We start from the raw sequence: 66,543 nt of genomic DNA on the forward strand, positions 1-66,543 counted from the left end.
AGTGTCTGCTGGTCTTTCCCTTCTCTTCCAGGTTTCACTGATTCCAGCTTCTTGTTTCTGTGGCTTTTAAAAAATCTCTCTCTGTATTCGTCCCATTTGTAAACAGCTCCAGTAAGAGACCCATCCTGAATGAGGTAGATCACACCTTAACTGAAGAAGCCTCATCAAAAGATCCTACTTACAAGGGGTCCATACCCATATTAATGGATTAAATTTAAGAACATGGTTTTCTGAAGTACATACAGTTTCAAATCACCATGACCGCTAAGATAAGGAAAAGACAAAGATGCTTACTGTGGTAACTTCTATTCAACAAAATACTAGGAACTCTAGCCAGAACAATTAGGTTTTTTTAAGAAAAGAAAAAGAAATAAAAAGTAATCAAATTAGAAAGGAAGTAATACAATTACCTCAATTCAAGGTGATCTTACATAAAAAATCCTAAATCCACATGAAAAACTTTGAGGTAATAAATACAGTGAAGTTGCAGGATACAAGATTAACGCGCACACACACACACACACACACACACACACACACACACAACAGTTTTATTTCTATATTCTAACAATGAACAGTTCAGAAAGGAGATTAGTAAAACAATTCCATCCACAATAAGATCAAAAAGAGTTTTTTTTTTTTACATGGGCAGGCACCAGGAATCGAACCTGGGTCCTCTGGCATTCCAGGCAAGCGTTCTGGCCTGCTGAGCCACCATGGCCTGCCCTAAAAAGTGTAAATTTTTAATGAATAAATTTAACCATGAGGTGTAAAACTTGTACACTGAAAACATTAACAAATTACTGAAAGGGAATAAAGAAGACCTAAACAAATGGAATGACAGCTGGAGTTCATGATTTGGAAGACAATGTTAATGTGTCACCCCAAAGTGATCTATATATTCAATTAAATCCTTATCAAGATCTCAATGATGATACTCAAGGAATGGAAAAAGCCAATCCTAAATTTCATATTGAGTTGCAAGTGGCCTCAAATATAAAAAACAATTTGAAAAAAAATAAAGTTGGAGGACTCATTTAATAGTGCTCTACTGTCATGAGGATGGACAAAGACATCAAAGAAATAAAATTGAGAGTACAGAAATAAGTCTGTTTCTTCATGGTCAATTGATTTTTGACAAGGATGCCAAACAATTCAATGAAAAGAAATCTTTTCGACAAATGATGCTAGGATAATGGGATGTTCACATTCAAAATAATGAAAGTGACATCTTACCTCAAATTATATAGAAAAATTAACTCAAAGTGGATAAAATGCTTTAATATAAAAGCTAAAATTATGAAACCACTAAAAGAAAACATAAGACAAATATTCATGACCATGAATTTGGCAATAGATTCTTAAATATTACACCAACACCATGAACAGCACAGGAAAAAAAAATAAATTGAACTTGATCAAAACTGAAATCTGTCTGCTTCAAAGAACCCCACTGAGAAAAGAAAACCCATTGACTGGAACAAAATATATGAAATTATATATCTGATAAGGGACTTGCATCAGAAGTATATACAGAAATCTTACAAATCAACAATATAAAGAAAAATAGACCAACTAAAATGGGCAAAGGATCTGAATATACATTTCTCCAAGAAAGATATACAATGGCCAATAAGCACTTGAAAAGATGCTCAACATCATTAGTTATCTGAGAAATGCAAATGAAAACCACAATGAGCACTAGACCTGCCTTACAAGTAATGAGAACGGGAGTTCTGCAGACTGAAAGGAAAGGATGCAAGAAAACGATTCAAAAAGTATAAAAAAATAAGGACTGGCAGTGAAGACAACCATTTGGGTAATTATAAATTCCAGTATTATTGTAGGATATTTTGGGGTATGTAACTACACTTATTGATTCCTATAAGTACTGAAATGGAAATTCATAAAATTAATGATAAATCTATGCTTTTAGACCCACAATGTGCAAAGATATAAGCGGTAATGAGTACAACAATAAACATAAGGAAAGAAGGGGTATAGGAAAATTATAAGTGTATGCTACTGAAGTTAAGTTGTTATCAAACCAAATATGATTGTTATATATTTCATATATTAAATCATAACCCATGGTAACCACAAGGAAAATAGTTGAAAACATATTCAGACAGAAGACAGAAATGAGAAGGCACTCAATATGATACAAAATAAAAAATAAAAAAACATAAAAGTAGGTATTAGCAGAAATTTTGAAGGAAAAAAAAAGGTATAAGAGATTCAAACCCTAAATAGCAAAATGGCAAAAGATAGTCCTGCATTATCAGTCATGACTTTAAAGGTAAATGGATTAAACTCTCCAGTCAAAAGGTAGAGATTGTTATACTCTTAAACAACCAATAGGCCGAAGAACAAGTCAGAAGTAAAATTATGAAATATCTTGAAGCAAATGAAAATGAAAATAAAACATACCAAAACTGAGGGAATATAGCAAAGACAGTGTTGAGAAGGAAATTTATACCACTAAATACATTAAAAAAAAACAACAAAAAAGAATTCAAATCAGAAACCAAACCTCAAAACTGTAAGAACTAGAAAAAGAAGTGCAAATTAACTGCAAAGCAAGTAGAAGGACGGAAATATCAAAGATTAGAGTGGGGGCAAGTGAAATAGAAACAAACAATAAAACCAATAGAGAGAATCAACAAAACCCTCTTACAAGGAACCTGATGTTCCCACTACTCTTGGAAAATGTACACAGTCAGGGCTTCTAAGCACTCAGGTGACTAAAACAGCACACAGTCTCCACTAGCCCCAGATGCCAAAAAACAATTTCACAGCAGAAACATCTGTTACAGCAACACAAACATGGATGAGGGGCTGAAAACCAGTGAAAACACGAAGGGAACAGCAGCTCCAATTCCTGACTTCCCATGGATGATTACAACATACTATCAATTCTTTATGACCAGTTCCTCATCTTTAGGATTAAACACTCTAAAGGAAGGAAGGCAACGGAGGCATGATGGCATCCAAAATGATGGGGTAAAGTTATACCAGCAGTCTTTCCCTGCTGGCCTGCAGTGCTCCAAGGCCCTCATCCTTCAGCAAAGTCTCCCACTGAAATCAGATGATCTCTGCTCCACACGGAAATAGACTCCATTCTCCACGAGGCCTTAGGCTGCCACCCTGCCCCCCGCCTCTCCTCCCCCGACAAAGACACCATCAGACCAAATGACTCTGCTAGGGAGATTCCCATGACGACAGAGATCCTGGTCTAGGCGTGCTCTCCCTCACCACTGGGCCTGGGACTGCCATTGTCCACCAGAGACAAAATGTTGCTAAGAAGCCCGAGGAAAGGGAATTATGTCCAGTCTAATTAACGCAGGGGGTTCCTGCTACAAATAGCTCTCAACACTGGAAGTACCCACTTTCAGAGGGCAGCAGAATTCCTTTCCTCACCTAGTGGCACATAGTGGCCTGGCCTGCAGACTCCTTCTGGTACACATTAGCTGCATCATCAAGTTCAGTGGAAGCTGCAGCCCCATGAGATTAAATAAGCATAATGGTATACCACCCATGGGCTCTGAAAATCAGACTGTCATGAAACTATCATGAAATGAGACTGTCATGACCTGCATGGCAAACCTAATTATACTGACCGTGTGATGAAATTAAAACTCGAGACAGGACCTGGGTTTTCTAGCTAAAGAGTCCAGGATATAATAGAAAATCACCCTTCATACAAAGACCCAGGAAAATCACAATTTGAATAAGGAAACACAATCAATTTAGGTGAACACCGAGAACAATCTGATTTAATTACTGAGCAACGAATTTGAAGGAGCCATCATAAAAGAAAAAAAAGATTCACCAAGCAGTTAATAATTCTCTTGAGCATCTCACAAAATAAATAGGCTTTGTGAAAAAGAATCAAATTGGGAATTATAGAACTGAAAAATACATTAAGAGGAAAAAAACACCTCATTGGACAGCCTCATTAGTAGAGCGGACGTGACAAGAGGACAGAGTTGTGAACTTGAGGGCACATCAACAACACCTACCCAATCTGAAAATGAGAGACAAAGAGCTAATTTTCAGATGGCCAGAGCAGGTTCTGCTCTTTGATAGATATAGTGTCTTTATTTACGTATTTATTTATAAAGGACAAACTATGTGTCGCGTTTGTGTTAGGTGCTGAAGTTGCGAGGCTGAACAAGACAGGCAACTTATTTACTTTTTCTCAAGAATGACCTTTGCATCTCTCTAGGTCTCTGTTAATAACAGATCTTTATGTTTAAGTGCTTGGATGATTTTTTATTCTTTCATCATCTTTAGGGTCAACCTCCACTTGGTGACTTTTTTTTAGACTGTAGGCACTAGGCAAACTTCCTATTCCCTGTGGACTTTCTGGAGTCTCAGAAGGCTCAAAAGCCTGCAAATTTTTCTCCTGCATATGTCACAAAAATAAGGTGGCTCAATAAATGTCTTCTCCAGTCTTTAACAAGGTGCACATTCTGACAGAAACTTTTCCCATATACCTGGCATTTAAAGGGAATCTTTCCTGCGTGAGTTCTTTGATGTGCATGGAGGTTTGTGGTATGACTGAAGCTTTACCAACACCAGGGGCATCTATATGATTTTATTCTTTGGTGTGTCATGAAGTGCTTATTAAGATATAAACGACAACTAACACCTCTAAAACATTATTGACACATATGGGGCTTCTCTTCCGTGTAAACGCCTTGGTGCTTAATAATTTCAGTCCTAATTCTGAAGCTTTCCCCACATTCCTGGCATTTGATGGACTTCTCTCCTATGTGAATTTTTTGATATACATGAAGATTTGTGGTGTGACTGAAGCTTTTCCCACAGCAGGAACAATTCTAGGGTTATGTTCCTTGGCGTCTCATTAGATGCTTATTAAGTTATAAACTAAACCTCTTAAAACATAGTTGGCATGTATCTAGTTTCTGCTCAGTGTTCATTCCCTGGTGCTTAATAATATTGATTTAATTCTGAAGTTTTCCCCATTTTCCTGACATTTATGGCAACTCCACACCCTGTGGAAAGTCACGGACATATCCACTGGTGGAAGGCATGATTTTCGTGGGTTCTCTGAAGGGAATTGTTGTGGATGTGGCTACTTCACAAGATTAAAACATGCCTAGCTGAGAGGAATCAAACAGGAACATAGTTGTGAGTGAAGCTCCTGCAGAGCATAATAGCTTTCAAAAATTGAAGTTGTGGCTCTGATCTAGCCAGGGACTGATGGGAAACAATCGGCTTCCTTCAGGAGGAGGCATCCTATAAGCCCTGAGTGACAGCGCCAGTTCTCTTGGAGGGCCCCCAGGAAGGAAGGGAGCAGAGAGCAAGCACAGTGGGGAGGCGGTCCCAACCAACGTGCATATTCTCGTGGGCCCCACAACAACCACGGATGGCCATTCCCCAGGAGGATGCTAGGACCTCACACCTCTGGTAGCTGCCTTTTATGGGGCAGATACAGTAAGGACACCCTGCGCCCCTAAGGGCTAAGCTAGAAGCCCAAGGCCCTGGAGTTGGTATTTTCCATCGCATCCACAGAGGGAGTGGTTCTGGGCCTATTCTAGCCTGGAGGTGGGCCTGGAGACGATTTCTGAGGGAGACCGGCTTCTCAGTGAAGTGAAGAAGCCCTGTGGCAGCCCCACTTCTGCTGTACTTAGACTCCACAGTTAGGTGGAAGTTAGGTGGAAATTATTAAGCACCAGGGAGTTCACACGGAAGAGAAACCCCATAAGTGTCAATAATGTTTTAGAGGTTTTAGTTGTAGTTTATATCTAAATAAGCACTTAATGACACACCAAAGAATAAAACCATATAGATGCTCCTGGTGTTGGAAAAGCTTCAGTCATACCATAAACCTCCATGCACATCAAAGAACTCATGCAGGAAAGATTCCCTTTAAATGCCAGGTATATGGGAAAAGTTTCTGTCAGAATGTGCACCTTGTTAAAGACTGAAGAAGACAAGCCCCTCGACCTTGAATCAGTTCTTTACCGTTTGGTGCCCAGTCCGTAAACTGCGACTCAAGAATGGTGGTTTGAGGAGAGATCCCAGGGAATGAGGGAGGGGCCGAGTGCCGGCCTGATTCTCCAAGGCCCCTGCCAGACAGTGTGTCTGGAATACTGCCTCCCTCAGAGGAGCAGGGGCGCACAGCTTCACTCCCCACAGTGGCAGGAGAGGGTGACTTTGCAGTAGAGACTGAGGAAGGGGGAAGTGGCCCCCACAGAAGCTGAGAAAGGCGGTCTGGAGGAAATAGGGACTTTAATTTTCCCTTTGTGTTCTGTCAGAGGAGACTTCAGATAGAGAGGTCTCCTGTGTCCTTAGCAGCCTCTGGGGCAGCAGCTTGGCGGGGCTGGGGGCTAGGCAGGATACAACCACTTATTTAGATTGGGAGGTGGCATCATCATTGATGGATGGTAGCGTCACCATTGCAGGGCAGCGTTCGGCCTGAGTCCAGGTGGGGCTGTAAATTGTATAAAGTGTACCCTCACCCATGCTATTGTGCAACAAGTCTCAGGTGCCAGGGCTCCTGGTGGCTCACCAATATCCACGTTATTCCTTCTGTTCTCTGAAACATCCTTCAGTGGTTCCATTCTACGTTAACTTTAACCACTTAAGTTAGCTGTCATGGAGCACTACTCAACAATTACAAAAGAATAAACTACTGATATATGCATCACTGTGAATGCACATACAGAGAATTATGATGAGTAAAAAAAAGCCAACCCCCTAAGGTTACATTCTGAACGACTTAATTTATATATCATACTTGTGATGACAAAATTACAGAATTGGAGACCATACTAGTGGTTTCCAGTAGTTAGGGTCAGGGCTGTGAGGAAAGAGATGAGTGTGGTTCTGGATCTTGGGCAACACAAGGAATCTTTGTGATAAAGGAACTCTTCTGGATCTTGACTGTATCAGTGCCAACATCCTGAATAAATATTGCACAGTATTTCTGTAAGATGTTAGTATTGGGTGAATGGTAAAAGAGTATCCATATTATTTCACACTACTGCATGTGAACCTACAATTAAGTCAAAATGAAAATTTTAATTCAGATACAAATGAATGCAAATCATTAGATCAACAGATTAAGGAAGAAAAAACATCTCAAGAGATGTAGAAAAAGTATTTGATATAATTCAACAACAATTACTAATAAAAGCTCTCAGCAAGCTTGGAATAGAAGTATTGACTTTTTCCCCATAAGATTAGGCATAAGGCAAGGATCTCTGTTCTCAGCACTGTGATTCACCATCATGCTGGATGTCACAGGCAGTGGTTCAACAAAAAAAGAATGAAAAAGCATACAGTTTGTAAAGGAAAGGAAATAAAGCGGACTGTATTCATAGATGACTTCACTGTCTACACTGAAAATCCTAAAAGATGTTACAAAAAGCTAATAGAATCAGGACCTAAGTTTAGCAGTTATACAGGATACAGGATAAATATACTAAAATATATCTTATTATATATGAACAACGCACAAGAAGTTGGAAAATTTCAAAAGCAGTATCATTTAAAACAGCACAATAGTAAATCTAAGAAAATGTGCAAGAACTAAATGCAGAAATCTACAAAATTCTGATAAAAGCAAATAAAAAATTAAGTAGACGTAGATGTGTACCATGAGTGGAAGATTCTGTATTTTTTAGACGTTAATCTTTTCCATTACAAGGAGGGAAAAAAAAGAAACAGTTCCCAACTGGAAAGGATGAAGGAAAACCCTATATGCTCCTGGTTGAAATGTTTATCTAGAAAATCCTAAGGAACCTTCAAAACCACAATTATAACTAACAACATAAGTTTAGCAAGGTTGGAGGATACAAGATCATTATATTAAAATAATTGTATCTCTGTATGTTAGCAATAAATGGGAAGACATTGAAATAAAATAAAAATATCATTTACAATGGCATGAAAAATATGAAAATCATGGGAACAAATTTGACAAAAGATGTATAACACCTGTGCATTTACTTTGACTAGAGGTCTCAACCAAGCAGAGGCCCAGGACATTCAGGCATGTAGACAAAACTGCGTTTTAGAGATGTATTTCCCATCTGGCATTCAAGAGTCTGTAAGAATGGTTTGTTATTTGAGGCTCCAGAAAGTCCTACTACTGCTGGAGGCTTTGGAGATAGCACCCCTAGCTTTCAAATTAAGACGAAGTGAGCAGCTCCTTTCCCGATAAGAAAGTCCCCAGGTCTTTTTCACCCAGGATAAATATCTGGGGTACCTGGTGGGAAATGGTGATGTTTTGGCTAAAGGAGAAAAGTACCTGCGCTGGTTTGAAACTGTTATGTACCCAAGAAGGACATCTTTCCTTAATCCTGATTCAATATCATAGAATAGGACTCCATTAGATTGTTTCCAGGGAGACTGACACACCCAATAGTGGGTCTGACCGGTTGACTAGATAGAGATAGGAAGTCTGCCCGTTTAGAGTGGGTCTTGATTCGTTTACCGGAGTCCTTTGAAAGGGACAACATTTTGGAAAGAGTTCAGAGCCAACAAAGAGACATTTGGCGATGCAGAACGAAACCATCCCTGAGGAAGCTGTTTGAAACCAAAAGCCAAAGGATGAGCAGATCCCAGCCACGTGCCCTCCCAGCTGACAGAGGTGTTCTGCATGAATCGGCCTCTCCTGAATCAAGGAATCTTTCCCTGCATGCCTCAGTTTGGACATTATTACAGCCTTAGAACCGTGAACTTGAAACTTAATGAATTCCCATTATAGAAACCAGCCTACTAGGTCCATCGCTGCTTCAGTTGTGTTTCCTGGAATTGATCACTATTATTGAGAACCTTGAAGACGGTCTCAATTAGCTGTGAGATTGGCATTCCTAGCTCTCCTTCCGATTTCTGCACTTTTCTTTCTTTTTTTTTTTTACATGGGCAGGCACCGGGAATCGAACCCGGGTCCTCGGGCATGGCAGGCAAGCAGTCTTACCTGCTGAGCCACCGTGGCCCGCCCCCGATTTCTGCACTTTTGTTTCTGATGTCTGGGGCCCTCTGGTTGATGAAAGTCACACTTAGTAGTCTCATGTTATCGGGATGTTCTGGGTCTGTGTCAGTATCTGGCTGAACAGCCTCAAAAATTCTCTGAAGTAAAACGAGGGGGTTCTCTTTTGGCCCCTGCAGTATGTTTTGGATTTTTCTTACCATTTTTTTTTGGTTCGGGGCCCGCCTCTGCAGCCCTCTCATTATGAAACTTTTATACTGGTCTAATTTGGCTCAGTCAGTGTATTCACTGGGGTTCCAGTGTAGCTAAGAAGCTGAGTAGTATTGCTCCTGGAGCCTGAACCGCGCTGTTGGGTTGTAATTCGTGCAAAGACCCGCTTTCTACTTTGGCTTTCTCATTTACCAGCCACGTTTTCTTCCGGGGTAAGAAGAATGCTTAAAAATGCCTCGATATTATTCACAGTTGTCAAGAGATGGAAGCAGCCCATGTGTCCATCAAGACAGAATGGAGAAACAAATGTGGTACGTACATATGATGGAATATTGTGCAGCAGTAAGAAGAAATGAAGTCCTGAAGCATATGAATACATGGATGATCCTTGAAGACGTAGTACTAGGCGAAATAAGCCAGACAGAAATGGATAGATACTGTACGATCTCACTAATATGAATCCTCTGGAAAAGGTCAATGCGGAGTGTTAAAATGTAAAATATAGGGGACCTAGAGATAGACAGAAGCTACATAAGGGGGAACCGTTACCTAAAATGTACAGACTAGTAAATGAGTTTGAATTTGAAAGTATGGGAATGGATAGAGGTGACAGTAGTTCATTAGTGGGTTTATGAGTAATCGTGCCCTAGTGAATGAGAATATGATTGGAAGGGGTTGTTGGAGCCATGTACCCTCACTGATTAGCACTACAAATATAAGTGAGTTATTGAATGAACTACTCCAAAAGCACAACACTTGACCAGAAAGTCAGTAATAGAACGGTATGTGGGGAAAACTACTTTCTGCATGGTATGATCTATATTTACAGGAATGCATCACTAGGCCCACGACAATACTGGGGTAAATAATTGGGGGGGGGGTTGGAGACAACAGTTAAGGGGAGTTGGGGATTTTCTGTTTGCTGTGGATATGTCTATCTGTTATTTTTCCCTTTGGAGCAATGGAAATTGTCTAAAATTGAGGGTGATGATGATTGTATTGCTAAGTGAGGATATTGTGAAACATGGATTGTTTACTTTGAATACAATATATGCTATATGGAAACATTTCAACAAACGCTACAGATTCAAAATAAATAATAAGCAGAAAGATGCAAGTGCTAGAGAAAATGTGGAGAGTTTCATACTTATTAAAAAAGTGCTTCAATGTCTGCCAAGGTGGTTTTATAGGTTGCAAATACTGTGGAATAAACATTTTCCATTTTACTCAGGTTATCACATTGTGATAACATTAGCATGGTATATTAATTGCTTTTCCTATGTTTAATCACTCTTGTATTCTTGCTATATATCCCAGTGGTCCTGGTGTATAATCTTTCTAACATAGTGCCAGGTGAAATTTGCTAGTTTATGATAATTATTTTTGCATCTATATTAATAAGGATTATAGGCTGTCATTTTCTATTTTCTTGTAAATAATTCCCAGATAATTCTATGAAGCCACTATTTTTCTCTCTTTCTTTTTTCATATGCTGAATGGTGGGGGTGACATTTCTTTCTTTCTCCATGGGAGTATCCCCTTATTGCAGCACCATTTGTTGAATTTTTTATTTCTTTGTTTGTATGGTTTGTTTTTCATTTGTTTGTTTGTTTGGGAAGTGCATGGGCCAGGAATCGAACCCGGTTTCTCCCGCATGGCAGGTGAGAATTCTACCACTGAACTGCTCACACACCCCTGAAGCTATTATTTTTAAATATTAAAACCAATGGTGGCTCAGTGGCAGAATTCTCACCTGCCATGCTGGAGACCTGAGTTTGAGTACCAGAGCCTGCCGTTGCAAAAAAAAAAATCCAAGGACATCACATAGTAAGAAAGCAGATCAATATTCTTTATGTATATAGGCCAAGAAATATTACCAAATATTATCAAACCAATCCAACAACACATAAAATGGTATGTGGAATAAATACTCAAGTGGTATTTATTCAAGCAATGGTTAGGATAGTTCAACACACAAGTATCAAACAATAAACACAACCATCTCATTAAACCCAGAAAAGTCACTTGACAACAGTCAACAAAATTTCACAATAAAAACACTCAAAATTAAGGAGTAGAAAGAGAATTTCTCAATTCGAACAACAACAACAAAAAACATCTATGAAAAGCACATATGTAAAAGAACTCTTAATGGTGAAGGACTGAATAATTTCCCCCTAAGATCAGGAACGACAGAGGATTACTGCTTTCACTGCTTCTATTCCACATCGTACTGGTGGTTGTAGCCAGGGTAACTGAACAAGAAAAATACTTAAAAACTTTAAGATTCGGTGTGCAATGGTGGCTCAGTGGCAGAGTTCTCGCCTGCCGTGCAGGAGACCCGGGTTCGATTCCTGGTGCAAAAAAACTTCTAGATCAGTACTGTGCACACACACACACACACACAGGTGACATCATCTTTATAGAAAACTGTAACAAATTCACTAAAAATTATTGGAGCTATTAAACAAAGGCTGCAAGTTTGCAGGATCTGATATCAGAAAACAAAAATCAATTTATCTTTATATACGCACAATGAAAAATCTGAATATTTTATTTTGAGAAAGCAATTGCATCTAAAATAGAATCAAAATAATGAAATACTAACAAGTGAATTTAACAAATAAAGTCCAAAACATGTGTATTGTAAGCTACCAAACATCTTTCACAGAAATATTTTAATAACACTAAATAAATGAAAAGATATCCGTGGTCACAGATTAGAAGACTTAATAGTGTTAAGATGGCAATAATTTCAAATTAATTTCCTGACTGAATAGAATCCATATAAGTCCCAGCTTAGATTTTTTTTTCAGTAATTTCTCAACTGACGCTAAAACTTATATGGAAAAGCTAGAGAGATAGGATAGCCAGAAAGGTCTTTAAAACAAAGAAAAAAATTAGAGGGCTCAAACTGAACAAATTCAAAAATTATACGAAGCTGCACAGTAACAGAGAAAAAGTGATACTAGATTCACACAGAAATATAAATAAATGAAATGAAATGGAACGTTTAGGAAAATACAATTGTTTTCTTAGAAGAAAACACAGTAGTAACTTCTCATGAACTTGGATTAGTCAACACTTTCTGAGATATGACATCGAAACCGCAAATTACAACGCAAAATATTGATAAATTGAAAAAAATAAATTTAAAATTTAGTCAATATATAATGTAAAAATGATTTTTCTTCACAGGACATATGAAGAGTGTATAAAGATAAGAGAGAAAACATTTACAAACCATATAATTGACAAAGAATTTAATGAAAAATATATAAAGAACACTTTGAATTCAGTAACAGGAAGTTCACATTAATGGTGAGAGGCTGAAAGCCTCCACGATAAGGAATAAGACAAGCTCACCACTTCTCTTCAACTATACTGGAATGTCTAGACTAAGAAATTAGGCAAGAAAAACAGAAATAATATAAATCCAAACTGGAAAGGACGAAGTAAAATTATCTGTTTATGCAGATGACGTGATTTTATATATACAAAATCCTAAATATTAACGAAGAATATTAAGTAAAGAAATATGATATAACACAGCAGTTCTACTCCTGGATATATATATATACAGAGAAGAACCGCAAACAGGTATTGAAGCACACATGAATATTCATAAAAGCACTAATACAATAGCCAAAAGGTGAGAACAGCCCTGATGTCCGTCGATTGATAAACGCACAAGCCAAAAGAAGGTACATTCTCATAACTCTCCTAGGCCATGTCCCTGGAGGGGGCCCTCATACTAGGATCCTGATGTCCACATTACTGCTGGGAGACGTACACGGCCACATCTTCTAAGCACTCAGGCGACTGGAACGGCACAAGGCCTCCTTTAACCTCAGATGCAAAAATAAAAATTTCACATCAGAAGCATGGGTTACAGAGACAGAAATGAGGGTGAGGGGCTGAGAACATGTGTGCAATGGGGAAAAGAATGCCAGGCATACAAGTGAGGTGTGGAGGAGACATGGGGGTGGGGAGACAAATGTGGACAAAGAAAGGAACCTCTGCAAGCGGCATCAAGAGCCCCCTACAGAGGTAGACTAAGGGCACTGGGGGAGAAAATAGGATCTTTCACAGCCGGCGGGGCCCAGTCGTTCTTTGTCTTCCAAAGTCTCCAAGGAGGAAAGAGTAAAAGCCATGGAGCAGATAATGCTGACAGTACTGGAAAACACAAGGAGAACAGCACCCCCAATTTCTGGCATCCCATGGATGATCACAACTTAATATATCCATTCCTTAAAACTAGTCCCTCACCCTTAGGACTAAACTCTCTAAGGGAAAAAAGGCAATGGAGGCATGATGGTATCCAAAAGGATGGGGTCACGATAAAGTTATACCAGCAGTCGTTCCCTGCAGACCTGCAGTGCTCCACAGTCCTCATCCTTCTGCCCAGGTTCCCATTCAAATGACATGATCTCTGCTCCACATGGATATGGGCTCCATTCCCCACCAAACTTTAGGGCCCCCCACCCACACCCACACACACACACACTCAGACACCATCAGACCAAGGGACTCTGCAAGGGGTTTTCCCCTCATGACAGAGATCTTGATCTAGAGGTGCTGTCCCACACTCTTAGCCTGGGACTGCCATTGTCCACCCAGAGACACCGTAATGCTGAGAGGCCCCAGCAAAGGGGATTATACCACAATAAGAGTGCAGTCTCATCACTGGAGGGGGTTCCTGTTACAAGTAGGTCTCACCACTGGAAGCACCCTTTTCCAGACGGCAACAGAATCCCTTTCCTCACCTAAGCGCACATGGTGGCCTGGCCTGCAGAGACTCTTTCTGGCACCCATTAGCTGCATCACCACGGATGAGTGGAAGACCCAGCCCCGTGGGATAAGCCAAGCATAGCAATATAACACCCACCAGCTCTGAAAATCAGACTGTCATGCAACCCACAGCCTGTGACAGAAAGCCAGGATCTGCATGGCAAACCTGAACATAATGATGTGTGATGAAATAAAACTTTAAACAGAACCTGAACTTACTAGCTAAAAGGTCCAGGATATACTCCAAAATCATCCTTCATACAAAAAACCCAGGAAAATCGCAATTTGAATGAGGAACGTCAATCAAATGAGGCGAACCGAGAGGAATCTCATGTCAATCACTGAGCAAGGAATTGAAAGGAGCCGTCATTAAAAAAAAAGAGGTGGGGGGCGTGCGATGGTAGCCGAGTGGCAGAATTCTTGCCTGCCTTGGCGGAGACCCGGGTTCAGTTCCGGTGCCTGCCCATGTTAAAAAATAAAAAAAATAATAAATAAAAAAAAAGGAAAAAAAGATTCACCAAGCAGTTAATAATTCTCTTGACCATCTCACGAAATAAAATAGATTTAATTAAAAAGACTCAAACCAGGAATTAGAGAACTGAAAAATACAGTAAGAGGAAAAAAACACCTCATTGGACAGCCTCACTAGTAGAGCGGACGTGACAGAGGACAGAGTTGTGAACTTGAGGGCACATCAACAACACCTACCCAATCTGAAAACCAGAGACAAAGAGATAGAAGACATCAGTAAATCTCAGTGTCTTCCAGCCACTTGCGACGTACCAGAAGCCAACATCGGGTCATTAGATACCTGGAAACAGAGGGTGTCTGATGAGCGTCAGAAGGAACAATGTGCGAAACCTTTCCATCTTTGGTGAAATATAAACCCAGAGAGTCATGAGTGGGGTGAACCCCAAAGAGGATAAACACAACGCAAACCACACATGGGAGCGCCGGGTGGTGCCCGGATACCTGAATTGCGCGGAAAATCCACAGAAACTGAGAAGCTTGGGGACGACCGACTGGGCTCGGAGCAGGTGGAAAGAGGGTTCCCAGCTGCTCAGGCTCCGCAGGGGCTGATGGGGGAGCAGCCCCCCCTGGGGTGACACCGCCTGGCCCCGCCCCTCCCCTGGGGGCCACTGAGGAGGAGGGACCGGAAACAGGGGCACTTCCCTCAGGGCTTGGCGCCCTCTGGAGGTCCCGCTCTCGTCCGCAGCCACGTGGGTCCTGCGCGGGTGAGCTGGGCAGAGCCGGCAGCTGAGGAGGTGAGTCCCGAGGGACCAGACGGAGGGCGGGGCCGGCACTGCCCAGAGGGCGCGCGTTGGCTGGACTCTTCCTCCTCCAGGGCTGCGCCCACTGACCACCTGCAGCCCTGCCCTGACTGACAAGCCGGGGAGGAGCGACCTTGGTGAGGCCCCCATCGGCCTCGGTCCTGGCTTCCCCGCGGCGCCTTCCCCGGGTGGTTCTGGGGCCGGGACGCCCCTGCGGGCAGCGCGACGTCGCGGAAGGGCGCGGGGGACCACAGCCTGCGCCTCGGCTTCGACTGAACCCAGATTTTGAACTTTCCGAGGAAGGTCCCTCTGACCTTTCCCCAAGTGCCCTGTGGCTCACGCACCGCCTTATTCCTTGGTCCCTGACGGCGGGATCACGACAGGGATGGTTGGGAGAGGAAACCCCCAGCCTCTTGGGAACTTTCAGTGGGGTGCGAGGGGAGCTTCTCACGGGAGATTGGAGGGGAATTTCTCTTCGGGGCGCGAGGGGAGCTTCTCACGGGAGATTGGAGGGGAATTTCTCTTCGGGGCGCGAGGGGAGCTTCTCACGGGAGATTGGAGGAGAACTTTTCATCCGGCTATGAAGGGTTCAGGTGGAATGTTAGGGAACTTTGCATTTGCGTGCAGGGAACTTTTCTTTCGATAGTGCCGATGGAAGGAAACCCAGAGTGTCGGGGACTATAAGCGTCCATGATGAGTCGCGACAACCACGCTTGCACTGTGCCAGGCACACTGCGATGTGCTTTCCTAGCAACTGGATCTAAACAGCAGATTTTTAAAAGTAGAAGCTATTATTCTATTGTTAAGGGGACGGCACGGTGAGCAGTTGAGTAACTTGCTGAGGGTCGCGCCGCCAGCAGGCTCGGCACGCGTGGGCGAATCTATCGCTGTAGTTCGCCTCCTCTTAGTCAAGTCAGAGGTGGGAGCAGAGAGGGTCGATTTTCAGTGACTCCTGGGAAGAGAGGCCTGAGCGTTTGATTTTCGTTCTTCCAGTCCAGGAGACCGCAGGCAGACATAGAGAGCCCAGAGACGCTTGGGCGGTTCTAGGTCCTAACAGACATGTGCGTGTCTGCGTCCTCCGTCTCGGAGTCTCCGCTGAGACCATTTTGATTGCTGTAGGGATGGAATTTGCGTGAGACCGCAAATTCTAAGCTCATTAGCTGTTTCGCTCTCTAACTTGCTCTATAGTCATGGGCAAATTATTCAACGTGGCTTAGACTCAAACCTCGGTTCCCTCAACTGCATTCAGGGGATCATACTCGTACCCACCTACTAAAATTGAGTGAGGAGTAAATGAGCTAATGTATGCAGGATGCCGAGAACAGTTCCTGGCATGTAGTATGAACTCAAGAATTGTCCATTTTTACGGATGCAGAGCAGATTCCTGATAGTCTGCCTTAGGCAGTGGTTTTTTCTCAGAGGAAAGAAACTTGGAATGTCCTGCAGCAGGGGGAACGAGGACGGTAGCGGAAGTACTCATACCGGTGGTAAGACGAATGAGGGATTGATGCTTGACTGCTCTCACCAAATCTCTAGCCAAAGTCCATTTGATTTAAGGCTACTAAGGGGTGTTCAAGCCAAGGGACTTGAGGGTTATTCAAAAGTTTTGTTAGGGGTGTGCCGGTGGTTTAGCGGTAGAATGTTCGCCTTCGAGGCCGGAGACCCGGGTTTGATTCCCCGACTCTGCACCCCGCAAAAAAACAAACAAACAAGCAAAAATCCCTGCATCCAAGAACAAAACAAAATTTTATTAGTATTCCTCCTCCTTTTCCTTTGAGTCTATCTGTACTCAGAAACATTAAACAGTGTTTAGTGGATTGAAAATGGCATTAGAGGCCAGCACATTTAAGGGCAGGTGTTCTTTTCCTGGGCTGGGTGGAATTCTAGAACAGAGCTGTCAGAACTTATCACAATGATGGCGACCGAGCATTTACAATGATGGTAGTGTGACTGAGGAAGCAAATGTTTATTTTCAATTAATTTGAAAATTAAGTAGCCAGGTGGGGCTGGATGATGAAATCCTTGGATATCTGTAAGATATTGTAAAGATATTGTAAACCTTTGGGGATCGTATGTAGATTTGGATGTGTAAATGTATTTTTCTAGAGAGTGAGTTTGCCACTTTCACAAGCTTCTCAAAACCGCAAAATATAATAAGAACTGCTGCCATAAGACATTGGGGAAAAGAGATAATGGAGATAAGAAGGCCCTCTCTTAACCACTGCTGTTTCTTCTTATGTTTTCCTCTTCTCAGCTGTAGGTGGCTTTGAATCGGAATCTCAGACTTCAGTTCCCAGATCAATTCTAAATTGCTGGAAGGAGGCGATGGCTGTGATCCTAGGTTGTGCGATGCAGGCCTCCCTGAACCAGGGCTCCATGCTTCAAGAGTATGACCCTGACCATGAAGTCTTCCGTCAGTGCTTCAGGCAGTTCCAGTACAAAGAGGCAGCCGGGCCTCGTGACGCGTTCAGCAAACTGAGGGAGCTGTGCTTTCAGTGGCTGCAGCCACACATGCATTCCAAGGAACAGATCTTAGAGCTTCTAGTGTTGGAGCAATTCCTAAATATTCTGCCCACGAAGATAGAGACCTGGGTGAGGCTGTACAGCCCAGAGAATAGAGAAAGAATTTTGTCACTGATAGAAGACTTAGAGGAAGAACTTGAGATCTCGAAGAATCAGGTGAGATAAAAGTTGGCAATTAAACAGCAAGAGCTGGGACTAGATCAGATATTTTGTCTTGGCATTATTCTTTAACCGCAAGATTTCTCCAAAGCAACATTTCATAGTTTTCTTCTGCTGAAGTCAGCACATGAGTCAGGGATTGTCAGCTCTATCAGACCCAACCCCCATTCTATAACATGTTTTGTAATGACCCCCCTACTGTCCTAAAATAACATTCATGGATAGCATAGTCCATATACCAACATATATAAAGTAAAAAGATAAATAAAATGCTTGGTGTTTTACAGGCCAAATCTGGCCAACCCCCTGCTTTCGTACAACCCATGAGCTAATAATGGCTTTTACCTTTTTAGAGAAATGTTTTTTGTATGCTGTTTGGCGGGGGTCACATCTCATTCTTTTTCCATGTGATTATCCTGTTATTGCAGCACCATTTGTTGAATTTTATTTGTTTTTCCTGTTTGTTTTTCTTTTTTCTGGGGGGAGGAAGTACATGGGCCTCAAATTAAACCCAAGTCTCCCACATGGCAGGTGCGAATTCTGCCTCTGAACTACCCTTGAATTTTTATTTTTAATGAGGAGAAAAAAAAAAAAGGATATGCAAGTGACCAGTTGTGGCCCGTGAAGGCTAAAATATGACTTTCTGCGCCTTGTTGGAAAAAGATTGCAAATCCCTGTGCCAAATAGCGTGTAATTGGAATATGAGGAAAAAGTTAGAGGAAAGCAATCTATCATGAAGAGATGTGTATTTCAGTACGTACAAAAGAGATATATATCTTATGTAAGTCTGGGCTTGATTGTACCTGAAAACATAATGAAGTGGTCTGATAGTTGCCTCTATTCATAGAGTTGTTGTGAATGCAACCGCCTGAAATTCACACTAAGACAGGTCAAATGTTAACAGCAGTGTTGCTGCTAGTCATGGGAGTTTCCAAAATGGGATTGAACTCTTGCCAAAATTCTGAACAAATTATAGTATAGTCTTCCTCGATTTTTACAGTAGTGGATTCCTAGAAAATTCAAGTTGGTCTAAAAGTATGTGAAAATATTTTGCATTTTTATGACTAACAGGGTGCTGTTCTGACATTTTCTTCACCTACATGCACGTTTGAGTGGGACACTCAAGTGTTGCTTACGATGTGGAACATTTCTGCCTTGTAAATTACTCTCCCATGTCTGGCCCTCCAAATTCAAATAACCTCCACATGCCATCGCATTCTGAGCACCCCAAGAGGGTGGCACTGGCCCCTGTTGAGCACCACCATGGACCAGACCCTCTGTTTTGGTGTACTTTAGCTGCGCACAGGGGAGAATCTTTGGGAGACACTAGGAAGAGCTTCTGGGTGGCCATGAAGGGCACTCCAGGGCTGTGTGTTGCTGGGGCTCCTCAGGAGCTGTTCCATTCCAGGCACTTGGCCTACCTGAACAGGAGCTTCCTAAATGCCTTCCTACCCTAGCATAGAAGTCATTTGTAGTTTTCCATCCTTTCTCTTCTTGGTATTGTTTGTCACATAAGATTCTTACGGTGTTAGACTTATGCTGCCCAATACAGTAGACACTAACCACCTGTGGCTCTTGAGCCTGTAAGGTGTGGCTCATCCAAATTGGGACATGCTGTTAGTGGAAAAAGTATACCAAATTCCAAAGACTCCTTATGCAATGATATGTGTGAAATATCTCATTAATGTTTGTTTGTTTTGATCAGAGTTTGAAATCAAGGTATTTTGAATATAACGTGTTAAATAAAACATACTATTAAGGGTGACTTCTCATTTCAGTTTTATTTTTTCCTATGGACACTAAAAAATTTACAACTGCAGGCGTGGATATCATTATATTTCTACTGGGTAGTGCAGGTCTAGAAGTTAGAGTGATGGTTTCTCGCATTTCTCCCAGGCTCACAAGAAAGAAACACTCTCAGAAGAGCAGCAACCAGTAGAAACAGCCCATACTCCACCACACATCGAACTGGAGTCCTCTGCAATCCAGGTTGTGGGACCTTCCCAGCATATCACACTGGCAGAGGAGTGGATCCCACAGGATGAGCCACAGGAGCTGAACTACAGTACTGCTGGGGAATGTCAGCCCTTCCTGGAGTTTGGTAAGTCAAAGGTTTGATTTCACGTCTTTTGTTTCTGTTTTGAGAGAACAAGAACTCTGAACGGTTGGCACTGTGGTCCGAGTTAGAAGCACCAATTATTAGCCCTGATAAATAGTCACAGGAGTGGGCAAGCTCTCAGGCACAGCAGGGAACAAAGCAAGTTAGATCAAATGGGATTAGGCACTCTGTAAGCTAATGAACTTTGGATCCCTTGTGACACGCAGGGAAGCTTTGGGAAAATGGATGCTGTGGATAATGACTCATTTCTCCCTGGAAAATAGAATCAATACGAAATGTAATGTTGCCAGTTCTGAGGGGTTTCCATCATTCCTGGGGTCTTCCTTGGTTGTTTTTTGGGGATAACTTTGAAATTTATTACTTTGAGTAATATTCACTCTACTCCAAACAATCAAAAGGGATGCAACTATTTACAAAATTAGAAAGAAATAGTCTATCTTATTAAATCTTAAACTAGATTGGTATTTCTCATAGTACAGTAACCAGACTATTTTGAGTCACCTGCGGTGCATTTTTTTAAGCAAACATGTAATCTTTATTGTTTAAGTAAAGGGGATCATATTATATGTACTCCCCTGCATATGCTTTTTTTAAGATCGTCTTTAATCAAGATGACACAAAAGTTTAAAAGTAAATAGAGGAGTTAGCATGATTTTAAAAATGCATAATATTTTTGAGTGAGGAGCCGTTTTCTAAAACAATAAGGAAGGAGGTGGTCAACATACATATCAATAAGGATATTAGTCTGATAAGACATAGAATCTTTGTCGTCTAGGCAGGTTACTCAGATGGTTAAAAATCTTTTATAGCTTCTCACTAAGAGCAAAAAAAAATAATCCAAGAAAACATTCTCATTTTAACAGAGTGAAAATTTAATCCATGTTTTACATGAACATACATCTGATAAGAAAACTATTAAAATGTTATACAACTATAAAATCTTACCCAACTTAACCAGAACCAATAAAAATCCCTTCCAGCACGTCTTCTACAACTTTCTGCATCAATCAGTTATTTTACTTCAAGGGGAAAAGTATTCCCTTTTTCCTTAAACAAAAACACTTCCTGCCTAGTTTACATGTTTAAATTACCAAAAAAGATCTTGAAATCAACCTTCAAGCCAACATTCTACAGAACACAATTCTTATTTTTGTGTTCGTTTGATTTTCCTTCTTTTCTTTGTTGTGAAAAATAACCTACGTACAAAAAAGCAATACATTTCAAAGCACAGCACAATTGGTTGTAGAACAGATTTCAGAGTTTGATAGGGGTTACAGTTCCACAATTTTAGGTTTTTACTTCTAACTTCTCTAAGACACTGGGAACTAAAAGAAATATCAACATAATCGATTCAGCAATCATGCTCATTTGTCAAACTTACCTTCTCTGTAAAACTCCAACCTGCAGTGCATTTTTACCTAGTTCTTCCAGAGATGAACATTAAGTTGTTAGAATCACTGCACAATAACCTACAGGGGTTAGCACTAGAGAGAAAAGCCCAGTTAGAGAAAGATCTTGGGTGCCTCTGTTTTTCACCGCCTATTGGGGTTTTCTTAGATTGTTATCAATGTGCTCCTCCTTGCTAATCTTTTAGAAAGAGGCCAAGTGTGTCCACAAACATCCCGCTTATTCCCAGGCACAGGTGCAACAGGGTGGCACTTTCAAGAGACAATGAAATAGCAAGAGAACAAAAGAGACATAAAAAAGTGAAAAATAAGTCGGAAAGAATCTAGGGTACAATAACAGTTTCTGAGCCATCCATAATTAGCGCATTGCTGGAGTTTAGCAAATTTTTCCCTTCCCACATCCTAATTTTATTCACTCAACAAATAAATACGGACACCCGTTAATAGCCAGGCACTGTGCCTGAAACTGGGGTTCGATAGTATACAGTCCCTGCTTTCCTGGAGCTTATAATACTATGGAGGGTTCAGATATGTAAATAGTGATCTGTACAAAGATGTGACAGAGGGAGCAGAACACTGTGGGATTGGCCTGGGGGACCACCTAACCAGCCTTTGACTGAGAGGGAAGACTTCCCAGAGGAAGGGGAGATCTAGTTTCTAACCCATGTGATGAGCTGTAGTCTGCCTGGTGAGCAGAGGCAGTGGAGAAGGGAGAGGGCACTGGGCAGAAGAGATAGTGTGCACGGAGTCTCCGAGGTAGAGAGAGTGGGCGCATTTGAAGAACCAAGAGCATGTCCCTCCAACTTGCCGTGTGAGTGGCAGTTGAGAAGGAGATGAAGGGGGCTGGCAAAAGAAGAGCCTGCAGAGAGAAGCAGAGGCCTGGATCATGAGAAACTTTTTCAGCCTGTTGAGAAATTTGTGCCTTCTTACCAGGGCTCTGGGGAGCCATTGGTGGTTCTTACATAGGGCGTAGATATCCACAGAATTGCATTTTAGAAGTTCAGTCTGGCTGTGATATGAGTGAGTAAGACTGGAAAGAGGGACACTAGTTAGGAGTTTGCTGTAATCCTCCACGTGAGAGAGGACGGTTTTTAAAAGTAGGATCATGGCAGTGAAGATGGAGAGAAAAGGTCTGATTCACAAATTATTTAGGAGGTAGAAATGATCGAACTGGGTGATCGATTGGGTGTTGGAATGAGGAGGAAGAAAGGGTTAAGGATGGTATCCAGAGTTTCTGGCCAGCAAACAGGGTAAAGGGTGTATTCTTCACTGAAACAGAGAACACTGGAGGAGGAGCAGGTTTGCTTGGTGAAGGTGAGTTTAAATTGAAACGTGGGGGTTTTTGAAGCGCTTATAAGTCTTGAGATGGAAGTGGCCAATTTGGAATTTGAGAGATCAGGGTTTGAGATAGGCATTTGCAAGTCAAAGGTTTATAGATGATCACTGAAGTCTTGAGGGGAGTTGAGATCAAACCAGGAGTGTATCCAGTGAGAAAGCACAAGGACCAAAGGGCAGACCCTGGGAGACATCATGTCACGCAAGATCATTGTATGAATTTAAAGATTTGTTAAACCTTTCGGGGACCTTGCCTGAGTTCCTTACATTCGAAACGAGCCACTTGAGAACTGATACCCCAGGTACTGTGACCTGTTTGCACTGGAAGCCTAGATCAATTCTAGCTCTGATGGTTCCCTAAGGCTGTTCCCATCCCTGCTGCTTTTCATTCTGAGAGCCATCTCTCTTCTGCTGGTGCCAGGCAGACTATGGGGAAGGGCACAGTCAGTCCTCTCACCTCTCATGTGAGACTCCACCTGGTACTTGGAGAGAATGGCTTCGTCCCTTCCTCACCTAACTGCAGGACTGTATGTTATCAGCACATGCCAGTGCCCCCATAGAATGTGAATACTCATCCTAAAATTACAGGGTAGCTGCTTTTCGAGAAAATTGTCCCTCTTTCTGCATTTAATCATTCTGTCCAGGTGCCATTTTTTGTAGCCTGCTTTACCAAGTGGTGCCCATGAAAAAGGCATGGAATCTCTCTTCTTTTTTTCTTTTTTTATTAATTAAAGAAAAAAAAAGAAATTAACCCAACATTTAGAAATCATTCCATTCTACATATGCAATCAGTAATTCTTAACATCATCACATAGATGCATGATCATCATTTCTTAGTACATTTGCATCGTTTTAGAAGAAGAACGAGCAAAACAACAGAAAAAGATATAGAATGTTAATATAGAGAAAAAAATAAAAATAATAATAATAGTACAAAAAAAAGACAAACAAACACTCAGACAAAAGAAAAACACCTATAGCTCAGAGGCAGCTTCATTCAGTGTTTTAACATGATTACTTTACAATTAGGTATTATTATGCTGTCCATTTGTGAGTTTTTGTATCTAGTCCTGTTGCACAGTCTGTATCCCTTCAGCTCCAATTACCCATTATCTTACCCTGTTTCTAACTCCTGCTGGACTCTGTTACCAATGACATGTTCCAAGTTTATTCTCGAATGTCGGTGCACATTGGTGGGACCATACAGTATTTGTCCTTTAGTTTTTGGCTAGACTCACTCAGCATAATGTTCTCTAGGTCCATCCATGTTATTACATGCTTCATAAGTTTATTCTGTCTTAAAGCTGCATAATATTCCATCGTATGTATATACCACAGTTTGTTTAGCCACTCGTCTGTTGATGGACATTTTGGCTGTTTCCATCTCTTCGCAATTGTAAATAACGCTGCTATAAACATTGGTGTGCAAATGTCCGTTTGTGTCTTTGCCCTTAAGTCCTTTGAGTAGATACCCAGCAATGGTATTGCTGGGTCTTATGGCAATTCTATATTCAGCTTTTTGAGGAACCGCCAAACTGCCTTCCACAGTGGTTGCACCCTTTGACATTCCCACCAACAGTGGATAAGTGTGCCTCTTTCTCCGCATTCTCTCCAGCACTTGTCATTTTCTGTTTTGTTGATAATGGCCATTCTGGTGGGTGTGAGATGATATCTCATTGTGGTTTTGATTTGCATTTCTCTAATGGCCAGGACATTGAGCATCTCTTCATGTGCCTTTTGGCCATTTGTATTTCCTCTTCTGAGAGGTGTCTGTTCAAGTCTTTTTCCCATTTTGTAATTGGGTTGGCTGTCTTTTTGTTGTTGAGTTGGACAATCTCTTCATAAATTCTGGATACTAGACCTTATCTGATATGTCATTTCCAAATATTGTCTCCCATTGTGTAGGCTGTCTTTCTACTTTCTTGATGAAGTTCTTTGATGCACAAAAGTGTTTAATTTTGAGGAGCTCCCATTTATTTATTTCCTTCTTCAGTGCTCCTGCTTTAGGTTTAAGGTCCATAAAACCGCTTCCAATTGTAAGTTTCATAACATATCTCCTACATTTTCCTCTAACTGTTTTATGGTCCTAGACCTAATGTTTAGATCTTTGATCCTTTTTGAGTTAACTTTTGTGTAGGGTGTGAGATACGGGTCTTCTTTCATTCTATTGCGTATGGATATCCAGTTCTCTAGGCACCATTTATTGAAGAGACTGTTCTGTCCCAGGTGAGTTGGCTTGACTGCCTTATCAAAGATCAAATGTCCATAGATGAGAGGGTCTATATCTGAGCACTCTATTCGATTCCATTGGTCGATATATCTATCTTTATGCCAATACCATGCTGTTTTGACCACTGTGGCTTCATAATATGCCTTAAAGTCAGGCAGCGCGAGACTTCCTGTTTCGTTTTTTTTCCTCAAGATGTTTTTAGCAATTCGGGGCACCCTGCCCTTCCAGATAAATTTGCTTATTGGTTTTTCTATTTCTGAAAAATAAGTTGTTGGGATTTTGATTGGTATTGCATTGAATCTGTAGATCAATTTAGGTAGGATTGACATCTTAACTTTATTTAGTCTTCCAATCCATGAACACGGTATGCCCTTCCATCTATTTAGGTCTTCTGTGATTGCTTTTAGCAGTTTATTGTAGTTTTCTTTATATAGGTTTTTTGTCTCTTTAGTTAAGTTTATTCCCAGGTATTTTATTCTTTTAGTTGCAATTGTAAATGGGATTCGTTTCTTGATTTCCCCCTCAGCTTGTTCATTACTAGTGTATAGAAATGCTACAGATTTTTGAGTGTTGATCTTGTAACCTGCTACTTTGCTGTACTCATTTATTAGCTCTCGTAGTTTTGTTGTGGCTTTTCCCGGGTTTTCGACGTATATACATATCATCTGCAAACAGTGATAGTTTTACTTCTTCCTTTCCAATTTTGATACCTTGTATTTCTTTTTCTTGTCTAATTGCTCTGGCTAGAACCTCCAACACAATGTTGAATAATAGTGGTGATAATGGACATCCTTGTCTTGTTCCTGATCTTAGGGGGAAAGTTTTCAATTTTTCCCCATTGAGGATGATATTAGCTGTGGGTTTTTCATATATTCCCTCTATCATTTTAAGGAAGTTCCCTTGTATTCCTATCTTTTGAAGTGTTTTCAACAGGAAAGGATGTTGAACCTTGTCAAATGCCTTCTCTGCATCAATTGAGATGATCATGTGAATTTTCTGCCTTGATTTGTTGATATGGGTATTACATTAATTGATTTTCTTATGTTGAACCATCCGTGCATACCTGGGATGAATCCTACTTGGTCATGATGTATAATTCTTTTAATGTGTTGTTGGATGCGATTTGCTAGAATTTTACTGAGGATTTTTACATCTATATTCATTAGAGAGATTGGTCTGTAGTTTTCTTTTTTTGTAATATCTTTGCCTGGTTTTGGTATGAGGGTGATGTTGGCTTCATAGAATGAATTAGGTAGTTTTCCCTCCACTTCGATTTTTTTGAAGAGTTTGAGGAGAGTTGGTACTAATTCTTTCTGGAATGTTTGATAGAATTCACATGTGAAGCCGTCTGGTCATAGACTTTTCTTTTTAGGAAGCTTTTGAATGACTGATTCAATTTCTTTACTTGTGATTAGTTTGTTGAGGTCATCTATTTTTTCCTGAGGCAAAGTTGGTTGTTCATGTCTTTCCAGGAACCCGTCCATTTCATCTAAATTGTATTTATTAGCGTAAAGTTGTTCAGAGTATCCTGTTATTACCTCGTTTATTTCTGTGGGGTCAGTACTTATGTCTCCTCTCCCATTTCTGAGCTTATTTGTTTGCATCCTCTGTCTTCTTCTTTTTGTCAGTCTTGCTAGGGGCCCATCAATCTTATTGATTTTCTCATAGAACCAACTTCTGGTCTTATGATTTTCTCTATTGTTTTCATGTTTTCAATTTCATTTATTTCTGCTCTAATCTTTGTTATTTCTTTCTTTTTGCTTGTTTTGGGATTCATTGCTGTTCTTTCTCCAGTTCTTCCAAGTGGACAGTTAATTCCTGCAATTTTGCCTTTTCTCTTTTCTGATATAGGCATTTAGGGCAATAAATTTCCCTCTTAGCACTGCCTTTGCTGTGTCCCATAAGTTTTGATATGTTGTGTTTCGTTTTCATTTGCCTCGAGGTATTTACTAATTTCTCTTGCAATTTCTTTTTTGACCCACTCGTTGCTTAAGAGTGTTTGTTGAGCCTCCATGTATTTGTGAATTTTCTGGCACTCCGCCTATTATTGATTTCCAACTTCATTCCTTTATGATTCGAGAAAGTGTTGTGTATGATTTCAATCTTTTTAAATTTGTTAAGACTTGCTTTGTGACCCAGCATATGGTCTATCTTTCAGATGATCCATGGGCACTTGAGAAAAAGGTGTATCCTGCTGTTGTGGGATGTAATGTCCTATAAATGTCTGTTAAGTCTAGCTCTTTTAGTAATATTCAGATTCTCTATTTCTTTATTGATCCTCTGTCTAGATGTTCTGTCCATTGATGAGAGTGGTGAATTGAAGTCCCAACTATTATGGTATATGTGTCTATTTCCCTTTCAGTGTTTGCAGTGTATTCCAACATATTTTGGGGTATCTGGTTCGGTGCATAAATATTTATGATTGTTTGTCTTCTTGCTTAATTGTTCCTTTTAATAGTATATAGTGTCCTTCTTTGTCTCTTTTAACAGTTTTACATTTGAAGTGTAATTGTTGGATATTAGTATAGCCACTCCTGCTCTTTTCTGGTTATTTGCATGAAATATCTTTTCCCAACCTTTCACTTTCAGCCTATGTTTCTTTGGGTCTAAGATGTGTTTCTTGTAGACAGCATATAGAAGGATCCTGTTTTTTAATCCATTCTGCCAGTCTATGTCTTTTGATTGGGGAATTCAGTCCATTAACATTTAGTGTTATTACTGTTTGGATAATATTTTCCTACCATTTTGCTTTTGTATATTATATCATATCTGATTTTCCTTCTTTCTACACTCTTCTCCATACCTCCTCTTCTGCTTTTCGTATCTGACTCTAGTGCTCCCTTTAGTATTTCTTGCAGAGCTGGTCTCTTGGTCACAAATTCTCTCAGTGACTTTTTGTCTGAGAATGTTTTAATTTCTCCCTCATTTTTGAAGGACAAGTTGCTGGATATAGGAGTCTTGGTTGGCAGTTTTCCTCTTTTAGTAATTTAAATATATCATCCCACTGTCTTCTAGCTTCCATGGTTTCTGCTGAGAAATCTACACATAATCTTATTGGGTTTCCCTTGTATGTGATGGATTGCTTCCTCCGCTGCTTTCAAGATCCTCTCTTTCTCTTTGACCTCTGACATTCTAACTAGTAAGTGTCTTGGAGAACGCCTATTGGGTCTATTCTCTTTGGGATGTGCTGCACTTCTTGGATCTGTAATGTTAGGTCTTTCATAAGAGTTGGGAAATTTTCCGTGATAATTTCTTCCATTAGTGTTTCTTCTCCTTTTCCCTTCTCTTCTCCTTCTGGGACACCCACAACATGTATATTTGTGCGTTCATATTGTCCTTCAGTTCCCTGATCCCCTGTTCAAATTTTTCCATTCTTATCCCTACAGTTTCTGTTTTTTTTGGAATTCAGATGTTCCATTCTCCAATTCACTAATTCTAGCTTCTGTCTCTTTAAATCTACCATTGTAGGTATCCATGGTTTTTTCCATCTTTTCTACTTTGTCCTTCACTCCCACAAGTTCTGTGATTTGTTTTTTCAGTTTTTCTATTTTTTCTTTTTGTTCAGCCCATGTCTCTTCAGTCCTCCCTCAATTTATCGATTTCGTTTTTGAAGAGGTTTTCCATTTCTGTTCATATATTCAGCATTAGTCGTCTCAGCTCCTGTATCTCCTTTGAACTATTGGTTTGCTCCTTTGACTGGGCCATATTTTCAATTTTCTGAATGTGATCCATTATCTTCTGCTGGCGTCTGGGCATTAGTCATATTTCCCTGGGTGTTGGACCCTGCAGGTGAAAGATTTTTCTGTGAAATCTGTGGGTTCTGTTTTCTCATCCTGCCCAGTAGGTGGCGCTCATGCACACGTTTGCTGTGGGTCCCACCAGTGAAAGCTGCTGTGGCTCCTTTAACTTTGGAAAACTCTCGCAGTGGGGAGGTTCGCCAGCCGAAGCGGCTTGGAAGAGTGCCAGCCGGCCCGGGGATCCGAACGCAGGGAGGGCGCCGCCGCCACAGCCCCGGAGAGCCCATCTGAATCCCTAGTCAGCCCGGGGTGCCAAGCGTCGCGGGAGTGTGCCAGCCGCTGCGGCCGGAAAGTGCACCGTTCCCAGCCGACCGGAAAGTCACATGTCTGGAAGGGACCCCGGTCACCGTTCTCCGTGGCCTGGGGATCTCCTATCCAATTCTCCCAGTTGGTCCGGGGGCTGCACGTGGGGGGGTCGCCAGACACCGCGGCTTGAGGGGACTGCCTGTCCACTTCTCCCAACTGGCCCGGGAAGGAGAAGGGAGGGACGCCGGCTGCTTGCCGCCCCGCCTGGGGAAGCCTGCGCCCCTCGACGATCTCACCAGAGCGGGTTCTCCAGCCAGTCAGCCATTCCAGGATGGGTACGCTGTCTTTTTGATCTCTGTCGTGGCTCCGGGAGCTGTTCTGTATTGTTTCTACTCCCTAGTAGCTGTTCTGGAGGAGAAACTAAGATCCGCGTCTTACTAAGCTACCATCTTCTCCAGAAGTCTCTCTTGTTTTTAAATAGAGGTAATAAAGAGAAAATCCAACAGGTACCTATTACAGATACTATAATCAAAGGGAATTGTCTAAAATGTTTCATTGATATTCCAATCTTTACAGACCCTACATTTCATAGTGTATTTAAGAGTTTTTAAAACCCCATATTTTTGCCGCAACAAGTGGAAGACCTCAGGTGGTAACTTTTAATATAAATTTTTCTGCATGTGCGTTACAATTCTCCACATTGACTGATTAGCAACAGTGCCACGTATAAAGATCACACATGATGCCAGACACCAACATGAATCTTGATTTTATACTTCACTCAACAAAGCATGGGGGAATTTCATGTATTTCATACACAAGTGAGAGTAAGAAGGACTTAATTAAACACGTAAAAAATACTGTTTGGAGAGTGATAATGGATGGCCCCTTTGTCATTGTGGTTTAAACTGATTTTTATGCTTTGCAAAATGCTGTAAGACTTACTGTTCCATTATTACATAATGACTTCAACTACTACTGTGTTTTTAAATGACCATTTCTTTGATGTGGTAAATGAATCTCTTGTGATATAGAGTGAATGGAAAGCATAGAATAGTGGTAGAATGGAAAAAATTTTTTGAAATAATGGGACAAATTACTAGATTATGTTTCCTGTCAGCTGAAAGCTAAGTTGTTTGCTATATATGGAATGACTGGTGTGTGTGTGTGTGTGTTGTGTGTGTGCATAGGTAGACAGATGTATGCATGTATGTATGTATGCATTATATATGTATGTATGTATGTAGGTGTATACCTGCCTGCTAAAAGGACCATGGTAAAAATATATCTTGGAAACATCCTCCATTAGTAAATAACTAAAGGATTTGCATACTGATGAACAAAAAACCTAAGGTAAATCCTTTTATCCCTTTGTTGGGAGCAAGACATTGTATGAAGAAATATATATTCCTGAGAAATGAGAGCATGTGAAGCACATTAACAATCATCTGTACAAACATTTCCTATAGTTAGACTCCTCTCACTGTGAAAGGTTCCAATAGAGATAGGAAAGACAAGAGTTAATAGAGGTAATTCAAGAAATCTGTAATATTAGGGTCTATGGTGTGTTAAAATAATGAATTAGCATTCAAAGATTGGATAAATATACAGAGATCTAGCCATAGGAGGTTATGCTTTTAAATTAAGAGTATTGCTGTCCTCCTTATATACAGGAACACTTAGTAAGTTAGAAACAAGATCGCTGAAATGCTGCAGAAAAACTTAAGATATTAGGTAATGGGAGCATCAAAAAGGAAGAGAAAACACGTTCAAGAGTTTGAAGGATTACTAGCAGGAAGCCTATAAAATACGAATACTAGGAAATACCCTTGCCTAACTAAACAGCTGACTAGGAAAAGGAACTGAGCTGAATGTAATGCAACCTGTGAAGAATTCCATTTGTGCAACAGAAAATAATCTATGAAAGACATTAGTTTAAAACAAACAAAGGAAACCTCGTGGGAACTCAACTGGACACTTCTGCTTGCTACAGATATGCAGTAATATCAAAATGTCTGTAGTCATTAGAAATCAACAGAAGTGCTAATCCTAAAAATATAAAATACATTATGCTTTTGAAAATGTGGGGTTCAAAAGTACTATAATGAAACTGGGACATGTTTTCAGTGTGAAGTATTTGCTTTTTCATCTCAGTTGGTAAGGTTTCACCATAAACGTCTATGCAAAACGTCAAATTTTTATCTTTCTGATGGTGAAGAATATACGCAATGAAAATTTAAAGCAGAAGGAGTTCCAGGGATGGCCTAAAAGGGTAACTCGAGTTCAGGCCTGCTCCACAGAAAAAGTTAGAGAAGGGATGGGAGGGTGACTGAGAGGGCAATTCAAGAGTGCAGCTGACCTGGGAGAGCTTTCTGCACCATATGTGGGAGCCCTGGTTGCAGAGGCTGAGGAACTGAGAAGCAGAAAGCTGGAGTGGAGGCGCAGAGGCGCGGAGCCTGCGGAAGTGCACAGACAGGAGACTAGCAAGTAAGCCAGGCCGTGTTCCTTGAGCAGGCTACCCTTGCCATCACCGCCCTCCAACCCACGACTCACCTCACACCCCACAGATGTGAACCCTGTCACCCGCCCCCACTCCCTACTCTCCAAGTGCCCCTGCCCCCCCCCCCCCCAGCGCGCATGCCTGCCCCACACCCCCATCCCAAGTGCAGCCCAATCCACCTCTCCTGCACCCCTCCTGAGCACTACCGCCCCCCTCCCGCCGTAGCCTGCAGGCTGTTGCCAGTGCATAAAACTGACAGCACATACCTTCATACCCAGGTTACACCCATCCCCCACCCATAGAGGCTCAGAGCCTCACCCCGCCTCCCCTGGATCTCTGCGAGTCAGTTTAGGGTACTCCTAGACCCGCATGCGCCTGCACCCCCAATCACATCCTTCAGCTCTGGGAATATTAGTTTCCAGCACTCCTAGACCTGTGCATGCGCACGGTCTTCAGTCACACTTTCCAGCTCTGAGAAAGAGATAACCTGCGAAGCCAGGTCACATCTGCCCCTCTCCACGAAGGCATAATGCTGACCTGCTGTCACAGCTCTACACGGGTGCACAAAGGGCCCCATGCCCTACACCAGCATCCACCACGGCTACGCCCCCCAGACCTGTGCACTCCCACAACTACCACCACACCATGGCCACTGGGCGCCCACGTTCACAAGCCCTAACTTAATTCCCAACCTGTGCCTATACCTGCGCTGCAGCATTATTCATAGCAGCATTGTTCACTATCGCCAAAAGATGGAAGCAAACCAAATGCCCATCAACGGACGAGTGGGTCAACACAATGTGGTATATACATACGTTGGAATATTATGCAGCAGTAAGACGAAATGACTTCTTGAAGCACATGACAAGATGGATGAGCCTTGAGGACATAATGCTGAATGAAATAAGGCAGACACTAAAGGATAGAAACTGGATGATTCCACTTTTATGACCATCATAAAAACAGAATCAGAGGCTTTTAATACAGAATATAGGGGACTTAGAGATACATAGAAGGTAGAGATGGATGAACGGTTATCTAATGAGGTTGAACTCCAGTGTAAGGGAATAGATGGATGTGAAGGTGGTTCTCTAGTGCGTCCATAAGTAATGTTACCGTATTGCAGAAGAACAAGTTTGAAAGCGATTGTATAGATCTACCTGTCCCACTGATTAATGCTAGAAATATAAATTTGTTTTTGCAAGAATTACTTCTTGCAAAAGTATGATTCGTGTATACAAAGAGAGTTGAAGTCCAAGGTACAGGGGGGAAACTGCTATTGCATGCTATGGACTGTTTTCAGAAGGAAACCATCAGCGCTACCACAGCAATAGCAGAGGTAAATAATGGGATGAGGGACAAGAGTTAGGAGGTTTAGTTTTCCTATTTAGTAAGCGTGTGTTCATTGGTTTTCTTTCGCTTGGGAACAATGAAATTATCTAAAATTGAGAATTTTGATGGACTGTGGACTCGGGCACTATATATGATGCCTAATGAGTGCAGGTGGCTGAAGCATGCACTGACGGGAGAAGTACATTGGTGAACGATGGTGTGTACTTATGAATGAAGGGTGCTTCTACAAAAGGAATGAAGTCGTGAGGCATGCAACAGTGTGAATGAGCATGTGGTGGGACATTTGGTGAAGCAAAATGAGCCAGAAACAAAAGAACAACAATGGTATGGTGTCCTTTAGAAAATGTTTGTAAGTAAAGAGGGGCCTGGATTGTAAGCTTTTAGAGCAGACACATTAAGTCCCGAGTGGTAATTATTGTTTCTAGATTTTGAGAGGCTGTTTTATATAGTTATAACCTGATATTCAGAGATAAGAACGAAAGCCATCAGGTTGGTGTTAACGTAATTCAGAACATAGGGGTAAGGAAGACATTGTCTATATTTTAGACCACACATACTCTTTAAGACCATAGGAAGAAAGGTTTATTTGGTCTGGAACTGAAATTTTCTGTAGCGCATAATCTAACTCAACCTATCTGTATAGCTCATTTGAACAATAGAAACACAGGAAGCCCAGAATAAGAAAGAGGTCCTTTAATCCCGTATAGGTTAATGCAATGCCTGAATACATCCTAGATTATAGTAAGCAGATAATCAAAAAGTAATGGCAAAGTCCCTTGAGCGATAGGAGATAAATATGGAACTATTAAACCTTACCAACAGGGAATCCCCTGATACTGTGTCAGACTTTAGGGACACCCAAATCAATAGGCCATGCCCTTGATCCTGAGGCTTCCTCTTGTGACGCTTATGTAGGCAGCAGAGAAGCTTAGACCACCTATAGGTATGCCTAAGAGTTACTTCTGGAGGACCTCTTTTGGTGCTCAGATGTGGCTTCACTCTCTCTAATCCCAACTCTGTAAGTGAAATTGATGCCCCCTCCCCTACGTGAGACATGACATCCAAGGGTGAAAGTCTGTCTGGTGACATGGAAGATGACTCCCAGGGATGAGCCTGGCCATGGCACTGTGGGATCAACAATGCCATCCTGACCAAAAGGGGAAAAGAAGTATTACAAATAAGGTATCAGTGGCTGCGAGAGTTCAAGTAGAGTCTAGAGGCTACTCTAGAGATCACTCTTACTCAAACTTCAGTTAGACGTTGGTACCTATCATAACTTGCCAAACCCCAACCAGGACCATTCCAGCCAATCCTAAAGAACACCTAGGGCAATATATAAGATTCTACAAAGGTTCCATACATTAGGGTAACATTCCAGAAACCTACCACTTCCAGATGGGTCCCTGGACCAGATAAGTCCTGAAACCTAAAAGGGCCAGCCTTTCCAGAACACCAGCAAGTTCCATCTCCCAACCTTTATTGACAGCCCTTCTCACATGAAAAAGGTAGAATGAGCATAGTCCAAATACCCCTAAAAAGTGGTAGAAAGATCAAAGTTGATAGTGGAATTATGCAGAGAAGTTAGGGTTTGACAAATGAATATGATTGCTGAATCATTGTATTGATATTTCTTTTAGTCTCCAGTATTGTAACCCATACCGAATTCTGAAGTATGTTGTACAACCAATTGTGGTGCTGTGCTTTGAAACTTATTGCCTTTTTTGTATATATATAGGTTATTTTTCTCAGAAAAAGAAAAAAAATCGATTGTGATGATAAAAAAAAATCTGAGCCTTCTAGCCTCCTATATTCTGGAGCAGGTGAAGGGAAAAATGCAAGAGAATCATATAGTAGCCCATGACAAATTCTGGGATATGTCCTGTAACTACTTGTGGAATAGCGCTTTGAAAACTATCGCTTTTTTTGTTTCTTTGCTTTGTATATATATTGTACTATACGATTAAAAAGTTAAAAAATATTTTAAAGCAGAATAGAGAGAGAACAAGTGCTGTCTGAAAAGTATCAGAAGACTCTTGTAGCTTTAATTTCTTCAGATTATCCTGCTGGAGTAAGTGATGTATGGTAAGCTATCCAAATACCCAGTGTGTTTTTTTCATGGCCCATTGGCAACTTAATGGCACAGAGTCTCTGTTAATGGAATTATGTTAAAGATATTACCTGAGCATGTTGCGGGGGCGGGGATATTCATAGTCAAAGCACCTTCTCTGTTCAACTCAGATTGCTTCTTCCCTTCTGGTATTAGATATCTATTGCTGCATAATAAATTACTCAAACGTTAGTTTAAGGCTTCTACATTTTTATAAAGTAGAGGCAACTTGTTTACTGTCATGAGAACAGTAGGTTCTGCAGTCATCTGAAAGATTAACTAGGTTGGGGCAGCCATTCAGAAGTTGGCTCTCCACTCTGATGTTGGCAGGAGGTCTCAGTGCCTTGGTGTGAGGGCCCTTCCATAAATTGCTCTAGTGTCCTCAACGACATAGCGCACACCTTCTCCAAAGCCAGCAATCCAAGGGAGACAAATGACGTAGCAGCAGTGCCTTTTATAGCCGAGTCCCAATACGACATCACTTCTTCCATATTCGGTTCATTAGGAGAGAATTACTGAGTCCCAAACATGTAATGGAAGGAGAATTAAGGTTCACCTCCTGAAGTGAGGAACAGCAAAGAATTTGTGAATATATTTTAAAAGTCACACACCCCATGCTTCCATGTTTCTGCTAGTGTTTTCTTTCTTTCCTTCCATTTATTAAGTCAAGCAGTGTATACCCTGGGCAACGCATTATCATCACTGGAAAACTAATATTCTAGTGGATGTTTTGAGTGAAAGACAGAAAATATTATTGAATGTCAGGAAAGGGGCTTTGGCTTCCATCTTTGAGGCCCTCATTTTTATCTTCTGACGAGCAAATAAATTCTCTTACCTCTGCTGCTGTAAAAATAACTTGTCACTGCAGTGGTTATTGGGCCAACACAGACTGGCTGACATAGAGGCTAATGAGAAGAGCCTCGCCGGCAGAAGTACACATGGAGATTTCGCTTCTGACTGTCATTCAATATTAAACCTAAAATCCTGGAACTAAGCTATAAAACATGCAGTGAGTATCCTTCTAGGTGCATGTGTTGATAGGGTCAAATGCTAGAAGGGGGATCAATTGATTAGTTGGCCAATGCATTGAGAATTAAGTAGATATTGTCAAATTGTCCTCCAAAAGTATTGTACCAGCATACGCACCCACCACAGTGTATGAGAGTGTCCCTGTCTAGATGTCTGTCAGATGATTTGTCTGTTTGATGATACTGCGTATTATCATCAAACCGTTTCATCTTTCTCTTATGAGAAGAACCATGGCTATTTTCACCATATTGGCAGGCAGAAGTTGGACGAACATCTGCAAACACCTTTTATTTGTTGCATGGGCAGGTACCAGGAATCGAACCGGGGCCTCCAGCATGGCAGTGAGAATTCTACCACTGGGCCACCGTCGCACCACCCTGTAAACACCATCTAAGGAGTGTTCCTTGATTATACTTTAGTGATGGTATTTTCAAACATTTTTTTAATTGTAAAATAGAACATATATACAAAAAAGCGGTAAATTTCAAAGTACATTTTAATAAGGAGTTATAGAACAAATCTCAGCATTTGGCATAGGTTACAGTTCCACAAATTCAGGTATTTCCCTCTAACTGCTCCAAGACCCTGGAGACTGAAAGGAATTATCATTTAAATGATTCAGCAGCCACACTCATTTAAAAAATCCTGTCATCTCTATTGCAACTCCTCCTTTGATCCTTCTCACAACTTTAGAAATATTGGGACAATGTCCATTCTAACTTCTTCATGTTGAAAAGGGCTGTTGACATTATGGGGTAGGGGCATCCAACTGGATGATGTTCTTCTAGAGACTGGTAACTCCTGGTTTATCGGGCCTAGGAACCATCTGGAGGCTTTAGGTTTCAGAAAAATAAACGTATTGAGTGAAACATTTGTAAGACGAGTCTCTGATATATCCCTGGATATTCCTTAAGGTTTACAGGTTGGGGCTCGGCATACCATGGCAGTCAGCAATATCTAGCTGAAGCTTGCACAGGAGTAATGTCCAGAATAGCCACTCGACTTGATTTGAAATCTCTTAGCCACTGATACCTTGTTTTGTTACATTTCTTTTCCCTGTTTTGGTCATGTAGGCATTGTCAATCCCACGTTGCCAGAGAGACTCACACCCCTGGACATCATGTCCCATGTAGGGAGGAGGGTAATGATTTTACTTGGAGAGTTGTGCTTAGAGAGTGAGTGACCACATCTGAGCAACAACAGCGTTCTCTGGGAGTCACTCTTACACATAATTATAGGTATTCTTAGCTTCTCCATTACAGAAATAAGTTTCATAAGAGCAAGCCTCAAGATCAAGGGCTTAGCCTATTAATTTGGGAGTCCCTAATGTTTGAGAGTGTATAGTGATGGTACTTTATTCAGTGTATAATAGTAGCATACAGATACTGGGGTCAGAAAAGTGTGAGATTGTTCAAAGGGCAATAGAAAGTAGCCTAGTTGATAAGTGCTGGGAGTATAAGTAGGGGATTGGAAATCAGTGTAGTTTCAGGAGTAGGGCTTTAATAGTCCAGGGAGTTGAGGCTGGGATATACCTGATGCCCATGGAACCGAATGTCACGCAGGCAACACTGAGTAGATTAGCATAGAACTGAAAAGTACCTTAGGTTAACATCCATTAGAAGCTCAAGTTTGGGCACATGTTCTATGCATCTAGGGCATGGCACTGCCCTGATGCACCCAATTTGTGGCCAGGCTCTATGGAAGCTGGGACAGAAGAACTAAGGTAGAAAGTTCTCAGGCTTCTTTGAGTTTGTCTGATGTCATTCTTTGACAGGACATGTGCTGTCCTGAGTATAGCACATGGACCTGAGGGCAGAAGCTTATGAGAAATCCATGAGACGCTGCTTCCCAGGAAGGATACTCCTGGTCTTATTTCTCATAGATTCTGACTCTAGGGCTACTTTTCATCATTGACGCGGTCTTATACCTAATCTTTCACCCAAGGCGCAGTTCTGTGGGTCTGATTTTCCAGTGGGTGTTCAATTAAATCTACAGCATCACTTGCTTCATATCCATACTGTGAGGGATGGGAATAGCCATATGGACAGTTCCTGTAGCTCTGGACTGTGTTTTGCTGTGTCTGTCATAATGGGATATTCTACGCCTCCCAGTTTCTGCCACCCTAATACTTTGATAATTTCCACTGTCCCATGATTCAATTCTCTCACACTTTTACTAGATGGCAGCTTTCTTTCATCTATGACCTCTAGTCTTACTTTACCTGAAGCACGGTCCTCTTCCATCCAATGCTTAGCTTTGAAATCCAAGCATTAACAAAACAGTGAATGTAAGAGTACTTTCTCTGTAATTCATTTTATTTTCCTGGAAATCTAATATATTACCTTTTGTCCGTGAAACTATGAAATAATGTATTTTACTCCACTTCCTATGTTTTGATAAAGTGTGTGGAAGTCAAAAATTGCCCTTGGAATAACATTAGCCAAACTTACTTGCTGATATTAGTGAATAATATTAATGTATAAATATTTCCTACAAAAGTAGGTCCTAAAATTAGCATTTTCCAACCACTATTTCATTTCAGACCAGTAAACTTTTCCAGAGATGCAGAAGGGATTTGGAAAAGAGGGTATAAGACTCATCTGGTCTCAATGAGGAGAGGGATGGTGTAAGACATGAGGGGAAGTGACTGGTGGGAAATTGTCTTGTTTTCTCTAGATTGATAATCAGAGCACTCGTGGTAATTATGCAGGTAATTTAAGAAAAATCACCATAGTCTTCAGGTGAAACAAACATATAAAGACAGGTCTTGCTGGTTGACAACCCTGTTCAGTTATCATTTTAACTTGAGGTTCTCTTACATGAAAATATTCCAGTAAGCAGTTTCATTACTCCCACTTCTACATTTCTTTCCTTGGTGCTTTTTAACGTAAGTTTTTTCAGTTTTAACATGACAAACTTTGTTTTGGCTTAACCTCAGGAATTATATATTCTAAATAAATGTAGAAATAATTCAGCACACTAATCTAAGTGTAGAATTGATTCACACTCCTTCCATAGAATAGAGGAAACTAGTCCTGATTTTTGGTTTTGCTCCCATATTTCAAAAAATAAAACGCATGTGGGAAGTTTAGGTGAAGTAATTGCAATTGTGAAGTTATAAGATGTTGAGGGGCCAATAGTCCAAGGAATCAACCAGAAGTCTCCCGTGGTGGCTCATTATCGTACTTCCCGTCTTTATTTTCACCAGGATATCGAATTGAGAATCCTAACTTGAGCTTCCCATTAGACAACGGTGAATACTCATTGGAGAAGGATTTACAGAATTCCAGAGAAGTGACACAATTTCTTGACTCTCAGACAGGTAACAAATTGTCCATTAAACACCAGAGAAAGAAGCAAGGAAAAGTTCAGCCTTTTTCAGGGTCAAGCTCTTTGAGATACTCTCTAGGAGTTCCTATCTTTCCACTAGAGGTTAACCCAATACATGTAACTCACTCACTTTCTACCTGATGGCATCTGCAATTTCTGTTTTTCTTTTAGGCTTTCATCTCGAGAGAGAAAATGAAGAAAATACTTCAAAACAGATAAAGCTAGAGGATACATATTTCTAATTTTTACTTTAGAGGGGACCCCTATCCATGACCTCATTTCACAAACATATTACAAACACTTGAAATATCAACATGAAATCCACCCAGACGATCTACACTCAGATTTCACAAAGCTTGTGGATGATCAGAGCTACTTTCTAGGAGAAAAACCTGAGGTCTCTAACCTGGAAGAAGCTCTCAATCCCGTCCCCATGAACAAAAGTGTCCAGGTGGTAAACCCCATAATTCTCAGAGTGTAGACTGTTTTGCTCAGAATTCACAAGTTTTGGGGAACCAGAAATCCCATTCAGGCAAAGAACTTCACAAGTGCCCTGAATGTGGGGAAAGTTTCCTTCGTATTTCAGACCTTTCTAGACACCAACGACTTCACACAGGGGAGAGACCCTATGAGTGCCCTGTATGTAAAAAGAATTCGCTCGACAGGCATACCTTAGAGCGCATCAAAAAAGACATTCTGAAGTTGAAACTTATACATGCCTAGAGTGTGGCAAGAATTTTCATCATAGATGCAGTCTTAAAAGACATGTGACAACTCATACAGGTGAAAAACCTCATAGATATGAGAGTTGTGGGAAAAGTTTTTTCAACTGACAGCTCTTACTTTGCACCAGAGAACCCACACTAAAGAGAAGCCTTTTAAATGCGGTTACTGTGGGAAAACCTTTACACAGAAGCCAAGCCTTGTGACTCATTTTAGAATTCATACAGGGGAGAAGACATACAAGTGTAATCATTGTTCTAAATGTTTCAGACAGAGGACAGGCGTGATTGTACACCAAGTCAGTCACTTTAAAAAAGATATCTTTAAGAGTTTTTGAGGGAAATATGTCCTATTGAAACTGACATTAACTCATGAAAGTCTTCACATAGCACTTAACCACAGCAACTTTTTGTCTTGAAAGAAGTTTTGTATGAACTTATAAGAACAACTCTTTTTTTTTACTAATTTTAGAAATCATCTTCCAAATCATATGAGTGCTAGTGTATTTATCTACTCTTGCAACTGTCATAGGTTTGACTTATCCTGTCTCAGCAAATCGTTTCTTAATTACATATTAATGTTTGCCTCTCAAGCCAACCATATTATAGTTGTAAGCCCACAGCATATAAATGATTAATGATGGGTTATCCTGTGAGCCATGGATGGGCCTAACTGATCTTTATTGCTGCTATGTTTTAGTAATGTTGAAATATAAATGCCCTTACTTGTTCAATCCCACATACCAGTTGTTAGAACAACTTGGCGCTGCTTCATGAACTGTGGCAACACACACTCCAATTGACTCCCACCCCCAACCTAAAACTGAGGCACTCGACTCTGTACAAGCATCGTGCTCTGTTTATGTGTCATTTTTAGTATTTAACGCAATCCATTTTAACTGGTTGTATTAGTTACCATCAAAATAGGAGATGTACCCACCATCTGTATCATAATCAAATGACTGAAATTTTACAGGCTGGAGAACATCAATTATTCATCTCTTTATTAAAATGCTTGCATATGGTAAACTTTAGCATATATTGTCAGTATTTAGATTAAAAGTGCCAAATAGTTCTTGGAAACATGAACATGCTTAGAATATTTAATGGATGGTTATGCTTCTGAACATTTCAAAAAGATAAGGGTAAACAAGGTACCAACCTCATAAGTACTATTAAGGGAAAATAAGAGTACTTTCCTAATAAGTACAATAAAGATGCAATGAACAGCAGGCAGAGTTCTCGCATGCCATGCCGGAGACCCCGGTTTGATTCCACGTTTGACTGCCCATACGAAAAAAAAAAAAAAAACAAAGAAAGAAAGATAAGTTTAAATGAAGTATACTTAGATACTTAGATGCAAGTACTACGCACGATAAGCTTTCAGTAAATATAAGCATATTGCCTTTTGATTTTTCGTTGAATTTTAAAGCTATGCATTCAAGACTATCCATTTTTATTTTCACCAGGCTATCCAATTCAAAATCGTAACATGAGCTTCCCATTGGACAATGGTGAATACTCATTGGAGAAGGATTTACAGAACTCCAGAGAAGTGACACACTTTCTTGACTTTCAGACAGGTAAGAAATTGTCCATTAAACACCAGAGAAAGAAGCAAAGAAAAGTTCAGCCTTTTTCAGGGTCAAGCTCTTTGAGATACTCTCTAGGAGTTCCTATCTTTCCACTAGAGGTTAACCCAATACATGTAACTCGCTCACTTTCTACCTGATGGCATCTGCAATTTCTGTTTTTCTTTTAGGCTTTCATGTCGAGAGAGAAAATGAAGGAAATACTTCAAAACGGATAAAACTAGAGGATACATATTCATTATTTTTACCTTAGAGCGTACCCGTATCCATTACCCCATTTCACAAAAATATTACAAACACTTGAAATATCAACATGAAATCCACCCAGACGATCTACACTCAGATTTCACAAAGCTTGTGGATGATCAGAGCTACTTTCTAGGAGAAAAACCTGAGGTCTCTAACCTGGAAGAAGCTCTCAATCCCAGTCCCCATGAACAAAAGTGTCCATAAGGGAAACCCCATAATTCTCAGAGTATAGACTGTTTTGCTCAGAATTCACAAGTATTGGGGAACCAGAAATCCCATTCAGGCAAAGAACTTTACAAGTGCCCTGAATGTGGGGAAAGTTTCCTTCGTATTTCAGACCTTTCTAGACCCCAAGGACTTCACACAGGGAGAGACCCTATGAGTGCCCTGTATGTAAAAAGAATTCGCTCGACAGGCATACCTTAGAGCGCATCAAAAAAGACATTCTGAAGTTGAAACTTATAAATGCCTAGAGTATGGCAAGAATTTTCATCATAGATCCAGTCTTAAAAGCCATGTGACAACTCATACAAGTGAAAAACCTCATAGATGTGAGAGTTGTGGGAAAAGTTTTTTCAACTGACAGCTCTTACTTTGCACCAGAGAACTCACACTAAAGAGAAGCCTTTTAAATGCAGTTACTGTGGGAAAACCTTTACACAGAAGCCAAGCCTTGTGACTCATTTAAGAATTCATACAGGAGAAGACATACAAGTGTAATCATTGCTCTAAATGTTTCAGACAGAGGACAAGCTTGATTGTACACCAAGTCAGTCACTTTAAAAAAGATATCTTTAAGAGTTGTTGAGGGAAATATGTCCTATTGAAACTGACACTAAATCATGAAAATCTTCACCTAGCACTTAACCGCAGCAACCTTTTTGCCTTGAAAGAAGTTTTGTTTGAGCTCATAAGAACCTCTTTTTTTTTACTAATTTTAGAAATCATCTTCCAAATCATGTGAGTGCTAGAGTATTTATCTACTCTTGCAACTGTCATAGGTTTCACTTATCTTGTCTCAGCAAGTCGTTTCTTCATTACATTAAAATATGTGCCACTCAAGCCAACCATATTATGAGTAAGCCCACAGCATATAAATGATTAATGATGGGTTATCCTGTGAGCCATGGATGGGCCTAACTGATCTTTATTGCTGCTATGTTTTAGTAATGTTGAAATATAAATGCCCTTACTTGTTCAATCCCACTTACCAGTTGTTAGAACAACTTGGCGCTGCTTCATGAACTGTGGCAACACACACTGCAATTGACTCCCACCTCCAACCTAAAACTGGGGCACTCGACTCTGTACAAGCATCGTGCTCTGTTTATGTGTCATTTTTAGTATTTAACGCAATCCATTTTAACTGGTTTTATTAGTTACCATCAAAATAGGAGATGCACCCACCATCTGTATCATAATCACATGTCTGAAATTTTACAGGCTGGAGAACATCAATTATTCATCTTTTCATTAAAATGCTTGCATATGAAAACTTTAGCATATATTGTCGTATTTAGTTTAAAAGTGCCAAATAGATCTTGGAAACATGAACATAGTTAGAGCATTTATGGATGGTTATGCTTCTGAACATTTCAAAAAGATCACGGCAAACAAGGTACCAACCTCATAAGTACTATTAAGGAAAAATAAGAGTACTTTCGTCATAAGTACAATAAAGATGCAATGAACAGCAGGCAGAGTTCTCACTTGCCATGCCGGAGACCCCAGTTTCATTCCTAGTTTGCCTGCCCATCAAAAAAAGAAAGAAAGTAAAGAAAAGATTAAATGAAGTATACTTAGATGCAAGTACTACCCACGATAAGCTTTCAGTAAACATAAACATATTGCCTTTTGATTTTTCGTTGAATTTTAAAGCTATGCATTCAAGACTGTCCATTTTTATTTTCACCAGGCTATCCAATTCAAAATCCTAACATGAGCTTCCCATTGGACAACGGTGAATACTCATTGGAGAAGGATTTACAGAATTCCAGAGAAGTGACACACTTTCTTGACTCTCAGACAGGTAAGAAATTGTCCATTAAACACCAGAAAGAAGCAAAGAAAAGTTCAGCCTTTTTCATGGTCAAGCTCTTTGAGATACTCTCTAGGAGTTCCTATCTTTCCACTAGAGGTTAACGCAATACATGTTACTCCCTCACTTTCTACCTGATGGCATCTGCAATTTCTGTTTTTCTTTTAGGCTATCATCTCGAGAGAGAAAATGAAGAAAATCCTTCAAAACAGATAAAACTAGAGGATACATTTTCATTTATTTTTACCGTAGAGGGTACCCCTATCCATGACCCCATTTCACAAAAATATTACAAACACTTGAAATATCAACATGAAATCCACCCAGATGATGTACACTCAGATTTCACAAAGCTTATAGATGACGAGAGCTACTTTCTCGAGAAAAACCTGAGGTCTCTAACCTGGAAGAAGCTCTCAATCCTAGTCCCTATGAACAAAAGTGTCCAGGAGGAAACCCCATAATTCTCAGAGTGTAGACTCTTTAGCTCAGAATTCACAAGTTTTGGGGAACGAGAAATCCCATTCAGGCAAAGAATTTCACAAGTGCCCTGAATGTGGGGAAAGTTTCCTTCGTATTTCAGACCTTTCTAGACCCCAAGACTTCACACAGGGGAGAGACCCTATGAGGCACTGTATGTAAAAAGCAATTCGCTCGACAGGCATACCTTAGAGCGCATCAAAAAAGACATTCTGAAGTTGAAACTTATAAATGCCTAGAGTGTGGCAAGAATTTTCGTCATAGATGCAGTCTTAAAAGACATGTGACAACTCATACAGGTGAAAAACCTCATAGATGTGAGAGTTGTGGGAAAGCGTTTTTTTCAACTGACAGCTCTTACTTTGCACCTGAGAACTCACACTAAAGAGAAGCCTTTTAAATGCAGTTACTGTGGGAAAACCTTTACACAGAAGCCAAACCTTGTGACTCTTTTAAGAATTCATGCAGGGGAGAAGCCATACAAGTGTAATCATTGCTCTAAATGTTTCAGACAGAGGACAAGCTTGATTGTACACCAAGTCAGTCACTTTAAAAAAGATATCTTTAAGAGTTGTTGAGGGAAATATGTCCTATTGAAACTGACCCTAACTCATGAAAGTCTTCACCTGGGACTTAAGAGCAGCAACCTTTTTGTCTTAAAAGAAGTTTAGTTTCAGCTTATAAGAACTACTTCCTTTTTTTTTTTTTTTTTACTAATTTTAGAAATCATCTTCCAAATCATATGAGTGCTAGAGTATTTATCTACTCTTGCAATGGTCATAGGTTTGACTTATCCTGTCTCAGCAAGTCGTTTCTTCATTACATTAAAACGTTTGCCTCTCAAGCCAACCATATTATAGTTGTAAGCCCACAGCATATAAATGATTAATGATGGATTATCCTGTCAACCATAGATGTGCCCAACTGATCTTTATTGGTGCTATGTTTTAGTAATGTTGAAATATAAATGCCCTTACTTGTTCAATCCCACTTACCAGTTCTTGGAACAACTTAGCGCTGCTTCATGAACTGTGGCAACACACACTGCAATTGACGCCCACCCAGAACCTAAAACTGAGGCACTCGAATCTGTACAAGCATCGTGCTCTGTTTATGTGTCATTTTTATACTTAACGCAATCCATTTTAACTGGTTGTATTAGTTACCATCAAAATAGGAGATGCACCCACCATCTGTATCATAATCACATGTCTGAAATTTTACAGTCTATTGAACATCAATTATTCATCTCTTTATTAAAATGCTTGCAGATGGTAAACTTTAGCATGTATTGTCGGTATTTAGTTTAAAAGTGCCAAATAGTTCTTGGAAACATGAACATATTTAGAGCATTTAATGGATGGTTATGCTTCTGAACATTTCAAAAAGATAAGGGCAAACAAGGTACCAACCTCATAACTACTATTAAGGGAAAATAAGAGTACTTTCCTAATAAGTACAATAAAGATGCAATGAACAGCAGGCAGAGTTCTCACTTGCCATGCCGGAGACCCCGGTTTGATTCCTAGTTTGCCTGCCCATACAAAAAAAAAAAGAAAGAAAGAAAAGAAAAGATTAAATGAAGCATACTTAGATAAAGTACTACTCACGATAAGCTTTCAGTATATATAAGCTTATTGCCTTTTGATTTTTCGTTGAATTTTAAAGCTATGCATTCAAGACTATCCATTTTTATTTTCACCAGGCTATCCAATTCAGAATCCTAACATGAGCTTCCCATTGGACAACGGTGAATACTCATTGGAGAAGGATTTACAGAATTCCAGAGAAGTGACACACTTTCTTGACTCTCAGACAGGTAAGAAATTGTCCATTAAACACCAGAGAAAGAAGCAAAGAAAAGTTCAGCCTTTTTCAGGGTCAAGCTCTTTGAGATACTCTCTAGGAGTTCCTATCTTTCCACTAGAGGTTAACGCAATACATGTTACTCCCTCACTTTCTACCTGATGTCATCTTCAATTTCTGTTTTTCTTTTAGGCTTTCATCTCGAGAGAGAAAATGAAGAAAATACTTCAAAACCGATAAAGCTAGAGGATACATATTCATCTATTTTTACCTTAGAGGGTACCCCTATCCATGACCCCATTTCACAAAAATATTACAAACACTTGAAATATCAACATGAAATCCACCCAGATGATCTACACTCAGATGTCACAAAGCTTGTAGATGATCAGAGCTACTTTCTAGGAGAAAAACCTGAGGTCTCTAACCTGGAAGAAACTCTCAATCCTAGTCCCCGAGTACAAAAGTATCGACTTCGGAAACCCCTTAATTCTCAGAGTGTAGAATGTTTTGCTCAGAATTCACACGTTTTGAGGAACCAGAAATCCCATTCAGGCAAAGTACTTCATAAGTGCCCTGAATGTGGGGATAGTTTCCTTCGTATTTCAGATCTTTCTAGACACCAACGACTTCACACAGGGAGAGACCCTATCAGTGCACTGTATGTAAAAAGCAATTGGCTGGACAGGCATCCCTTAGAGCACATCAAAAAAGACATTCTGAAGTTGAAACTTATAAATGCCTAGAGTGTGGCAAGAATTTTCGTCATAGATGCAGTCTTAAAAGACATGTGACAACTCATACAGGTGAAAAACCTCATAGATGTGAGAGTTGTGGGAAAAGTTTTTTTCAACTAACAACTCTTACTTTGCACCAGAGAACTCACACTAAAGAGAAGCCTTTTAAATGCAGTTACTGTGGGAAAACCTTTACACAGAAGTCAACCCTTGTGACACATTTAAGAATTCATACAGGGGAGAAGCCATACAAGTGTAATCATTGTTCTAAATGTTTCAGACAGAGGACAAGCTTGATTGTACACCAAGCCAGTCACTTTAAAAAAGATAACTTTAAGGGTTGTTGAGGGAAATATGTCCTATTGAAACTGACCCTAACTCATGAAAGTCTTCACCTAGCACTTAACCGCAGCAACCTTTTTGTCTTTAAAGAAGTTTTGTATGAGCTCATAAGAACAACCTCTTTTTTTTACTAATTTTAGAAATCATCTTCCAAATCATAGCAGTTCAAGAGTATTTATCTACTCTTGCAACTGTGATAGGTTTCACTTATCCTGTCTCAGCAAGTCGTTTCTTCATTACATTAAAATATTTGCCTCTCAATCCAACCATATTATACTTGTAAGCCCACAGCATATAAATGATTAATGATGGATTTTCCTGTCAACCATGGATGTGCCCAACTGATCTTTATTGGTGCTATGATTTTGTAATGTTGAAATATAAATGCCCTTACTTGTTCAATCCCACTTACCAGTTGTTGGAACAACTTGGCGCTGCTTCATGAACTGTGGCAACACACACTGCAGTTGACTCCCACCCCCAACCTAAAACTGAGGCGCTCGACTCTGTATAAGTATCGTGCTCTGTTTATGTGTCATTTTTAGTATTTAACGCAATCCATTTTAACTGGTTGTATTAGTTACCATCAAAATAGGAGATGCACCCACCCTCTGTATCATAATCAAATGTCTGAAATTTTACAGGCTAGAGAACATCAATTATTCATCTCTTTATTAAAATGCTTGCATATGGTAAACTTTAGCATATATTGTCGGTATTTAGTTTAAAAGTGCCAAATAGTTCTTGGAAACATGACATAGTTAGAACATTTAATGGATGGTTATGCTTCTGAATATTTCAAAAAGATAAGGGCAAACAAGGTACCAACCCCATAAATACTATTAAGGGAAAATAAGAGTACTTCCTAATAAGTACAAGAAAGATGCAATGAACAGCAGGCACAGTTCTAGCTTGCCATGGCGAAGACCCCGGTTTGATTCCTAGTTTGCCTGCCCATACAAAAAAAAAAAGAAAGAAAGAAAAAAAAAGATTAAATGAAGTATACTTAGATGCAAGTACTACCCACGGTAAGCTTTCAGTAAATATAAGCATATTGCCTTTTGATTTTTCGTTGAATTTTAAAGCTATGCCTTCAAGACTATCAATTTTTCTCAGAGTCTAATTGTTGTAATCTAGAAGTATATATATATGTGTGTATATATATATATATATGTATATAAAATGTTCTTAATGATGATTTTTAAGTTTTGTCCTTTTGCAGTTTTCATGTTATTCTTTGACCCAAGAGTTGGACAGTGCTGACCTTGTCCTCCTAATTTTTGGTTTGTACTGCATGTTGATTAAGAAACGAAGTTCCTTATATTTATAGTTCATTTAAGTTTTCTTGACCACCTATATCTGGTAAAAGTTAATAAGTATCCTGAAGAACATAGAAAATAAGTGTTTTTTTATAGGGCACATATCTAGAATATAGTTTTGGACCTCCTTCAGTTTTCATTGTCCAATAACGCCTTCTCAGAGGTTAGCAAAGCCTGGACCCATACTTTTAAGGGCACGGTATATTAAAATATTAGACAAATATTGATATATTTTAAATATTTACATTTAACTAACATGTTTAAGACCCAACACAGGAATGTACGAATTACTGTAGTTTATTTCAAAAATCTAAAATTTGAGTCCTTTTATGAAAGTCATGCTATTAACTGTTGGCCCTGATAGAGGCCAGTTTAACCCTACTTTGAAGTTCATTCTGTAGTAATTCTCTAGCCATGTCTTACCAACTAGGTCCCTTTCTTAAGAATGAGAGAAATTAGAGAGTGACCAAGAAAGAGTTAAAGCCCTCTCATCTTGGTCTGGGTTGGGGGGAAAACACATTCTCTGTCTTATCTCCTGAGATAGTAGAGTTGTCCTTGGGCAGGGAGGAGTCCCTACTCCTATGATATTTCTCTCAAGGTGTTCCCCCTAATGGTAAGGTATCCCCTACATACCCCAAGGGAACAAGAATGAAATAAGGAAATTCATTATTCTTATCCCAATTCTTCCAGTTTTAAGCTGCAAGAAAGTATAATTTGCACTGGAAATCTCTTCCAAATGTTTGTTAGAAAAATGTCCTTGACGAATATGCAAATCATGGTTTCTTTGTCATTTATAGCAATTTTAAAACATGGCCTCAGATCTTTTGCTCATCTCCCTGTGGTTGGCAGAATGGTGCCCCCTAAGGATTTCCGTGTCCTAAAACCTGGAACCATGAATGTGTTTCCGTTCGAAACAATAGGGGTTATGCAAATGTGATTAAGTTCAGGATCTTGAAATCAGATTATGCCCACTGTTCAACTTTACTATCCCAAGTTTTCTTATCAGAGAAAGACGGAAGCAGGAGAGTCAGGGAAGGAGAGGTGGTGACAGGAACAAAGTTTGGAATTCTGCCATTGCTGGAAAAGGCCAGGAGACATGAATTGCACGAAGCCTCTAAAACTTTTGTAAACTCAAAGAACAGGTTCTCCTCTAGAGCCTCCAGAAGGAATGCAGCTCTGTTGGCATCTTGATTTTAGCCCAGCGAGACCCAGTTTGGACTTCCGACTTGCAGAACTTTATGGGACTTCCGACTTTCAGAACTTTAAGATTATAAATAAATTTGTTGTTTTGAACAACTGAGTTTGTGATATCTGTTACAGCAGCAACTGGATCGAATACGCTTCCCATCAAGAGGTGTGATCTGTGTTCCCTACCCTTAGATCTGGGCAGGTTTCAGGCTGCTACTAATTGTAGCAGGCTGAATTGGTAGCACTTGAGTACAGCAGGAGAGATGCGGTGCAAATTCTGCTAGGTCTTAAAAGACGTGCAGTATCCATCTTTTCCACGATGAGTCAAAGGAAACAATTTGTGCCCCAATTAAATAATCTATGTCTGCTTTAATTTGATTTCATCTCTGTACGTGTGTGTGATTATTTTGGAGGTCGATCTGCGCTGTGTTTGCTTCAATATTGTCTCAGGGTTCCTTATTTGACTTATGAACTTGTACTCATCTTAGTTTGGAAACCTCACATAATTGTTTCTCTCTGGATACAGTCTGCTCTTAAAAGTCACTTTGCTAACCCTCTGTAATCTAGTGAAACAATTTCTAAGTTAGTAAGATTTTCACAATTTTGGGCTTTCAAAATTATGGAGCAAAAACACGAAAGCCACCCTCTAGCATTTGGCTTGCTAAATTTTCTGTTTTACTTTACTATTTAATACTGAAAATACATTCATAGAATGTGTTGTTGTGGCATAGAATATGTTATTCTATTTTACACATAGAAAATGTGTAAACGGTCATTGGGAAAAATAAAAATGTATAGAGGACATAGAGAGAAAAGCCCAAGAGGCCCCCTTCTCCGGTTCTACTCTCTAGAGACAGCCCTCTTGTTTCCTTTTTATCCATCCAGATAGTTAAGCATAAAAAGATATTTTCCAGTTTTTTTCAAAAGTAAGACCATATTACATACATTGTACTACAGGCTGGTTTTCTTCATTTTATCTATATTGGCCATCTTTGCACACTAGCCCGCAGAAATTCACCAAGTTGTTTTCAGTGGCTGCCGCATAGTCCATGGAATGGATTCTCAATTTATTCAACCAGTCCCTATTGATATACATTTAAGTTGGTTCCCAATGGGTAACCCGTTTTCAAATGAAGAAGGCAGGTGAATGTTTGAGGAGGGTAATGTCCACCTCAGACTGACATAAAACTATTGGATAAAAGAGAAGGTGGACACAGTTTGGTCATGTTTATCTGAATTATAAGCAGGGAAAGCATCTTCATGTGCAAGATCTTTACAGATGGAATGCTGGAACTGGAACTACAGGTAGATCACTTAACTGGGTATTTTCAAATTTGTTTTGGATGAGGAGGAGGGATTACAATACACTTGGATCTAAGAACATCTTTTCTTTCGGTTTCAATATTAGAAAAGGTTTAAAAGTGGTGCTTGTCTGGTTGAAGGACAGGTCTAGGCCTAGAGCCAATCCCATTAGTTTCACCCAGATGGACTTCAAGAAATCCATGAACCCCCCGAAAAGGCAACTCACTGGCTTATACCGGAGTGAAATGCATACCTGGAAGAGGGCCCAAACTCCCTCCCACCTCCCTCTTCTTTTTAACATGGGGATGAGGCTGCAATGCAGAAAACAAAGAATAGGGATGCAGAGGATGGGACTCCAACTAAGACTGGGTTTTGATAAGGGTGCTTATGGAATGATTCCACAAGCTGTACATTCTGATACTGTTCTCACACATTTACCCAGTTAGAAATTTTCCAGTCACAATAAATGTATCCCAGGGACACGGGTCATCAAGTGGCTCACATTTTTGACCATCAGTTCCCCCAATACCACCTCTATCAGTCAGAGCTGGGTCTACGCTGTGAGTATTTACTCGGACTGCCCCCCACTCACTCCCAACAGTGACAACTGAATGAAGGCCAAGGGCGTGAATCAACTACAGTGCAAATCTCTTGATTCCCCATGAATGCATGCTACAGTTTCTATAAAGCAATTCGGAATGCTGTCATAGAAGAATTTCATGTCATTCTGATGACAAATATTTATTGAATCTGCCAACACTAAAACTGCACACCCTTTCCTTTTTATGTCACATCACTCCACCAGAGTCTGAGCAGTGCTATTCAAAGTGTGACTCAACACTCACGTGTTGGTGTGGGAATTGCTTCTTTTTGGACCCCCCAAATGTGAATTCAGACATTGAGTTGAAGCATTTGGAAACTTGGAGTAAGTTGAAAGTGCACCTTTAAATCTACTGAATCTAATAACAATATCAGAAATTAGTCTTATGATTTACATGTATCTGACTTTTTATTTCACATTCTTATGATTATTTTTATTGTACTTTACAAATACATTAGAATGCCCTTTCTCCATTTGTGGAAGCTGCTGGAAGTTAAAGAGACTGTTATTGCTAAAGCACTTGGATACCCTAGTGGATACAAGAGAAGATGCCAAACAGTACTGGGTGATTTGAACTTGGAGAAGTGAAAGCCTCTCCTTGGGCTTGTGCAGGGAATTTTCCACATCTCCTAAGAAGTGGACGCGCAGATTCTGGCTGAGCTCTAACACCAATGCTTAGCATAACATCCTAAGATTCGACTTCCTAATTTGAGGAATGGTTACGTTTCTCTGCTACCAGCAAGGCTGGTTTAGTGTGGAGGAAAAGACATTTGATTGTGAGTCAGGTGACGTAGGTTCTGGTTTTTGTCCTAACAACTCAATTTACCATTAAGACATTGAGTATTAAACTATAATGCTGAAGGCTTAACTAAATCAATGTCCCTCTAGCCGGTGTCCCATACCAGTGCTCTGAGAGATGTTAGGAATGAACAAACCAACCCCCTCACACACACACACAAATTCTTCTGTGCTTAAAAAACACAGGAAAGGGGGGGCAAAGGTAGCTCAGTGGTAGAATTCTTGCCTGCCATGCGGCAGACCTGGGTTCGATTCCTGGCCCACGTACATCCCATGACAAGCAGGATTACCATGGCAACAACACATCATCAGTGACAAACAAAACAAAGAAACCCACAAAACCAACCAACAAACAAAACTCAACAAATGGTGCTGCAATAACAGGATACTCACATGGAAGAATAATGAAATGTGACCCCCATACAGCATACACACGCAAAAAAAGAAAGACCCATGGCAAAACGCATACTTATATCCCTCTCCCTTAATCCCTTAGATTCTCAGTATACATTTACACCCAAATGCTATCATCAGTCCAAGATTACGGGAACAATAACGTTACATAACTTCTATTCTCCTAATTTGCTTGAAGAGTATTTTCTTTTCATGACGCACATCTTAGTAGCTGTCAAACAGCATTGCCTGAGTATGTGTGGTGGGCCCTGAGTGAGGAAGATTTCTAGCTTCCTTCGAGAGCAGGTTTTGACATTCTATAATGTCAAAAATCTCAGTTTTGAGAGAATTAACGGGAAGTGTCCCATTCTTGCAAGGCCCCCAGGTGGTCTCTGTTAACATTCAGGCCACTACTACTTGGAAGTCCTGAATAGCAGACACTGCTGTATTGTGCGATGGGTGGAGAGGCAAGCTGCGTGGAGGTGCTTCTCCCATAGCACCTTATGAATCCCTTCCTATACCAGAGTAAAGTCCCCAGAGCCCTGGCCTTGGAAGTTTGTACAATTAGAATGACAGCCAGAGCAGCTGTCTCCAATTACTAGTTCTCTCTGAGCTCCCTGTAAAGGAACGGAATACTCTTCTCTTCTATTCCTCTTGCTAGAGAATGAGACAAGGACTCATGGGTGTCGTGTATGTGTTGACTATCTGACGCCCTGGAAATGAAGATCACTGAACTTGAGGAAACTGAGAGCTAATTTTCAGATGGCCAGAGCAGGTTCTGCTCTTTGATAGATATAGTGTCTTTATTTACGTATTTATTTATAAAGGACAAACTATGTGTCGCGTTTGTGTTAGGTGCTGAAGTTGCGAGGCTGAACAAGACAGGCAACTTATTTACTTTTCTCAAGAATGACCTTTGCATCTCTCTAGGTCTCTGTTAATAACAGATCTTTATGTTTAAGTGCTTGGATGATTTTTTATTCTTTCATCATCTTTAGGGTCAACCTCCACTTGGTGACTTTTTTTTAGACTGTAGGCACTAGGCAAACTTCCTATTCCCTGTGGACTTTCTGGAGTCTCAGAAGGCTCAAAAGCCTGCAAATTTTTCTCCTGCATATGTCACAAAAATAAGGTGGCTCAATAAATGTCTTCTCCAGTCTTTAACAAGGTGCACATTCTGACAGAAACTTTTCCCATATACCTGGCATTTAAAGGGAATCTTTCCTGCGTGAGTTCTTTGATGTGCATGGAGGTTTGTGGTATGACTGAAGCTTTACCAACACCAGGGGCATCTATATGATTTTATTCTTTGGTGTGTCATGAAGTGCTTATTAAGATATAAACGACAACTAACACCTCTAAAACATTATTGACACATATGGGGCTTCTCTTCCGTGTAAACGCCTTGGTGCTTAATAATTTCAGTCCTAATTCTGAAGCTTTCCCCACATTCCTGGCATTTGATGGACTTCTCTCCTATGTGAATTTTTTGATATACATGAAGATTTGTGGTGTGACTGAAGCTTTTCCCACAGCAGGAACAATTCTAGGGTTATGTTCCTTGGCGTCTCATTAGATGCTTATTAAGTTATAAACTAAACCTCTTAAAACATAGTTGGCATGTATCTAGTTTCTGCTCAGTGTTCATTCCCTGGTGCTTAATAATATTGATTTAATTCTGAAGTTTTCCCCATTTTCCTGACATTTATGGCAACTCCACACCCTGTGGAAAGTCACAGACATATCCACTGGTGGAAGGCATGATTTTCGTGGGTTCTCTGAAGGGAATTGTTGTGGATGTTGGCTACTTCACAAGATTAAAACATGCCTAGCTGAGAGGAATCAAACAGGAACATAGTTGTGAGTGAAGCTCCTGCAGAGCATAATAGCTTTGAAAAATTGAAGTTGTGGCTCTGATCTAGCCAGGGACTGATGGGAAACAATCGGCTTCCTTCAGGAGGAGGCATCCTATAAGCCCCTGAGTGACAGCGCCAGTTCTCTTGGAGGGCCCCCAGGAAGGAAGGGAGCACAGAGAGCAAGCACAGTGGGGAGGCGGTCCCAACCAACGTGCATATTCTCGTGGGCCCCACAACAACCACGGATGGCCATTCCCCAGGAGGATGCTAGGACCTCACACCTCTGGTAGCTGCCTTTTATGGGGCAGATACAGTAAGGACACCCTGCGCCCCTAAGGGCTAAGCTAGAAGCCCAAGGCCCTGGAGTTGGAATTTCCATCGCATCCACAGAGGGAGCTGGTTCTGGGCCTATTCTAGCCTGGAGGTGGGCCTGGAGACGATTCTGAGGGAGACCGGCTTCTCAGTGAAGTGAAGAAGCCCTGTGGCAGCCCCACTTCTGCTGTACTTAGACTCCACAGTTAGGTGGAAGTTAGGTGGAAATTATTAAGCACCAGGGAGTTCACACGGAAGAGAAACCCCATAAGTGTCAATAATGTTTTAGAGGTTTTAGTTGTAGTTTATATCTAAATAAGCACTTAATGACACACCAAAGAATAAAACCATATAGATGCTCCTGGTGTTGGAAAAGCTTCAGTCATACCATAAACCTCCATGCACATCAAAGAACTCATGCAGGAAAGATTCCCTTTAAATGCCAGGTATATGGGAAAAGTTTCTGTCAGAATGTGCACCTTGTTAAAGACTGAAGAAGACAAGCCCCTCGACCTTGAATCAGATCTTTACCGTTTGGTGCCCGGTCCAAACTGCGACTCAAGAATGGTGGTTTGAGGAGAGATCCCAGGGAATGAGGGAGGGGCCGAGTGCCGGCCTGATTCTCCAAGGCCCCTGCCAGACAGTGTGTCTGGAATACTGCCTCCCTCAGAGGAGCAGGGGCGCACAGCTTCACTCCCCACAGTGGCAGGAGAGGGTGACTTTGCAGTAGAGACTGAGGAAGGGAAGTGGCCCCCACAGAAACTGAGAAAGGCGTCTGGAGGAAATAGGGACTTTAATTTTCCCTTTGTGTTCTGTCAGAGGACACTTCAGATAGAGAGGTCTCCTGTGTCCTTAGCAGCCTCTGGGGCCGCAGCTTGGCGGGGCTGGGGCTAGGCAGGATACAACCACTTATTTAGAGTGGGAGTGCATCATCATTGATGGATGGTGTCGTCACCATTGCAGGGCACGTTCGGACCTGATCCAGGTGGGGCTGTAAATGTATAAGTGTACCCTCACCCATGCATTGTGCAACAAGTCTCAGGTGCCAGGGCTCCTGGTGTCACCAATACCACGTTATTCCTTCTGTTCTCTGAAACATCCTTCAGTGGTCCATTCTACGTTAACTTTAACCACTTAAATTTAGCTGTCATGGAGCACTACTCAACAATTACAAAAGAATAAACTACTGATATATGCATCACTGTGAATGCACATACAGAGAATTATGATGAGTAAAAAAAAGCCAACCCCCTAAGGTACATTCTGAACGACTTAATTTATATCATACTTGTAGATGACAAAATTACAGAATTGGAGACCATACTAGTGGTTCCAGTAGTTAGGGTCAGCTGTGAGGAAGAGATGAGTGTGGTTCTGGATCTTGGCAACACAAGATCTTTGTGATAAAGGAACTCTTCTGGATCTGACTGTATCAGTGCCAACATCCTGAATAAATATTGCACAGTATTTCTGTAAGATGTTAGTATTGGGTGAATGGTAAAAGAGTATCCATATTATTTCACACTACTGCATGTGAACCTACAATTAAGTCAAAATGAAAATTTAATTCAGATACCAATGAATGCAAATCATTAGATCAACAGATTAAGGAAGAAAAAACATCTCAAGAGATGTAGAAAAAGTATTTGATTAATTCAACAACAATTACTAATAAAAAACTCTCAGCAAGCTTGGAATAGAAGTATTGACTTTTTCCCCATAAGATTAGGCATAAGGCAAGATCTCTGTTCTCACACTGTGATTCACCATCATGCTGGATTCACAGCAGTGTTCAACAAGAAAAAAGAATGAAAAAGCATACAGTTTGTAAAGGAAAGGAAATAAAGCGGACTGTATTCATAGATGACTTCACTGTCTACACCGAAAATCCTAAAAGATGTTACAAAAAGCTAATAGAATCAGGACCTAAGTTTAGCAGAAATACAGGATACAGGATAAATATACTAAAATATATCTTATTATATATGAACACGCACAAGAAGTTGGAAAATTTCAAAAGCAGTATATTTAAAACAGCACAATAGTAAATCTAAGAAATGTGCAAGAACTAAATGCAGAAATCTACAAAATTCTGATAAAAGCAAATAAAAAAATTAAGTAGACGTAGATGTGTACCATGAGTGGAAGATTCTGTATTTTTTAGACGTTATCTTTTCATTACAAGGAGGAAAAAAAAGAAACGTTCCCACTGGAAAGGATGAAGGAAAACCCTATATGCTCCTGGTTGAAATGTTTACTAGCAAACCTAAGGAACCTTCAAAACCACAATTATAACTAACAACATAAGTTTAGCAAGGTTGGAGGATACAAGATCATATATTAAAATAATTGTATCTCTGTAGTTAGCAATAAATGGGAAAGACATGAAATAAAAAAAAATATCATTTACAATGGCATGAAAATATAAAATCATGGAACAAATTACAAAAGATGTATAACACCTGTGCATTTTTCTTTGACTAGAGGTCTCAACCAAGCAGAGGCCCAGGACATTCAGCATGTAGACAAAACTGCGTTTAGAGATGTATTTCCCATCTGGCATTCAAGGGTCTGTAAGAATGGTTTGTTATTTGAGGCTCCAGAAAGTCCCTACTACTGCTGGAGGCTTTGGAGATAGCGCCCCTAGCTTTCAAATTAAGACGAAGTGAGCAGCTCCTTTCCTCTCGATAAGAAAGTCCACAGGTCTTTTTCACCCAGATAAATATCTGGGGTACCTGGTGGGAAATGTGATGTTTGGCTAAAGAAAAAGTACCTGCGCTGGTTTGAAACTGTTATGTACCCAAGAAGGACTCTTTCCTTAATCCTATTCATATATCATAGAATAGGACTCCATTAATTGTTCCAGGGACTGACACACCCAATAGGGGTCTGAGCGTTGAAATATAGATAGAGATAGAAGTCTGCCCGTTTAGAGTGGGTCTTGATTCGTTTACCGGAGTCCTTTGAAAGGGACAACATTTTGGAAAGAGTTCAGAGCAACAAAGAGACATTTGGCGATGCAGAACGAAACCATCCCTGAGGAAGCTGTTTTGAAACCAAAAGCCAAAGATGAGCAGATCCCAGCCACGTGCCCTCCCAGCTGACAGAGGTGTTCTGATGAATCGGCCTCTCCTGAATCAAGGAATCTTTCCCTGCATGCCTCAGTTTGGACATTATTACAGCCTTAGAACCGTGAACTTGAAACTTAATGAATTCCCATTATTGAAACCGAGCCTACTAGGTCCATCGCTGCTTCAGTTGTGTTTCCTGGAATTGATCACTATTATTGGAACCTTGAAGACGGTCTCAATTAGCTGTGAGATTGGCATTCCTAGCTCTCCTTCCGATTTCTGCACTTTTCTTTCTTTTTTTTTTTTACATGGCAGGCACCAGAAAATCAACCCGGGTCCCTGGCATGGCAGGCAACAGTCTTACTCTGCTGAGCCACCGTGCCGCCCCCGATTTCTGCACTTTTGTTTCTGATGTCTGGGCCCTCTGGTTGATGAAAGTCACACTTAGTAGTCTCATGTTATCGGGATGTCTGGGTCTGTGTCAGTATCTGGCTGAACAGCCTCAACAATTCTCTGAAGTAAATCAAGGGGGTTCTCTTTGCCCCTGCAGTATGTTTTCAATTTTTCTTACCATATTTTTTGGTTCGTGGGCCCGCCTCTGCAGCCCTCTCATTAAGAAACTTATATTGGTCTAATTTGGCTCAGTCACTGTATTCACTGGGGTTCCAGTGTAGCTAGAAGCTGAGTAGTATTGCTCCTGAGCCTGAACCGCGCTGTTGGTTGTAATTCGTGCAAAACCTGCTTTTTACTTTGGCTTTCTCATTTACCAGCCACGTTTTCTTCCTGGGAAGAAGAATGCTTACAAATGCCTCGATATTATTCACAGTTGTCAAAGTGGAAGCAGCCCATGTGTCCATCAAGACAGAATGGAGAAAAATGTGGTACTACATATGATGAATATTGTGCAGCAGTAAGAAGAAATGAAGTCCTGAAGCATATGAATACATGGATAATCCTTGAAGACGTAGTACTAGGCCGAAATAAGCCAGACAGAAATGGATAGATACTGTACGATCTCACTAATATGAATCCTCTGGAAAAGGTCAACGCGGAGTGTTAAAATGTAAAATATAGGGGACTAGAGATAGACAGAACTACATAAGGGGAACCGTTACCTAAAATGTACAGACTAGTAAATGAGTTTGAATTTGAAAGTATGGGAATGGATAGAGGTGACAGTAGTTCATTAGTGGGTTTATGAGTAATCGTGCCCTAGTGAATGAAATATGATTGGAGGGGTTGTTGGAGCCATGTAACCCTCACTGATTCGCACTACAAATATAAGTGAGTTATTTAATGAACAACTCAAAAGCACAACACTTGACCCAGAAAGTCAGTAATAGAACGTATGTGGGGAACCAACTTTCTGCATGGTATGATCTATATTTACAGGATGCATCACTTAGGCCCACGACAATGTAAATAATTGGGGGGTTGGAGACAACAGTTAAGGGGAGTTGGGGATTTTCTGTTTGCAGTGGATATGTCTATCTGTTATTTTTATCCCTTTGGAGCAATGGAATTGTCTAAAATGAGGGTGAATGAAGATCTGTATGTAAGTGAGGATATTGTGAAACATGGATTGTTTACTTTGAATACAATAATGCTAATTTAAACATTTCAACAAACGCTACAGAATTCAAAATAAATAATAAAGCAAAATATGCAAGTGCTAGCGAAAAATGTGGAGAGTTTCATACTTATTAAAAAAGTGCTTCAATGTCTGCCAAGGTGGTTTTATATTGCAAATACTGTGGAATAAACATTTTCGATTTTACTCAGGTTATCACAGTGTGAGGTTATGCTATTTTTGCAGTATAGAGAGAAAAAAAGGGGGTATGCGTGAAAATGAATCCTCTTGAATGCCCCTGTTCATCTAGTCTGGTGGGGACCTGCCTGAGCAGAAATTGCCTTGCCTGGGGTTGGGGGGCGCCTAGGTGGAAATCTATACCCTGTTGGATGTGGGGTAGGGAGCCCATTCCTTCTTTGCTGGGAGAAGAACCTGATGAGGATTCACTCTGGGGCGAGGGCGCCTCACCTTCCTCCTGTTTCCCGGGGAAAGTAGTTGGGGAGCTGAGGAACAGTCTAAATGCCTCCGAGAGAGAAACCTTCACCAGGGAAAGAATCTAGAAACCCCTCTTTCTTTTATGTGGACACATCCAAGAAGTTTTGCCCTGACCTTTCCCTATTTTAAGTCCCTGTTCTTCATCTTCTTTTTGTACCATAATCTGAGAAGTTTTTTGAAAATTTTTACTTTGACATAATGTCACAAATGATTGGGTATAGGAGATCTCATGCCATTTTCCTCTCTTTTGCAGTATAATTCGAGTCGTAAAATGGTGTTATCATTTAGAGATCCTTCCATTGGACATTTCCCCCCAGACTCTAATGTATATCGAGGCCATGTAGGTTTGCAGAAAAAAAACCTGAAAAAAAATTCCTTCTTTTCTCTTTCAAAGACTCATCTGTAAACTGACCAGCTATCCAGAATATATTTTAGTGGGCATTTACTTTCAGCACTGCTAAGAGTTCTCATAGTTACTGGTTACAAGATTTTGGTGCACTTTCAGATGGTCTCAGTCTAGGCAAACGGTTTAACGTAGCAGTTTCTTAACAGCGTGGACACCCTCTTGGAAAAGGGATTGGAAACACACAGGAATCAACACTCAGGATCAGCAGGGCTAGATCCCATGGCCAACTGAAGTAATAGAGCAGTCCATACTGTTAAGCAGACAGTCAGACCGCACTAAGGTGGGACTTGAACCCACAATCCTAGTTATGTCCCGACAAGTCAGGAGAGGTGCGACTTCCCAATTCCTAGTGAGATGGGGACTCTATGAACACCAGATCAAGATGAAAGATTAACTCACCCAAAGACATCCTTTCCTGACACAATTTCGCTGGCGAAATAGAGTTGCGCAAATGGACAACGAAGTCGTGGGGATGAAGTGGGCGAGCCTCTAGATGAAGTAGTCTAGGGGACCACACAAGGCTGGAAGGGTCTGCCACACAGGGCCGTAGAGCTTCGCACTTGGGTCTCTAAACTGCCCAGCCCCTTCACGGTCGCCAAAATCGTGGCCGCCGTAACCGGCCCTTCTGCCCGATGTGCACAATAACTAACACGTGACGCCACGATTTCGGGGAGAGAATAAGGTTCTTTACGAAGTTGCCAAAGCAAGGAGCCTAGAGATGGCCCTCAGATCAGGCTCCCCCAGCTGCTAAGCATATGGGTTTTTGTCTCCTAATTTGAGAGTTGGCTTGGGGGCAGGGAAAGGAACAGGGTGAGGAGAGGAAAATATCATGGACAGTTTCTAGGAGAGCATGAGCAGGGCTAAGTCATGCTAAATCCTGCTTCTATATGTGACACATGTTACACATATGGCAGTTAAATCCCTCCTACCGGCATGATTTTAATGATTGTAATGAAGCAAAGGTAACTTTCAGATCAGGGTTGTAATTAGTATTTATGTCCTCCTGCGTGGCTAAGGCTACTTAGAGCTGGTTCTTAAAACAGGAATTTGACTTGCAAGGAGCTTCTTATGAATATACATAAGGAGGTGGGGGTTTTAAGATAAGGGACGTGGAAACGTGTATCACCACAGAGGGGTGAAGAAAACCTGGAAAATGGGTTAGCAGGTGTCACCTTCAATGGATAGTTTTGCAAGTTAGCAGGGCAAGGGTTTCGGTGTTTATGATTTTTTTTCCTGGAGAGGGGTGATGACAGTCATGCTCTCAGGAGGGGTCTCACGTCCCCCAATCTGCCTCGAGGAGGAGATGGAGATCGGGGTGGGGGGTGGGAGGTGGGGGGCAGCTCCTGCTCTCCAATACCACCGAAAGGCACAGTGCGCACGCGCAGTGGCGGGGAGGCCCCTCCCAACCAGCCCATGTTTTCTCGCGGGACCCACAACATCCGGGGACTGGCACTGGCCCAGGAGGATGCTGGAACTTCACGCCTCCCGTCGCTGCTCTTCGCCTGGCCAGGACAGTGTGGACGCACTGTAGGTTTCAGGGCCGGGCTAGGAGCCTGCAACCCTAGCGTCGCTATTCTCGCAGTCTTCTACGGAAAGAGCAGTGTCCAGGCCTCCTCTAGCTGTAGGAGGGCCTGGAGACCCTTTCCGAAGGAGGTGAAGGAGCCTCAGGGTGGTTCCTCATCTGCTGCACTGAGACTCCACGAGCAGACGGAAGGCAGCAGCTGCCACCAAGGCCCCGACAACGAATCAGTTCCTTTAATCTCGACCCAAGAAAGGTGATTCGAAGCAGGATCCCCGGTAGGGAGGGAGGGGTCGGCTGAGGCCGGATTCACCAAGGCACGTGTGCTGCCTCACCCTGGGCACTGGGCTCGCCAGAACCGGTGGGTCTGGGATACGGACTCCCAGAGAGGGGCAGGGCGCACAGCATCGCTCCCCACACAAGAGGGGAGGGGGTGAACTTTGTAGTGGAGACTGAGGAAAGGGGACGTGGTCCCCACGGAAGCCGGGACAGACTGTCTGAGGAAACTTTCTCTTTGAGTTCTCTCAGAGAACACTGAAGATGGGGGTGGACCTCGTCCTTGGCAGCCTCTGGGGCAGCAGTGTGGCGGGGATGGGGGCTGTGCGGGACTCAATCATTTATTTTCAGTGGGTGGCATCATCATTCATGGACGGTGGCACCGTCATTGCACGGCGGCGTTCGGCCTGAGTGCCAGTGGATCTGTCTTCCCAAGCAGGTACCCAGGCACCTGCCTCACTTCTAACCTCCTGAGGCAACCTCAGTCTACCCTATGAGCAGATAGAACCCGGGGGTGTGGCTGATACACACTCGGAGGCTGCCTGCCTGCAGCGTGCCTATGGGCGATACTCGAGTTTCCATGTAGAGGAAGAGTAACCCCGTGGGTTGGCGGGAGTGAGGTGAGTGCGGGAAGGGGTAAGCATCAATAATATCTATCGCTGCAGCTGAAGAAACATTTCCTTGACCCTGGCTTATGGTATCATGACACAACACGTCACTTCAGACTCAGAGACATCAGCCTACGCTTATACAAAACCATGGAAAGTATCCGTATAGCTCTAAAGCTGCTGTGGGCATCAAGGAACCAGACATTCCTTTAAACCCATTGTGCCCGCTGACATTTGGAAGTTGTTCTAAGAAGTACAGAAATAAATAGTTGCATGAACTCAATGCTCCTCTTATACCCAATGAGTGTCAGTTCACATGTTTCTAAACTTCCGGCAGGGTTGATCATGGCCATAGAAAAAATAATTGCTTTCTGCCTGCTAGGGGGCTGAGCTGTGGCTGAGGGCCCAGAGGTGGGGCAGCAGGTGGCAGGTCTGGCGTTCTCCACAGTTTGCTTCACTTTATGCCAATTTCCGCAGTTTGTGAGTATAGACCTTTGTGGGGAAAAGGTGGCTTGGTGTGTCTTCTGTTTTTTAGTTACTTCCTTTAGTGCCTCACATTTCCCAACTGTGGACTGTAATGTGTTTCCCCTCCACCACCATTCCAAAACCAAATGTGGCTTTGTGGTAATGAAGATGAGGATTGTTTCTAGGATACGGTCCATGAGCTGGGATGCAGGCAGTGCCCTTGGGGGTAGCAGCAGAGGTCCCTGGGTTCAAGAGGCATAAGGCAAAGTTCCAACCAGTGGGTGTGCAACAGGACGAAGAAATTTGGAATATATACAGACTAGAGCGGGAAAAGCTGGACCCAAATCCTCACAAAGAAACAGAACCTGCAGGAGAAAGAGGTGAGGAGCTTCCTTAGAATGATCAGCTCCTTGGCGCGGTGGTAGTATTTGGTTCAGCTTGAATGTCGTGGGTGTTTTCTGTGTGCTCAGCCATGTTGTCAATTATGACATCTCCAAGGTGGGAGTACAGGAGTCCAGCAACAGGAGATTGGTGAGGATCCCAAAATACCCAAGCCACACAACTTAACACCATATAACCTGCTCCTTAGTATATTGGAGAAGATAAGCCCTATCAGGAAGTTTTGCAGACACCCTGTCCTTAAAAGGGAGATGAAGAATTGGGATCAGAAATACCCCTAGAGATAGAATAGGAATAGCGGGGTGCACCTGGAAACAAAGCAATAAAAGGAAAAGTGTCCCGCATTTCCTACTTTCCACTGTAGGCAGCAGTTCTTCCTTTTCAAACACCTCTAAATGTTGCCCAAATCACAGAACGTTTCAGGTCATGATAGGTACAAATATTGTATTTGCATTAATTAATTACTTTCGGGAGAAAAAGGGAAAGAGCCAACGGGGGATTCATTTCTATGGGTTGATAGATATTTGGTTCTTATGTCCAATGAGATGGACACTTCTGGGCACTACACACGCACGTGTGAATATGTAACACCTTTACTGAAAGAGTCTGGATATTCTCTGTTGTAGAAATCAGTTCAAGATGTTCATGAACAAAAAAGAGAGGAATTTCCTCAAGCTCTTTTGTATCTCCTGCAGGGCTTTCTGAACTGATCCTGGCCCTTTCTGAACAGAGGAGCACCAACCAGTTGAAGATGGAATGGCATTCCACCTTGCCTGAATCCCAGGTGAGCAATACTTTCCAGTTCATTCCCTTATCAGCATTTGAAATTGCCTGTGCTCAGCAGGTGCTCTCAGGCAAGTTCGTTGTTACTTCCACATGGTCTCTCCTGGACAGCTAGGATTGTCATCACGAGAATGAAGATCTCCCAGGCTGCTTACGCATCCCTTTGGATCCTTCTTTTCTGCTTTCTCTTTGTCTTGGAAATCCTTGACATACTTCCTTCAGTTTTCTGGCCTTTCACATACTAGAGACAGGTGACGGGACTGTTATGGGAGAGGGAGGTCCTGCACTAAAGTCCATTCTCTTCTTTAGAAATCGTTGACATTTGAAGATGTGGCCATATATTTTACCCGGGAAGAGTGGAAGATACTGAACCCCGCTCAGAAGGTTCTCTACATTGGTGTCATGCGAGAAGTCCGTGAGACCATCGCCTCTCTAGGTAACCATGCCCCTTTCCCTTTGAGGTCATCTTTGTTTACTTCTTAGAATTGTAACGTTCAGCATAGAAATCCTGTATGTATCAGATCGTCTCCCCTTCTATGTTTTATAAAAGTTGTATAAAATTGGATTTAATTCTTTAAGGCTTTGAAGAATTTGCCAAGGACACCATGTGAGCATGGGGATTTCTTTTCCAGGACCTTGTCAATTGTAAATTAAATTTCTTTAATATATACGCTGATGTTGAGGTTATCTATTTCATACTAGTGAAATTCTCGTAGTTGGGAATTTCTGAGGAATTGGCCCATTTCGTCTAACTTATCAAACATGTGAGGATAAATCTGTTTGTAGTAATCCCTTATTATTCTTTTCTTAATAGAAATTGTAGTGATATCTTCCATTTTTTTCATGTTACTTTTGATTTGTACCCTCTCTTTTTTTTTATTTTGGTTCAAAGTTTATTGATTTTATTGATTTTGTTCTGCCAAAAGAAAGTCTTTGGTTTCATTCATTTCCTCTCGTTTTTGACTTATATTGTGATCTCTCCTTACTTCTGTTACCGTTAGGTTTTTTGCTTGCTTGTTCTAGTTTATTGTTGTAAGAACGTAGTTCAGTGGGGCCTCCCTCCTTTCTAATGTGAACATTTAAGGCAGTACGTTTTTTCTAAGCATGGCTCTAGGTACTTTCTCCATATTTTCGTATATTATACTATTGTTTTCTTTCTCTTCTCTGTATGTTTTAATGTCATTGTGATGTCCTGTTTGAATTACAGATTACCTGGAAGTGTATTTCTCCCTTTTCGAATTTATAGCGACGTTTGCCCTCGCTTTTCTGTTATTGATTTCCAGTTTTATTCCATTTGGCCAGGATAACTATGCTCACCCAAGTGATGTCGTTCTTGGATTCGTGTATGATGTAAATTTACAGTTGCAGACACCCTGTTTTAGCAGAGCATGCAAGTTCCTTCCCACGACCTTGGGCCATGATGCAGAGGACAGTTTAATTGTTTCAGTGCCTCTGTGGTGTTAATATTGGCCTTCTTGTTTTCACTATTTCTACTGATGTTCCCTCTGGTCCTTGTACGTTCTGTGTAAGGTTGGGGGTGGAAGATTTTTTCCCCCGTCCCGGCACCCGGATACCTCTCAGTGGATAAGGGGAGACTCACACCTGAAGGGAAAAAAAGACTTCCTGGGTTGAGCCACAGCTTGTGGCTGGGCCTCTTGTTAGATCCTTTGCCATGACTTTGTCCCCTGTGCTGGGTTGGGAATCTCAGGCCTCAAGGTCTCTGGGATCCATTCACTAGTTCTGAGAGTTTACATGACAATCTCCTACATTGGGTGTCTCAGACCCAGTGTAGAAGGAGAGTACATCTGACCTTTTCTGTGGGCTGGCCTCCAGGTTGGCCTG

At 41.1% G+C, this 66,543-nt stretch overlaps 1 protein-coding gene, 2 long non-coding RNA genes and 1 pseudogene across 3 annotated transcripts; 3 read left to right on the forward strand and 1 right to left on the reverse strand.

The window, feature by feature from the left end:
* Positions 1-12,775: 12,775 nt before the first annotated feature.
* On the reverse strand, positions 12,776-15,147 carry LOC143670166 (uncharacterized). The gene is made up of 3 exons (XR_013169288.1): positions 14,942-15,147; positions 14,678-14,780; positions 12,776-13,027 (listed from the first exon to the last, which is right to left on the reverse strand). It is a non-coding gene; the product is annotated as an uncharacterized LOC143670166 (long non-coding RNA).
* Positions 15,148-15,241: 94 nt separating this feature from the next.
* Positions 15,242-40,434, forward strand: LOC143671718 (zinc finger protein 449-like; annotated as a pseudogene).
* Positions 40,435-41,588: 1,154 nt separating this feature from the next.
* On the forward strand, positions 41,589-48,109 carry LOC143671719 (uncharacterized). Its single transcript, XM_077146920.1, is given in 6 exon segments — positions 41,589-41,679; positions 43,853-43,966; positions 44,810-44,941; positions 46,161-46,274; positions 46,454-46,900; positions 46,903-48,109. Coding segments are annotated over 6 exon segments (1,341 nt in total). The 3' UTR covers positions 47,346-48,109.
* Positions 48,110-62,088: 13,979 nt separating this feature from the next.
* Positions 62,089-65,320, forward strand: LOC143670165 (uncharacterized). The gene is made up of 3 exons (XR_013169287.1): positions 62,089-62,426; positions 64,614-64,702; positions 65,011-65,320. It is a non-coding gene; the product is annotated as an uncharacterized LOC143670165 (long non-coding RNA).
* The last annotated feature ends 1,223 nt before the right edge of the window (positions 65,321-66,543 follow it).

The sequence above is a fragment of the Tamandua tetradactyla genome, chromosome X, assembly GCF_023851605.1.
Source record: "Tamandua tetradactyla isolate mTamTet1 chromosome X, mTamTet1.pri, whole genome shotgun sequence".
Lineage (NCBI taxonomy): Eukaryota > Metazoa > Chordata > Mammalia > Pilosa > Myrmecophagidae > Tamandua > Tamandua tetradactyla.